This window comes from Bombina bombina, chromosome 6 (genome assembly GCF_027579735.1).
Source record: "Bombina bombina isolate aBomBom1 chromosome 6, aBomBom1.pri, whole genome shotgun sequence".
Lineage (NCBI taxonomy): Eukaryota > Metazoa > Chordata > Amphibia > Anura > Bombinatoridae > Bombina > Bombina bombina.
The window spans coordinates 981,921,474-981,993,562 of NC_069504.1; the positions used below are offsets into that span (position 1 = coordinate 981,921,474).

The 72,089-nt window shown below is 40.3% G+C and overlaps 1 protein-coding gene across 1 annotated transcript; it reads right to left on the minus strand.

Annotated features, from left to right (window-relative positions):
* Positions 1–6,548: 6,548 nt before the first annotated feature.
* LOC128664008 (zinc-binding protein A33) lies at positions 6,549–57,385 on the minus strand. The gene is made up of 7 exons (XM_053718649.1): positions 57,342–57,385; positions 48,780–49,057; positions 36,567–36,662; positions 10,802–11,035; positions 10,699–10,718; positions 7,737–7,852; positions 6,549–7,564 (listed from the first exon to the last, which is right to left on the minus strand). The coding sequence occupies exons 2-7, from the start codon at positions 49,053–49,055 to the stop codon at positions 7,014–7,016; spliced, it is 1,293 nt and encodes a 430-aa protein (XP_053574624.1). The 5' UTR covers positions 49,056–49,057; positions 57,342–57,385; the 3' UTR covers positions 6,549–7,013.
* Between the last annotated feature and the right edge of the window lie 14,704 nt (positions 57,386–72,089).

The window sequence follows — 72,089 nt, forward strand, 5'->3', positions numbered from 1 at the left end:
CTTGCCTTCTCCTTGACAAGACAAAGAACTACTGGGGGAGAGAGGGAAGTAGGAGGGATACGTAAACTCTGGTTTGGGGTGTCTTTGCACCCCCCCCTTTCACAACCAATAGAAAGGCAATTCCTTTATTACCCATTCCCCAGTTTTGCATAACAAAGTTAGAAGAATATACCTCTGATTACCTAGTATCTAAGCCTCTGCAAACTGCCCCTTATCTCAGTGCTATTTACAGACATCTTTATGACTTACATTAACTAGCACAGTCTTGCTGTGAAAAGCTAATAAAATCCACTTAAATGTATCTCCTGCAAGAAGAGCGGATTTAAATCTGCACAATGCATAGTTAATGCTGCATACAATTCCTCTGCAATTCTTTTATTTCAGGTGAATTGTACACAGCGTTAACTATGTAATGTGCAGGGCTCAGCTCCTCTTGCAGGAGCTGCTCACTGGCTTTGACCCTTCATAAAACAGAATTTATGCTTACCTGATAAATTACTTTCTCTTACAGGTGTATTCAGTCCACGGATTCATCCTTACTTGTGGGATATTCTCATTCCCTACAGGAAATGGCAAAGAGAGCACACAGCAAAGCTGTCCATATAGCTCCCCTCAGGCTCCGCCCCCCCCCCAGTCATTCGACCGACGGTTAGGAGAAAAAGGAGAACCATAGGGTGCAGTGGTGACTGTAGTTATTGTAAATTAAATTTGAACCTGACTTAAATATCAGGGCGGGCCGTGGACTGAATACACTTGTAAGAGAAAGTAATTTATCAGGTAAGCATAAATTCTGTTTTCTCTTACTTGGTGTATTCAGTCCACGGATTCATCCTTACTTGTGGGATACCAATACCAAAGCAATAGGACACGAATGAAGGAAGGGAACAAGTCAGGTAACCTAAACGGAAGGCACCACTGCTTGCAAAACCTTTCTCCCAAAAATAGCCTCCGAAGAAGCAAAAGTATCGAATTTGTAAAATTTGGCGAATGTATGCAGAGAAGACCAAGTCGCTGCCTTACAAATCTGTTCAACAGAAGCCTCATTCTTGAAAGCCCACGTGGAAGCCACAGCTCTGGTGGAATGAGATGTAATTCGTTCAGGAGGCTGCTTACCAGCAGTCTCATAAGCCAATCGGATGATGCTTTTCACAGCCAGAATGAAAGAGAGGTAGCAGTCGCTTTCTGACCTCTCCTCTTACCAGAATACACAACAAACAGGGATGATGTTTGTTTGAAATCTTTAGTTGCTTTTAAATAGAACTTTAAAGCACGAACCACATCAAGATTGTGCAACAGTCGTTCCGTCTTAGAAACTGGATTAGGACACAAAGAAGGAACAATGATTTCCTGGTTAATATTCTTATTAGAAACCACCTTTGGAAGGAAACCAGGTTTAGTACGCAAAACAACCTTATCTGCATGGAACACCAGATAGGGCGAATCGCACTGTAAAGCAGATAGTTCTGAAACTCTTCGAGCAGAAGAAATGGCTACTAAAAACAAAATGCAAAGGTTCAAACGGAACCCCTTGAAGAACTGAAAGAACTAAATTTAGACTCCATGGAGGAGACACAGGTCTATAGACAGGCTTGATTCTAACTAAGGCCTGAACGAGTGGTACAGCTGCTAGACGCTTGTGTAACAGAATAGACAAAGCAGATATCTGTCCCTTTAAGGAACTAGCTGACAAACCTTTCTCCAACCCTTCTTGGAGAAAAGACAATATCCTTGGAATCCTAACTTTACTCCACGAGTAACCCTTGGATTCACACTAACAAAGATATTTCCGCCATATCTTGTGGTAAATTTTCCTAGTGACAGGCTTTCTGGCCTGTATCAGAGTATCTATAACTGAATCAGAGAAACCCCGCTTAGCTAGGATTAAGCGTTCAATCTCCAAGCAGTCAGCTGCAGAGAAACTAGATTTGGATGCTTGAAAGGACCTTGGAGTAAAAGATCCTGCCTCGATGGCAGTTTCCATGGTGGGACCGATGACATGTCCACTAGGTCTGCATACCAAGTCCTGCGTGGCCACGCAGGCGCTATCAGAATTACTGAAGCCCTCTCCTGTTTGATTCTGGCTATCAGCTGAGGTAGAAGAGCAAACGGCGGAAAGACATAAGCTAGACTGAATGACCAAGGCGCTATCAATGCATCTATCAATGCCGCCTTGGGATCCCTGGATCTGGATCGGTAAAGGGGAAGTTTGGTGTTCTAACGGGAAGCCATCAGGTCCAACTCTGGAATGCCCCAAAGCCGAGTTAGTTGAGCAAAAACCTCCGGGTGGAGTTCCCACTCCCCCGGATGAAAAGTCTGACGACTTAGAAAATCCGCCTCCCAGTTGTCTACTCCTGGGATGTGAATTGCAGATAGATGGCAGGAGTGATCCTCCGCCCATTTGATAATCTTGGATACTTCCTTCATCGCCAGGGAACTCTTTGTTCTCCCCTGATGATTGATATACGCTACAGTCGTGATGTTGTCCGACTGAAATCTGATGAATTTGGCCTCTGCTAGTTGAAGCCACACCTGGAGCGTATTGAATATCGCTCTCAGCTCCAAAATGTTTATCGGGAGAAGAGATTCTTCCCGAGACCAAAGTCCCTGAGTCTTTAGGGAGTTCCAGACCGCCCCCCAGCCTATCAGACTGGCATCGGTCGTGACAATGATCCATTCCGGTCTGCGGAAACTCAGCCCCTGAGGCAGGTGATCCTGAGACAACCACCAGAGAAGAGAGTCTCTGGTCCTTTGGTTCATTTGAATCTGAGGAGATAAATCTGTGTAATCTCCATTCCACTGTTTGAGCATGCACAGTTGCAGTGGTCTGAGATGGATTTGGGCGAAAGGGACCACGTCCATCACCGCTACCATTAACCCAATTACTTCCATGCACTGAGCCATGGAAGGCCGAGGAATGGAATGAAGAACTCGGCAAGTATTCAACAGTTTTGACTTCCTGACCTCTCTCAGAAAGATTTTCATTTCTACCGAGTCTATTAATGTTCCCAGAAAGGGAACCCTTGTGGGCAGGGACAGAGAACTCTTTTCTACATTCACCTTCCACCTGTGAGACCTTAGAAAGGCCAGAACGATGTCCGTATGAGCCTTGGCTCTGTGAAAGGACGACGCCTGTATTAGGATGTCATCTAGATAAGGTGCTACTGCAATGCCCCGCGGTCTTAGTACCGCCAGAAGGGACCCTAGAACCTTTGTGAAAATTCTGGGAGCAGTGGCCACGAACTGGTAATGATTGTCCAGAAAGGCGAACCTTAGGAACTGATGGTGATCTTTGTGGATAGGAATATGTAGGTACGCGTCCTTTAGATCCACGGTAGTCCTATATTGACCTTCCTGGATCATTGGCAAGATTGTCCGAATGGTTTCCATCTTGAAAGAGGGAACTCTGAGGAATTTGTTTAGAATCTTTAGATCCATTATTGGCCTGAAAGTTCCTTCCTTTTTGGGAACTACGAATAGATTTGAGTAAAAGCCCAGTCCTTGCTCTGCAATTGGAACTGGGTGTATCACTCCCATTTTTAGAAGATCTTCTACACAGCGTAAGAACGCCTGTTTCTTTGTTTAGTCTGAAGACAAACGAGAAATGGGGAACCTTCCCCTTGGGGGAGAATCCTTGAATTCTAGAAGGTACCCCTGAGCAACTATTTCTAATGCCCAGGGGTCAGGAACATCTCTTGCCCAAGCCTGAGCGAAGAGAGAAAGTCTGCCCCCCACTAGATCCGATCCCGGATCGGGGGCTACCCCTTCATGCTGTCTTGGTAGCAGGAGCAGGCTTCTTGGCCTGTTTACCCTTATTCCAGCCCTGCAAGGGTTTCCAGGTTGCTTTGGGCTGGGAAGCGTTATCTTGCTTTGCGGCAGCAGAGGTTGTAGCAGGTCCGCTCCTGAAGTTGCGAAAGGAGCGAAAATTAGCCTTGTTTTTGGCCTTGAATGGCCTATCTTGTGGAAGGGCATGGCCCTTGCCTCCAGTGATATCTGAAATAATTTCTTTCAGCTCTTGGCCGAAAAGGGTTTTCCCCTTGAAGGTAATGTTTAACAGTTTTGTCTTGGACGACACATCCGCCGACCACGATTTGAGACAAAGTGCTCGTCGCGCCATGACGGCAAAACCAGAGGTTTTCGCCGCTAATTTAGCCGATTGGAGCGCGGCATCAGTGATAAAAGAATTAGCCAGTTTTAAAGCGTGAATTCTATCCATGACCTCATCGTATGAAGTCTCTCTCTGGAGCAACTCCTCCAGAGCCTCGAACCAAAAGGCCGCTGCAGTAGTTACAGGGATAATGCAGGCAATTGGTTGAAGCAGAAAACCTTGCTGAACAAAAATTTTCTTTAGCAAGCCCTCCAATTTTTTATCCATAGGATCTTTGAAAGCACAACTGTCCTCTATTGGTATAGTTGTACGCTTAGCCAATGTTGAAACAGCCCCCTCTACCTTAGGGACCGTCTGCCACGCGTCCCTCCTGGGGTCATTTATGGGGAACATTTTCTTAAAGATAGGTGGGGGAACAAAGGGTACACCTGGTCTCTCCCACTCCCTAGTCACAATATCCGCCACCCTTTTTGGAATCTGAAATGCCTCAGTGTATACAGGGACCTCTAAATATCTGTCCATTTTACACAATTTTTCAGGGACCACCATGGGGTCACAATCGTCCAGCGTAGCCAAAACCTCCTTAAGCAGTAAGCGGAGGTGTTCCAGCTTAAATTTAAACGCTAAGGAATCTGACTCTGCCTGCTGAGAAAACTTTCCCTGTGCCAGAAATTTCTCCCTCAGAAAGCCCTTCCCTCACTGCTACCTCTGAGTTTTGTGAGGGTGCTACAGATACATTATCCAAAGCTTCAGATTGCTCATCCTCTATGTTTAAAACTGAGCTATTGCGCTTTCTTGGAAAAACTGGCAGTTTGGATAAAAAAGCTGCAAGGGAATTATCCATTACTGCCGCTAATTGCTGTAAGGTAACAGGGTTCAATGTGCTAGAGGTATTAGGCATCGCTTGCGCGGGCGTAACTGGTGTAAACACTTGGGGGGAGGAAGGAGGACTATCCTCATTACCCTCCGTTAAAGAATCATCTTGGGCAGCATTTTGTATTGTCACTGGATGATCTTTAAAATGTTTAGATGTTTGTGCACACTTTAAACATAAGTGCAATGGGGGTATTGCCATGGCTTTTGAACATAAAGAACAAGGTCTATCTGGAGACTCAGACATGTTTGACAGACTCAGAAAACACTAAAATTTTGAAAAAACGTTACTGTCTCTTTAAATAATAAAAAGGCACACACTTTTGCACCACATGATCCTCATGCCTTGAAATGATTGCACAAAAGTTTTCAAATCGTTTAACCCCTTAATGCCCAAACCGGAGCAAAATGAGTAAAAAAACTGTTTAACCCACTACAGTACTCTGCCACAGTCTTTGCCATGGCTTTACCTTCCTTTAGGGTTGTTTGCAGTTGTAAATGAAGCCTCCCTGAAGTCCTCCTGTACTCTAAAGGCTCTGGACATGAAGCTGCGTGGAGCTGTGTTCCAAATTAACTGCGCAATTGAGGCGCGAAAATGAGGCCTCCTCCATCTCACTCTAGAGATATGGGGCCTTTCTGAGTCAAAATAGCTGTCTATTACAATGCCAGGCGTAAAAAATACCCCAAAAAGTGTTTGCAAACGCTTAAAAAAGTTTAATAACATCAGATTACCCTAATAAAGGAATCGATTAGCCCATCAAAGTGTCTGTCAGTAATAAGCCCTTAAGTGAAGCCCTCTTTCTGTACTGTGTCTTAGAAAATGGCTTACCTCCCTCATGGGATAACTGTCAGTTTTCTAGCACTACCAGGTCTTGTTAGAAAATATGACTGCAACATACCTCAAGCAGAATAAGCCTGCAACTGTTCCCCCCAACTGAAGTTCTCCTGTACTCAACAGTCCTGCGTGGGAACAGCAATGGATTTTAGTTACAACATGCTAAAATCTTTTTCCTCTCAGCAGAATCTTCATCACTTTCTGCTGCAGAGTAAATAGTACAAACCGGCACTATTTTAAAATAACAAACTCTTGATTGAAGAAGTAAAACTACAAATCTAACACCACATACTCTTTACCATCCCCGTGGAGATGCTACTAGTTAGAGCGGCAAAGAGAATGACTGGGGGGGCGGAGCCTGAGGGGAGCTATATGGACAGCTTTGCTGTGTGCTCTCTTTGCCATTTCCTGTAGGGAATGAGAATATCCCACAAGTAAGGATGAATCCGTGGACTGAATACACCAAGTAAGAGAAAGTATAGTTAATGGTGGGAATTGAAACGTTTCTCTTCACATGGCTTTCACCTCTTAATGAACAGACCACTATGGGCTTGATTTATCAAGCAAGGGCGGACAGGGGCGTACATATTCACCCCAGCTTTACTCTGGCGGGCAGCAAATACCCCAAATGTTTTCAAGTTTGTCAAAAACAAAATCTTAAAAATGTAAGGGTGGGTTGCATTGGAATCCATGTCACAGCTGCATCAACGCAAGTGAATGCAAAGAACAAGTAAGTGAAGCAAATATAAATTTTATTATGAATAAATAAATCATATCAGTATGAGAACACTAATAACTTAATTACATTTAAAAAGTACAATAAACATTTTTGCCCACAGAATAAGGAATAGCCAGAAACATGAACCATTTTTATTACACTACTTGTGATTGTGAAGATCCAAAGAACTTAGACACCCTATTCCCAGAACCCTTAAGCTTCTTAAACATGGAAATCTGAAAAAGAAATGTCAAAACAGAATTTGGGAGCAAAAATGTAAAATATCTGGATATGTCTAAATATAAATTGCTAATTAAAAAAAATAAAATCATTCCATGGAAGATTTCATTAAACTTATTTACATAAAGACGAGAGCAATTTGCGGTACCATTGAGAAATGTAATTACAGAGGAGACCAAGTTGATTTTGATATAAAATCGATCAGGGATTTTACCAGTCATCTGTTATAATATTAGCACTGATCATATATTTAGGAGATTTATCCTCATTGGTTCTGAGTTTTTTTGTCCATCTCTAAAACAAGTGCTGAAGAAAGGATAGAAACAGTCTGCATCAATACCCCTGTATGTGTACAAATGAGTCATGTTGTCAGCATTGAAAAATGAAACTTGCTCCTCACCACAATCCAAATAAACTCCAATCTTTTTTAAAGGCGTATCTACATGAAGAGGTGTCCAGGGACAAGATGCAGCCCAATATTGCTGATAACCCCGCAGACGAATGGCCCAGTAGCCATTCTCTGGGGACAACTTGACACGGATTTTACGATTCACAGTACTAGAAGCTAACCCCACATCCCATTTTGTCTTATTGCCCACCCAGATCTCCCAGTAGTGACGTCCACTGCTGAAGCTTTGCGATGCCAATACATTGATGCTCTGCAAGTAACGATGGGACATGTCGGCACTGGGAATAGAGGTAGGTCTCTCGCTCTCCATTACACTCCTAAAGTCATGAGAGAATATAAGGCTTGGGTGAGCGGAGGCAGGGTCAAAGGTCAGAGGTGCTGGGACTAAGGAAAAATATATATAAAATTATGCATTAGCAACTGATCCAGGATATGCTTTATTTTAGTGATCATGCTTACATAAAATCTACCAGTAGAAAACAGGTGAAAAACCAAAAAACAGTTAAAATTAGTACAGTTACACTGAGTTCTGCTACGAAAGAGTGTTACAACTCACCAGGGTGAATGGATTTAAGCATTCTGCGCCACACCATGTACTGAACTGGACCCTTGCATGCGCTGTCAAACATGTCAGGGTTTAACAGGACTGAAGAGTCTATACTCAAAGGCTTCCTAAAGTAAGAGATACAGAAGAGTTAGACTTTGGCCAACTAGTAGTGGCTGATAAAATGAGGGTGGGGCAAAACTGCCAGCAGAAAATATACGAGACATAAAGCTCCATTTATCAATATGTTGGCAGACATCAACTGCAAATTGTAATGTTCGTACAATGGTTTAAAAAAAAATACCATCCCACTTTCTAAACCATCAGATTTTTTTAAAATGCAATGCAGAGCATTTTGTAGGTTTTCTCCAAAACTGAACCTATTCCAATCCATTTGGTAACCATATTTATCACAATTATTTTACATCCGTTTGTGGCACAAAGCAGTAATTCCAATAAAGGAAACACCCCTTGTGCAGCTTTTTGCAGGATTATTGGACTTCTCAATTTCACACCTTGGGCCTGTTGAAAATATATTTTTGCCTATTTTACTGAACGGTTTGCCCAGCTTTATTCACTGTTTACAAGAACACTCAGCTCATACTAATAAACTGCTATGATACACTCAATTTAATAAGTTAAAATTATGAAAGGAACATAAAGTGCAAAAATAAAATGCTTTAATTTGTGCATTATATGCAAGCAACCGAGCAATAGTAAAATTCTCTGTGTGTTTAAACCCTGCAAATTGGTTAAACACATCATTCAAGTCGGCTCCAGAGCAGTAATGCACTGCTGGGATATCCATGCACACAGATGAGCAATGACAAGAGTACAACCACCAATCAGCAGCTAGATTCCAGTGGTGTATTGTTGCTCCTGAGCCTACCTAGGTATGCTTTTCAACAATGCATACCAAGAGAAAGTAAACAACATAACAGAAATAAACTGAAAAGTCTCTTAAAAATTGCATTCTCTATCTGAACCGTGAAAGCATTTTTATTTTTTATTTTTTACGCATAGTATAATCATTGGTGTGGCCATGTTGAAATCTTTCACTTCATTCCAGTGCTGAAGTGTTTGCACGTGTGCAGCAGTGTAACATTGGTTCCATAGTGTCCCTTTAAACATGTAACTTATGCAATTGCAGAAAACTTAAGAAAATTATTAATTGCCCGGCCATAACAGATTAGGAAAGTCATCATCAGTATTGAATTATTTAGCTGCCTAGTTTTATTTTGACAGCGTATGTATTGCTTTTGGGAAGGTCTGTGGAAAGCCTTGCAATAAAAAAAAAAAAAAAAAAAAAAAAAAAAACAAAAAAAAAAACAGATTTGAAAGGCCTCTGATATTAGTGTTTGCTACAGGGTTTACTCATTCAAATAACAGCTTTCTTAAAAGGGACACTGAACCCAATTTTTTTCTTTCGTGATTCAGATAGAGCATGCAATTTTAAGCATCTTTCTAATTTACTACGATTATCAACTTTTCTTTGTTCACTTGTTATCTTTATTTGAAAAAGAAGGCATCTAAGCTTCTTTTTTGGTTCATAACTATGGACATCACTTTTTTATTGGTAGATGAATGTATCCACCAATCAGCAAGAATAACCCAGGTTATTCACCAAAAATGGGCCGGCATCTAAACTTACATTGCAAATAAAGATACCAAGAGAATGAAGAAAATTTGATATGAGTAAATTAGAAAGTTGCTTAAAATTGCATGCTCTGTCTGAATCACAAAATAAAAAATTAGGGTTTAGTGTCCCTTTAAGGATTGGAATAACTGAAATGGACATGAAACCCTCTCTTTCATGATTCAGATAGAGCATACAATTTTAAACAACTGTCCAATTGACTTTTTGCTTTGTACTCTTGGTATCCTTGGTTGAAAAGCATATCTGGGTAGATAGGCAGATGTGATAGCCGAGCCATTTTCAACACTGTGGCAAGTTATTAAAGACACACTGGACCCAATTTTTTTCTTTCATGATTCAGATAGAGCATGCAATTTTAAGCAACTTTCTAATTTCCTCCTATTAATTTTTCTTCGTTCTCTTGCTATCTTTATTTAAAAAAAAAAAATAAGGCATCTAAGCTTTTTTTGGTTCAGGACTCTGGACAGCACTTTTATTGGTGGATGAATTTAGCCACCAATCAGCATGGACAACCCAGGTTGGGCCGGCATCTAAACTTACATTCTTGCATTTCAAATAAAGATAGCATGCTGTATCTGAATCACGAAAGAAAATAAATTGGGTTCAGTGTCCCTTTAAGAGATAAAAAAAAAAAAAAAAAAAATAGTTGAATAGAAGATAAATGACAGTGACATTCAGTGTAGCCTAGAGAGGAGACATTTCAGCATTGCCACAACAGACTCCGTCCCTTGGGTAATGCTGCATTACTTAATGCCCTGGGAAAAGCTAAGTGTTCAGCCTTTTTTTATATTTTTGCATTTTGTGAGTTTGCCTTTGTGATATGGGAGTTGCAAGTTCACAATCTCAGTCAGCTTTAATGAAACTGGCAGCTCAGGCAACTGGAACAATTAAACATTTAAGTGGCAAAGTATTCTCTGCAAAAATAATAAAAACAATATGGGAATAAGCTTTGTTGTAGAGAAAAGTACTCAAGCAAGCAGCAGTATTTAAAGAAGCTACAGTAACACCCTTTCAAATGGGCTGGGTTCTCTTTCCCACCCCCACTGTAAGGTTCATATCTACTACTGCCTTTTGCTTACATATTTATACAGCCAATACTGGAGTACTGACATCTTCAGTATAGGTGGTGGATTTAACAGGCAAATGCAGCTATTTCAAATGACAAATCAGTAAAGGAGTTTCTTGTAAACAATATAATACACTATAGCTGACAAAAAGATCACTGGAAACATTAAAAGAAGAAACAAATTTAGAGCACAATGTCTAAGACACATTAAATAATCACTCCTTTAAGAGCGCAAAAAAAAAACAACTTACCATTTCTTTACTGCTTCAGCCTGAAATTAAAAAGTAAAACAAAATAAATATGTTTTCTTTTTTATTTTATAACCTCTCATAAGTTGACTTTTCCTTTAAATACCTCCACAAAGAAGGAATCTCCAGTCTTTTTCTGTGTCCTATAGATTGAGACCATTTCCTCAGACAGATCGCTAATCTGCTTCTCCAGTTTCTGCACCACATCCTGCAGCAAGCTCACTGCATCTCTCTCTTCCTCCTGTACCACAGACAGCATTGCTTTCTCTTCCTTAGCTAAAATCTCACGTAGGTGCTTGAACTCGTCTGCAATGTGTTGGCAGATTTCCTTGCCAGTTTCCTGTAATTAAAAACAATCACTATCAGCAAAGATTAAAAAGGTGTCTAACAAAGTAAAGGGATGACATTAAAAACACAGTAAAATTACTATTTTTATCAAAATTTATTTTGTTCTCTTTGTAGCCTCTGTTGAAACAATGCTTCCTTCCATGAACACTGACATCAGTGCTTGCAACAATGTAGAAGTTAGTTACAAACATTGCTTCGTTAGACACTATCCATATTATTTTAGTTTTACATATTTAAATTTAACATTTTAGTACCTGTTTTTGCCACCACTACTGGGCTGCAGCCGATTCTTATTTACATAGCTTTTCTTAAAATATAAATACTTTTTATTCTCTTAAGTATAGGCAAAGGAGCTATTTGTACACACAATTAATACACACCAGCAGGTAAAATGGCAGATTGGTAACTTATTAAAAAGGGGAGAACATTTTGCAGTACAACGTTCCTTTAAAATTACAGGACTGTTGAAAACAACACTATATCTGTGGGCGGAGTGGGAGGCTGAGGAAACTGGCTATTTAGAATTTCTATTAGTATTTTATGCTGCTGCAAAATAGGTGCAGATTATTCACATGTGGTTATAAAGTCTGTTATTTTACAGACATACAAGTGCAAAAAATAAAATGTTCTAAAACGTTGGATATATGAAAGCAATAATGCAACATGCTCTGTGTTTACCCCCCTGCAAGAGGATTAAAGGGACAGTCTACACCAGAAGTTTTGTTTAAAAAGATAGATAATCCCTTTATTACCCATTTCCCAGTTTTGCATAAGTTATATTAATAAACTTTTTACCTCTGTGATTACCTTGTATCTAAGCCTCTGCAGACTGCCCCCTTATTTCAGCTCTTGACAAACTTGCATTTTAGCCAATCAGTGCTGACTCCTAAGTAACTCCAGTGTGCCTTATTGATAACATTCTGCTCACACATGTGAACTTATGCCTTCTAGTTGTGGAAAAAACACAATTTATGCTTACCTGATAAATTTATTTCTCTTGTGGTGTATCCAGTCCACGGATCATCCATTACTTGTGAGATATTCTCATTCCCAACAGGAAGTTGCAAGAGGACACCCACAGCAGAGCTGTTATATAGCTCCTCCCCTAACTGCCATATCCAGTCATTCGACCGAAAACACGCAGAGAAAGGAGAAACCATAGGGTGCAGTGGTAACTGTAGTTTAAATGAAAAAAATTACCTGCCTTAAAATGACAGGGCGGGCCGTGGACTGGATACACCACAAGAGAAATAAATTTATCAGGTAAGCATAAATTGTGTTTTCTCTTGTAAGGTGTATCCAGTCCACGGATTATCCATTACTTGTGGGATACCAATACCAAAGCTAAAGTACACGGATGAAGGGAGGGACAAGGCAGGTACTTAAATGGAAGGTACCACTGCCTGTAAAAACTTTCTCCCAAAAATAGCCTCCGAAGAAGCAAAAGTATCAAATTTGTAGAATTTTGAAAGAGTATGAAGCGAAGACCAAGTCGCCGCCTTGCAAATCTGTTCAACAGAAGCCTAATTTTTAAAGGCCCAAGTGGAAGCCACAGCTCTAGTAGAATGAGCTGTAATCCTTTCAGGAGGCTGCTGTCCAGCAGTCTCATAGGCTAAGCGGATTATACTTCTTAGCCAAAAAGAAAGAAGTTGCTGAAGCCTTTTGACCTCTCCTCTGTCCAGAGTAGACAACAAACAAAGCAGATGTTTGCCGAAAATCTTTAGTAGCTTGTAAGTAAAACTTCAAAGCACGAACCACGTCCAGATTGTGTAATAGACGTTCCTTCTTTGAAGAAGGATTAGGACACAAGGATGGAACAACAATCTCTTGATTGATATTCTTGTTAGATACCACCTTAGGTATAAACCCAGGTTTGGTACGCAGGACTACCTTATCCGAATGGAAAATCAGATAAGGAGAATCACATTGTAAGGCAGATAACTCGGAGACTCTACGAGCCGAGGAAATAGCTACCAAAAAAAGAACCTTCCAAGATAAAAGTTTGATATCTATGGAATGAAGAGGTTCAAAAAGAACTCCTTGAAGAACCTTAAGAACCAAGTTTAAGCTCCATGGAGGAGCAACCGGTTTAAACACAGGCTTGATTCTAACTAAAGCCTGAACGTCTGGAACATCTGCCAGATGCTTGTGCAAAAGAATAGGCAGGGCAGAAATCTGTCCCTTTAAGGAACTAGCTGACAATCCCTTTTTCCAAACCTTCTTGGAGATAATATCCTGGGAATCCTGACCTTACTCCATGAGTAACCCTTGGATTCACACCAATAAAGATATTTACGCCATATCTTATGATAATTTTTCCTGGTTACAGGCTTTCGTGCCTGTATTAAGGTATCAATGACTGACTCGGAGAAGCCACGCTTTGATAAAATCAAGCGTTCAATCTCCATGCAGTCAGTCTCAGAGAGATTAGATTTGGATGGTGGAAAGGACCCTGAAGAAGAAGGTCCTGTCTCAGAGGCAGAGTCCATGGTGGAAAGGATGACATGTCCACTAGATCTGCATACCAGGTCCTGCGTGGCCATGCAGGCGCTATTAAAATCACCGATGCTCTCTCCTGCTTGATCTTGGCAATCAGTCGAGGGAGGAGAGGAAACGGTGGAAACACATAAGCCAGGTTGAAGAACCAGGGCGTTGCTAGAGCATCTATCAGTGTCGCCTTGGGATCCCTGGACCTGGATCCGTAACAAGGAAGCTTGGCGTTCTGTCGAGACGCCATGAGATCCAGTTCTGGTTTGCCCCAACGATGAATCAATTGTGCGAACACCTCCGGATGGAGTTCCCCCTCCCCCGGATGAAAAGTCTGTTGACTTAGAAAATCCGCCTCCCAGTTCTCTACACCTGGGATATGGATAGCTGATAGGTGGCAAGAGTGAATTTCTGCCCAATGAATTATCCTCGAGACTTCTAACATCGCTAAGGAACTTCTTGTTCACCCTTGATGATTGATGTAAGCCACAGTCGTGATGTTGTCCGACTGAAATCTGATGTACCTCAGAGTTGCTAACTGAGGCCAAGCCTGAAGAGCATTGAATATCGCTCTCAGTTCCAGAATAGTTATTGGAAGAAGTGTCTCCTCCTGAGTCCACGATCCCTGAGCTTTCAGGGAGTTCCAGACTGCACCCCAACCTAGAAGGCTGGCATCTGTTGTTACAATTGTCCAATCTGGCCTGCGAAAGGTCATACCTTTGGACAGATGGACCCGAGATAGCCACCAGAGAAGAGAATCCCTGGTCTCTTGATCCAGATTTAGTTGAGGGGACAAATCTGTGTAATCCCCGTTCCACTGACTGAGCATGCATAGTTGCAGCGGTCTGAGATGTAAGCGTGCAAACGGCACTATGTCCATTGCCGCTACCATTAAGCCGATTACTTCCATGCACTGAGCCACCGAAAGGCGTGGAATGGAATGAAGAACACGGCAGGAATTTAGAAGGTTTGATAACCTGGACTCCGTCAGGTAAATTTTCATTTCTATAGAATCTATCAGTCCCTAGGAAGGAAACTCTCGTGAGTGGGGATAGAGAACTCTTTTCCTTGTTCACTTTCCACCCATGCGACCTCAGAAATGCCAGTACTATGTCCGTATGAGACTTGGCAATTTGGAAGATTGACGCCTGTATCAGGATGTCATCTAAATAAGGGGCCACTGATATATACCCCGCGGCCTTAGGACCGCCAGAAGCGACCCTAGAACCTTCGTGAAGATTCTTGGGGCTGTAGCTAATTCAAAAGGATGGTACGAATAGTTTCCATCTTGAATGATGGAACTCTGAGGAATTTGTTTAAGATCTTTAGATCCAAAATTGGTCTGAAGGTTCCCTCTTTATTGGGAACCACAAACAGATTTGAGTAAAAACCCTGTCCCTGTTCCTCCTTTGGAACTGGATGGATCACTCCCATAACTAGGAGGTCTTGTACACAGTGAAAGAATGCCTCTCTCTTTATCTGGTTTGCAGATAATTGTGAAAGGTGAAATCTCCCTTTTGGGGGGGAAGCTTTGAAGTCCAGAAGATATCCCTGGGATATAATTTCCAACGCCCAGGGATCCTGAACATCTCTTGCCCGCGCCTGAGCGAAGAGTGAGAGTCTGCCCCCTACTAGATCTGTTACCGGATAGGGGGCCGTTCCTTCATGCTGTCTTAGAGGCAGCAGCAGGCTTTTTGGCCTGCTTACCTTTGTTCCAGGTCTGGTTTGGCCTCCAGACCGTCTTGGACTGAGCAAAAGTTCCTTCTTGTTTTGCATTAGAGGAAGTTGATGCCTTATTTGCCTTGAAGTTTCGAAAGGTACGAAAATTTGGCCCTTGATTTTTACCTGTCCTGAGGAAGGGCATGACCTTTTCCTCCAGTGATATCAGCAATAATCTCCTTCAAACCAGGCCCAAATAGGGTCTGCCCCTTGAAGGGAATGTTAAGCAGCTTATATTCTGAAGTCACGTCAGCTGACCATGATTTAAGCCACAGCGCCCTACGCGCCTGTATAGCAAAACCAGAATTCTTAGCCGTTTGTTTAGTCAAATGAACAATGGCATCAGAAACAAAAGAATTGGCTAGCTTAAGTGCTCTAAGTTTGCCAAGTATGTCATCCAATGGAGTCGCTACCTGTAAAGCCTCTTCCAGAGACTCAAACCAGAACGCCGCAGCAGCAGTGACAGGAGCAATGCATGCAAGGGGCTGTAGGATAAAACCTTGTTGAATAAACATTTTCTTAAGGTAACCTAATTTTTTATCCATTGGATCTGAAAAAGCACAACTGTCCTCGACAGGGATAGTAGTACGCTTTGCAAGAGTAGAAACTGCTCCCTCCACCTTAGGGACTGTCTGCCATAAGTCCCGTGTGGTGGCGTCTATAGGAAACATTTTTCTAAAAATAGGAAGTGGAGAGAACGGCACACCTGGCCTATCCCATTCCTTAGTAATAATTTCTGTAAACCTTTTAGGTATTGGAAAAACATCAGTACACACCGGCACTGCAAAGTATTTATCCAGTCTACACAATTTCTCTGGCACTGCAATTGTGTCACAGTCATTCAGAGCAGCTAAAACCTCCCTTAGCAATACGCGGAGGTGTTCAAGTTTAAATTTAAATGTAGAAATATCAGAATCAGGTATCTTTCCTGAGTCAGAAATATCGCCCAGACTGAAGCTCTCCTTCCTCAGCTTCTGCATATTGTGAGGCAGTATCAGACATGGTTCTTAAAGCGTCAGTATGCTCTGTATTTCGTCTAACCCCAGAGCTATCTCGCTTACCTCTAAATTCAGGTAGTCTGGCTAATACCGCTGACAGTGTATTATCCATGACTGCCGCCATGTCTTGTAAAGTAATCGCTATGGGCGCCCTAGATGTACTTGGCGCCATTTGAGCGTGAGTCCCTTGAGCGGGAGTCAAAGGATCTAACACGTGGGGAGAGTTAGTCGGCATAACTTCCCCCTCATCAGAATCCTCTGGTGATACATTTTTTAAAGACAGAATATGATCTTTATTGCTTAAAGTGAAATCAGTACATTTGGTACACATTCTAAGAGGGGGTTCCACCATGGCTTTTAAACATAATGAACAAGGAGTTTCCTCTATTTCAGACATGTTTGTACAGACTAACAATGAGACTAGCAAGCTTGAAAAACACTTTAAATCAAGTTAACAAGCAAATATAAAAAACGGTACTGTGCCTTTAAGAGAAACAAATTGTCAGAATTTGAGAAAACAGTGAAAAAAGGCAGTTACACAAACAAAATTTTTACAGTGTGTATAATAAGCTAACAGAGCATTGCACCCACTTGCAAATGGATGATTAACCCCTTAGTTCAAAAAACAGAATTTATGTTTACCTGATAAATTACTTTCTCCAACGGTGTGTCCGGTCCACGGCGTCATCCTTACTTGTGGGATATTCTCTTCCCCAACAGGAAATGGCAAAGAGCCCAGCAAAGCTGGTCACATGATCCCTCCTAGGCTCCGCCTTCCCCAGTCATTCGACCGACGTAAAGGAGGAATATTTGCATAGGAGAAATCATATGATACCGTGGTGACTGTAGTTAAAGAAAATAAATCATCAGACCTGATTAAAAAAACCAGGGCGGGCCGTGGACCGGACACACCGTTGGAGAAAGTAATTTATCAGGTAAACATAAATTCTGTTTTCTCCAACATAGGTGTGTCCGGTCCACGGCGTCATCCTTACTTGTGGGAACCAATACCAAAGCTTTAGGACACGGATGATGGGAGGGAGCAAATCAGGTCACCTAGATGGAAGGCACCACGGCTTGCAAAACCTCTCTCCCAAAAATAGCCTCAGAAGAAGCAAAAGTATCAAATTTGTAAAATTTGGTAAAAGTGTGCAGTGAAGACCAAGTCGCTGCCTTACATATCTGATCAACAGAAGCCTCGTTCTTAAAGGCCCATGTGGAAGCCACGGCCCTAGTGGAATGAGCTGTGATTCTTTCAGGAGGCTGCCGTCCGGCAGTCTCATAAGCCAATCTGATGATGCTTTTAAGCCAAAAAGAGAGGTAGAAGTTGCTTTTTGACCTCTCCTTTTACCAGAATAAACAACAAACAAGGAAGATGTTTGTCTAAAATCCTTTGTAGCATCTAAATAGAATTTTAGAGCACGAACTACATCCAAATTGTGCAACAAACGTTCCTTCTTTGAAACTGGATTCGGACACAAAGAAGGCACGACTATCTCTTGGTTAATGTTTTTGTTAGAAACAACTTTCGGAAGAAAACCAGGTTTAGTACGCAAAACCACCTTATCTGCATGGAACACCAGATAAGGAGGAGAACACTGCAGAGCAGATAACTCTGAAACTCTTCTAGCAGAAGAAATTGCAACCAAAAACAAAACTTTCCAAGATAATAACTTGATATCAACGGAATGTAGGGGTTCAAACGGAACCCCCTGAAGAACTGAAAGAACTAAATTGAGACTCCAAGGAGGAGTCAAAGGTCTGTAAACAGGCTTGATTCTAACCAGAGCCTGAACAAAAGCTTGAACATCTGGCACAGCCGCCAGATTTTTGTGAAGTAAAACAGATAAAGCAGAAATCTGTCCCTTCAAAGAACTTGCAGATAATCCTTTCTCCAAACCTTCTTGAAGAAAGGATAGAATCTTAGGAATTTTTATCTTGTTCCATGGGAATCCTTTAGATTCACACCAACAGATATATTTTTTCCATATTTTATGTTAGATTTTTCTAGTTACAGGCTTTCTGGCCTGAACAAGAGTATCAATGACAGAATCTGAGAACCCTCGCTTTGATAAAATCAAGCGTTCAATCTCCAAGCAGTCAGTTGGAGTGAGGCCAGATTCGGATGTTCGAACGGACCTTGAACAAGAAGGTCCTGTCTCAAAGGTAGCTTCCATGGTGGAGCCGATGACATATTCACCAGGTCTGCATACCAAGTCCTGCGTGGCCACGCAGGAGCTATCAAGATCACCGATGCCCTCTCCTGATTGATCCTGGCTACCAGCCTGGGAATGAGAGGAAACGGTGGGAATACATAAGCTAGGTTGAAGGTCCAAGGTGCTACTAGTGCATCTACTAGAGTCGCCTTGGGATCCCTGGATCTGGACCCGTAGCAAGGAACCTTGAAGTTCTGACGAGAGGCCATCAGATCCATGTCTGGAATGCCCCACAATTGAGTTATTTGGGCAAAGATTTCCGGATGGAGTTCCCACTCCCCCGGATGAAATGTCTGACGACTCAGAAAATCCGCTTCCCAATTTTCCACTCCTGGGATGTGGATTGCAGACAAGTGGCAGGAGTGAGTCTCCGCCCATTGAATGATTTTGGTCACTTCTTCCATCGCCAGGGAACTCCTTGTTCCCCCCTGATGGTTGATATACGCAACAGTCGTCATGTTGTCTGATTGAAACCGTATGAATTTGGCCTTTGCTAGCTGAGGCCAAGCCTTGAGAGCATTGAATATCGCTCTCAGTTCCAGAATGTTTATCGGGAGAAGAGATTCTTCCCGAGACCAAAGACCCTGAGCTTTCAGGGGTTCCCAGACCGCGCCCCAGCCTACCAGACTGGCGTCGGTCGTGACAATGACCCACTCTGGTCTGCGGAAGCTCATCCCCTGTGACAGGTTGTCCAGGGACAGCCACCAACGGAGTGAATCTCTGGTCCTCTGATCTACTTGTATCGTCGGAGACAAATCTGAATAATCCCCATTCCACTGACTGAGCATGCACAGTTGTAATGGTCTCAGATGAATTCGCGCAAAAGGAACTATGTCCATTGCCGCGACCATCAAACCTATTACTTCCATGCACTGTGCTATGGAAGGAAGAAGAACAGAATGAAGTACTTGACAAGAGCTTAGAAGTTTTGATTTTCTGGCCTCTGTCAGAAAAATCCTCATTTCTAAGGAGTCTATTATTGTTCCCAAGAAGGGAACTCTTGTTGACGGAGATAGAGAACTTTTTTCTACGTTCACTTTCCACCCGTGAGATCTGAGAAAGGCCAGGACAATGTCCGTATGAGCCTTTGCTTGTGGTAGGGACGACGCTTGAATCAGTATGTCGTCCAAGTAAGGTACTACTGCAATGCCCCTTGGTCGTAGTACCGCTAGAAGGGACCCTAGTACCTTTGTGAAAATTCTTGGAGCAGTGGCTAATTCCGAATGGAAGTGCCACAAACTGGTAATGCTTGTCCAGAAAGGCGAACCTTAGGAACCGATGATGTTCCTTGTGGATAGGAATATGTAGATACGCATCCTTTAAATCCACCGTGGTCATGAATTGACCTTCCTGGATGGAAGGAAGAATTGTCCGAATGGTTTACATTTTGAACGATGGAACCTTGAGAAACTTGTTTAGGATCTTGAGATCTAAGATTGGTCTGAATGTTCCCTCTTTTTTGGGAACTATAAACAGATTGGAGTAGAATCCCATCCCTTGTTCTCCTAATGGAACAGGATGAATCACTCCCATTTTTAACAGGTCTTCTACACAATGTAAGAATGCCTGTCTTTTTATGTGGTCTGAAGACAATTGAGACCTGTGGAACCTCCCCCTTGAGGGAAGCTCCTTGAATTCCAGAAGATAACCTTGGGAGACTATTTCTAGCGCCCAAGGATCCAGAACATCTCTTGCCCAAGCCTGAGCGAAGAGAGAAAGTCTGCCCCCCACCAGATCCGGTCCCGGATCGGGGGCCAACATCTCATGCTGTCTTGGTAGCAGTGGCAGGTTTCTTGGCCTGCTTACCTTTGTTCCAGCCTTGCATTGGCCTCCAGGCTGGCTTGGTTTGAGAAGTATTACCCTCTTGCTTAGAGGATGTAGCACTTGGGGCTGGTCCGTTTCTGCGAAAGGGAGGAAAATTAGGTTTATTTTTAGCCTTGAAAGACCTATCCTGAGGAAGGGCGTAGCCCTTACCCCCAGTGATATCAGAAATAATCTCTTTCAAGTCAGGGCCAAACAGCGTTTTCCCCTTGAAAGGTATGTTAAGCAATTTGTTCTTGGAAGACGCATCCGCTGACCAAGATTTTAGCCAAAGCGCTCTACGCGCCACAATAGCAAACCCTGAATTTTTCGCCGCTAATCTAGCCAATTGCAAAGTGGCGTCTAAAGTAAAAGAGTTAGCCAATTTGAGAGCATGAATTCTGTCCATAATCTCCTCATAAGAAGAATCTTTATTGAGCGACTTTTCTAGTTCATCGAACCAGAAACAAGCTGCTGTAGTGACAGGAACAATGCATGAAATTGGTTGTAGAAGGTAACCTTGCTGAACAAACATCTTTTTAAGCAAACCCTCTAATTTTTTATCCATAGGATCTTTGAAAGCGCAACTATCTTCTATAGGGAGAGTAGTGCGTTTGTTTAGAGTAGAAACCGCCCCCTCGACCTTGGGGACTGTCTGCCATAAGTCCTTTCTGGGGTCGACCATAGGAAACAATTTCTTAAATATAGGGGGAGGGACAAAAGGTATGCCGGGCCTTTCCCATTCTTTGTTTACAATGTCCGCCACCCGCTTGGGTATAGGAAAAGCTTCGGGGGGGCCCCGGGACCTCTAGGAACTTGTCCATCTTACATAATTTCTCTGGAATGACCAAATTCTCACAATCATCCAGAGTAGATAACACCTCCTTAAGCAGAGCGCGGAGATGTTCCAATTTAAATTTGAATGTAATCACATCAGGTTCAGCTTGTTGAGAAATTTTCCCTGAATCTGAAATTTCTCCCTCAGACAAAACCTCCCTGGCCCCCTCAGACTGGTGTAGGGGCATTTCAGAACCATTATCATCAGCGTCCTCATGCTCTTCAGTATTTTCTAAAACAGAGCAGTCGCGCTTTCGCTGATAAGTGGGCATTTTGGCTAAAATGTTTTTGATAGAATTATCCATTACAGCCGTTAATTGTTGCATAGTAAGGAGTATTGGCGCACTAGATGTACTAGGGGCCTCCTGAGTGGGCAAGACTGGCGTAGACGAAGGAGGGGATGATGCAGTACCATGCTTACTCCCCTCACTTGAGGAATCATCTTGGGCATCATTTACTCTAAATTTTGTGTCACATACATCACATCTATTTAAATGAGAAGGAACCCTGGCTTCCTCACATACAGAACATAGTCTATCTGATAGTTCAGACATGTTAAACAGGCATAAACTTGATAACAAAGTACAAAAAACGTTTTAAAATAAAACCGTTACTGTCACTTTAAATTTTAAACTGAACACACTTTATTACTGAAAATGTGAAAAAGTATGAAGGAATTGTTCAAAATTCACCAAAATTTCACCACAGTGTCTTAAAGCCTTAAAAGTATTGCACACCAAATTTGAAAGCTTTAACTCTTAAAATAACGGAACCGGGGCCGTTTTTATATTTAACCCCTATACAGTCCCTGGTATCTGCTTTGCTGAGACCCAACCAAGCCCAAAGGGGAATACGATACCAAATGACGCCTTCAGTAAGCTTTTTCAATGTGTCTGAGCACCTCACACATGCATCTGCATGCCTTGCTTCCCAAAAACAACTGCGCAATAGAGGCACGAAAATGAGGCTCTGCCTATGATTAGAGAAGGCCCCCAGTGAAAAACATAATTTATGCTTACCTGATAAATTCCTTTCTTCTGTAGTGTAATCAGTCCACGGGTCATCATTACTTCTGGGATATTACTCCTCCCCAACAGGAAGTGCAAGAGGATTCACCCAGCAGAGCTGCATATAGCTCCTCCCCTCTACGTCACTCCCAGTCATTCGACCAAGGACCAACGAGAAAGGAAAAGCCAAGGGTGAAGTGGTGACTGGAGTATAAATTAAAAAATATTTACCTGCCTTAAAAACAGGGCGGGCCGTGGACTGATCACACTACAGAAGAAAGGAATTTATCAGGTAAGCATAAATTATGTTTTCTTCTGTTAAGTGTGATCAGTCCACGGGTCATCATTACTTCTGGGATACCAATACCAAAGCAAAAGTACACGGATGACGGGAGGGATAGGCAGGCTCTTTATACAGAAGGAACCACTGCCTGAAGAACCTGTCTCCCAAAAATAGCCTCCGATGAAGCAAAAGTGTCAAATTTGTAAAATTTGGAAAAAGTATGAAGCGAAGACCAAGTTGCAGCCTTGCAAATCTGTTCAACAGAGGCCTCATTCTTGAAGGCCCAAGTGGAAGCCACAGCTCTAGTAGAATGAGCTGTAATTCTTTCAGGAGGCTGCTGTCCAGCAGTCTCATAAGCTAAACGAATTATGCTACGAAGCCAAAAAGAAAGAGAGGTAGCGGAAGCTTTTTGACCTCTCATCTGCCCAGAGTAAATGACAAACAGAGAAGACGTTTGTCGAAATTCCTTAGTTGCCTGTAAGTAAAATTTTAGAGCACGGACTACATCCAGGTTGTGCAGTAGACGTTCCTTCTTTGAAGAAGGATTTGGGCATAAAGAAGGAACAACAATCTCTTGATTGATATTCCTGTTAGTAACTACCTTAGGTAAGAACCCAGGTTTAGTACGCAGGACTACCTTATCCGAATGAAAAATCAAATAAGGAGAATCACAATGTAAGGCTGATAATTCAGAGACTCTTCGAGCCGAGGAAATAGCCATTAAAAATAGAACTTTCCAAGATAACAACTTTATATCAATGGAATGAAGGGGTTCAAACGGAACGCCCTGAAAAACATTAAGAACAAGATTTAGGCTCCATGGTGGAGCAACAGTTTTAAACACAGGCTTAATCCTGGTCAAAGCCTGACAAAAAGCCTGGACGTCAGGAACTTCTGACAGACGTTTGTGTAACAGAATGGACAGAGCTGAGATCTGTCCCTTTAATGAACTAGCAGATAAACCCTTTTCTAAACCTTCTTGTAGAAAAGACAATATCCTAGGAATCCTAACCTTACTCCAAGAGTAACCTTTGGATTCACACCAATATAGGTATTTACGCCATATCTTATGGTAAATCTTTCTGGTAACAGGTTTCCTAGCCTGTATTAAGGTATCAATAACTGACTCAGAAAACCCACGTCTTGATAAAATCAAGCGTTCAATTTCCAAGCAGTCAGCTTCAGAGAAGTTAGATTTTGATGTTTGAAGGGACCCTGTATCAGAAGGTCCTGTTTCAGAGGTAGAGACCAAGGTGGACAGGATGACATGTCCACCAGGTCTGCATACCAAGTCCTGCGTGGCCACGCAGGTGCTATTAGAATCACTGATGCTCTCTCTTGTTTGATTCTGGCAATCAATCGCGGAAGCAACGGGAAGGGTGGAAACACGTAAGCCATCCTGAAGTCCCAAGGTGCTGTCAGAGCATCTATCAGGACTGCTCCTGGATCCCTGGATCTGGACCCGTAACGAGGAAGCTTGGCGTTCTGTCGAGACGCCATGAGATCTATCTCTGGTTTGCCCCAACGTCGAAGTATTTGGGCAAAGACCTCCGGATGAAGTTCCCACTCCCCCGGATGAAAAGTCTGACGACTTAAGAAATCCGCCTCCCAGTTCTCCACTCCCGGGATGTGGATTGCTGACAGGTGGCAAGAGTGAGACTCTGCCCAGAGAATTATCTTTGATACTTCCATCATAGCTAGGGAGCTTCTTGTCCCTCCCTGATGGTTGATGTAAGTTACAGTCGTGATGTTGTCCGACTGAAACCTGATGAACCCCCGAGTTGTCAACTGGGGCCAAGCCAGGAGGGCATTGAGAACTGCTCTCAATTCCAGAATGTTTATTGGCAGGAGACTCTCCTCCTGACTCCATTGTCCCTGAGCCTTCAGAGAATTCCAGACGGCACCCCAACCTAGAAGGCTGGCGTCTGTTGTTACAATTGTCCAGTCTGGTCTGCTGAATGGCATCCCCCTGGACAGATGTGGCCGAGAAAGCCACCATAGAAGAGAATTTCTGGTCTCTTGATCCAGATTCAGAGAAGGGGATAAGTCTGAGTAATCCCCATTCCACTGACTTAGCATGCACAGTTGCAGTGGTCTGAGGTGTAAGCGTGCAAAGGGTACTATGTCCATTGCCGCTACCATTAAGCAGATTACCTCCATGCATTGAGCCACTGACGGGTGTTGAATGGAATGAAGGGTGCGGCAAGCACTTTGAAGTCTTGTTAGCCTGTCCTCTGTCAGGTAAATCTTCATTTCTACAGAATCTATAAGAGTCCCCAGGAAGGGAACTCTTGTGAGTGGAACGAGTGAACTTTTCTTTTCGTTCACCTTCCATCCATGTGACCTTAGAAATGCCAGCACTAACTCTGTATGAGACTTGGCAGTTTGAAAGCTTGAAGCTTGTATCAGAATGTCGTCTAGGTATGGAGCTACCGAGATTCCCTGCGGTCTTAGTACCGCCAGAAGAGCACCCAGAACCTTTGTGAAGATTCTTGGAGCTGTAGCCAATCCGAATGGAAGAGCCACAAACTGGTAATGCCTGTCTAGGAAGGCAAACCTTAGGTACCGATAATGATCTTTGTGAATCGGTATGTGAAGGTAAGCATCTTTTAAATCTACAGTGGTCATGTACTGACCCTCTTGGATCATAGGTAAAATTGTCCGAATAGTCTCCATCTTGAACGATGGAACTCTTAGGAATTTGTTTAGGATCTTTAAGTCCAGGATTGGTCTGAAAGTTCCCTCTTTTTTGGGAACCACAAACAGATTTGAGTAAAACCCCTGTCCCTGTTCCGATCGTGGAACTGGATGGATTACTCCCATTAACAAGAGCTCTTGTACGCAGCGTAGAAACGCCTCTTTCTTTGTCTGGATTGTTGACAATCTTGACAGATGAAATCTCTCTCTTGGAGGAGAGTATTTGAAGTCCAGAAGGTATCCCTGAGATATTATCTCTAGCGCCCAGGGATCCTGAACATCTCTTGCCCAAGCCTGGGCGAAGAGAGAAAGTCTGCCCCCCACTAGATCCGATCCCGGATCGGGGGCCCTCAATTCATGCTGTCTTAGGGGCAGCAGCAGGTTTCCTAGTCTGCTTGCCCTTGTTCCAGGACTGGTTAGGTTTCCAGCCTTGTCTGTAGCGAGCAACAGCTCCTTCCTGTTTTGGTGCAGAGGAAGTTGATGCTGCTCCAGCTTTGAAATTACGAAAATTAGACTGTCTAGTCTTGGCTTTGGCTTTGTCCTGAGGCAGGGCATGGCCTTTACCTCCTGTAATGTCAGCGATAATCTCTTTCAACCCGGGCCCGAATAAGGTCTGCCCTTTGAAAGGTATATTAAGCAATTTAGACTTAGAAGTAACATCAGCTGACCAGGATTTTAGCCACAGCGCCCTGCGTGCCTGAATGGCGAAACCTGAATTCTTCGCCGTAAGTTTAGTAAGATGTACTACGGCCTCCGAAATGAATGAATTAGCTAGTTTAAGGACTCTAAGCCTGTCCGTAATGTCGTCCAGAGTAGCTGAACCAATGTTCTCTTCCAGAGACTCAATCCAGAATGCCGCTGCAGCCGTGATCGGCGCAATGCATGCAAGGGGTTGCAATATAAAACCTTGTTGAACAAACATTTTCTTAAGGTAACCCTCTAACTTTTTATCCATTGGATCTGAAAAAGCACAGCTATCCTCCACCGGGATAGTGGTACGCTTAGCTAAGGTAGAAACTGCTCCCTCCACCTTAGGGACCGTTTGCCATAAGTCCCTTGTGGTGGCGTCTATTGGAAACATTTTTCTAAATATCGGAGGGGGTGAGAACGGCACACCGGGTCTATCCCACTCCTTAGTAACAATTTCAGTAAGTCTCTTAGGTATAGGAAAAACCTCAGTACCGCAAAATATTTATCCAACCTACACATTTTCTCTGGTATTGCAACTGTGTTACAATCATTCAGAGCCGCTAACACCTCCCCTAGTAATACACAGAGGTTTTCCAGTTTAAATTTAAAATTTGAAATATCTGAATCCAGTCTGTTTGGATCAGAACCGTCACCCACAGAATGAAGTTCTCCGTCCTCATGTTCTGCCACCTGTGACGCAGTGTCTGACATGGCCCTAATATTATCAGCGCACTCTGTTCTCACCCCAGAGTGATCACGCTTACCTCTTAGTTCTGGTAATTTAGCCAAAACCTCAGTCATAACAGTAGCCATATCCTGTAATGTGATTTGTAATGGCCGCCCAGATGTACTCGGCGCTACAATATCACGCACCTCCCTCTGAGCGGGAGATGTAGGTACTGACACGTGAGGCGAGTTAGTCGGCATAACTCTCCCCTCGTTGTTTGGTGAAATTTGTTCAATTTGTACAGATTGACTTTTATTTAAAGTAGCATCAATACAGTTAGTACATAAATTTCTATTGGGCTCCACTTTGGCATTGCAACAAATGACACAGGTATCATCCTCTGAATCAGACATGTTTAACACACTAGCAAATAAACTTGCAACTTGGAAATACAATTCAATTAGAATAATATTAAAACGTACTGTGCCTTTAAGAAGCACAGAAGATCTATGACAGGTGAAAATTAATAAATTGAAACAGTTATAGCCTCAATCCTTGTAAACAACACAACTTTAGCAAAGGTTTAATCCCATTAGCAAAGATAACAAATTCTGAAAGCAGGAAACAAATTACAGAATAAACGTTTTTTATCTCAGTCAAACTATAATTCTCACAGCTCTGCTGAGAGAAATTACCTCCCTCAAAATAAGTTTTGAAGACCCCTGAGCTCTGTAGAGATGAACCGGATCATGCAGGGAATACAATGAGTTGCTGACTGAAATATTTGATGCAGTAAAAGCGCCAAAAAAACGGCCCCTCCCCCTCACACACAGCAGTGAGGGAGAACAGAAACTGTCAGAAAAACAGATTAAGCAACTGCCAAGTGGAAAAATAGTGCCCAAACATTTATTCACTCAGTACTCAGTAAATGAAAACGATTTTACATTCCAGCAAAAACGTTAAACATAATCTCTAGTTATTAAACAGCTTTATGTATTTCTTACAGTGTAATTCTAGTGAAGTACCATTCCCCAGAATACTGAAGTGTAAAGTATACATACATGACATTATATCGGTATGGCAGGATTTTCTCATCAATTCCATTGTCAGAAAATAAAAACTGCTACATACCTCTATGCAGATTCATCTGCCCGCTGTCCCCTGATCTGAAGTTTACCTCTCCTCAGATGGCCGAGAAACAGCAATATGATCTTAACTACTCCGGCTAAAATCATAACAAAAACTCTGGTAGATTCTTCTTCAAACTCTGCCAGAGAGATAATAACACACTCCGGTGCTATTTTAAAAATAACAAACTTTTGATTGAAGATATAAAACTAAGTATAATCACCATAGTCCTCTCACACATCCTATCTAGTCGTTGGGTGCAAGAGAATGACTGGAAGTGACGTAGAGGGGAGGAGCTATATGCAGCTCTGCTGGGTGAATCCTCTTGTACTTCCTGTTGGGGAGGAGTAATATCCCAGAAGTAATGATGACCCGTGGACTGATCACACTTAACAGAAGAAAAGGTGTCTAATACAGTGCCTGCCGGTTATTTTACATAATTCCCAAGAATAAAATAACTCCTCAAAGCTATGAACTATTAAAAATGCTTGTAAATCAATCGTTTTAGCCCAGAAAAATGTCTACCAGTCTTTAAAGCCCTTTTTCTTATTTAATAAAAATGGCTTACCGGATCCCATAGGGAAAATGACAGCTTCCAGCATTACCAAGTCTTGTTAGAAATGTGTCATACCTCAAGCAGCAAAAGTCTGCTCACTGTTTCCCCCAACTGAAGTTAATTCCTCTCAACAGTCCTGTGTGGAAACAGCCATCGATTTTAGTAACGGTTGCTAAAATCATTTTCCTCTTACAAACAGAAATCTTCATCTCTTTTCTGTTTCAGAGTAAATAGTACATACCAGCACTATTTTAAAATAACAAACTCTTGATTGAAGAATAAAAACTACATTAAAACACCAAAAAACTCTAGTGGAGATGTTGCCTGTACAACGGCAAAGAGAATGACTGGGGAAGGCGGAGCCTAGGAGGGATCATGTGACCAGCTTTGCTGGGCTCTTTGCCATTTCCTGTTGGGGAAGAGAATATCCCACAAGTAAGGATGACGCCGTGGACCGGACACACCTATGTTGGAGAAAACGGATCAAAAAAACGACAGACTTTTTTAAACAGTCACAATCAACTGCCACAGCTCTATTGTGGCTCCTACCTTCCCCAATAAATGACTTTAGGCCCTTTTGAGATGTCCTGCAGCATTCAGGGGACTTCTGAGGAAAACTGGATGTCTCAGTCTGTAATTTTAACTGCGCAAAAAAAGCTCTAAAATAGGCCCCTCCCACTCATATTACAACAGTGGAAAGCCTCAGGAAACTGTTACTAAGCAAAAATAAAGCCAGCCATGTGGAAAAAATTAGGCCCCAATAATTTTTATCACCAGACACATATAAAAACGATTAAACATGCCAGCAAACGTTTTATATTGTATTTATATAAGGGTAATACCCCTGAGAGTAAGCATGATACCAGTCCTTATTAAATCACTGTATTCAGGCTTAACTTACATTAATTCGGTATCAGCAGCATTTTCTAGAATTTCCAATCCTAGAAAAAAATTATAACTGCACATACCTCATTAGCAGAATAAACTGCACGCCATTCTCCCGCTGAAGTTACCTCACTCCTCAGACATATGTGAGAACAGCAATGGATCTTAGTTACAACCTGCTAAGATCATAGAAAACTCAGGCAGATTCTTCTTCTACTTCTGCCTGAGATAAAACAGTACAACTCCGGTACTATTTAAAATAGCAAACTTTTGATTGAAGAAAATAAACTATTTTTTACCACTCTCTCTTACTACCTCCATGCGTGTTGAGAGTTGCAAGAGAATGACTGGATATGGCAGTTAGGGGAGGAGCTATATAACAGCTCTGCTGTGGGTGTCCTCTTGCAACTTCCTGTTGGGAATGAGAATATCCCACAAGTAATGGATGATTCGTGGACTGGATACACCTTACAAGAGAAATGTCAAAATGCATTCAGATAAGAGGCTGCCTTCAGGGGCTAAGAAATTAGCATATGAGTCTACCTAGGTTTAGCTTTCAACTAAGAATACCAAGAGAACAAAAAATAAAATTTATGACAAAAGTTAAATTGGAAAGTTGTTTAAAATAACATGCCCTATCTGAATCATGAAAGTTTATTTTTGACTCGACTGTCCCTATCACAATCCAGAAAAACATAATTTATACCAACCTGATAAATTAATTTATTTATTTCTTTCTTGGTTGTGAGTGCACAAGTTCTTAAATATGGGATTCAACAAATGTCTACCAGGAAAAGGCCAAGATACCCAACACACAAAGTGCTATAATACCCTCCCACTTCCCTGTACCTCCCAGTCTAAATGTATAGCTGATCAGAGGAGAAGAACAGAAAAAGAGGCGCAAAGCAGGGTAAATGAGAGGCAAACTAGAACTGCCGCCAACCAGACATATTTTTATCAGGTAAGCATAAATTATGTTCTCTTTCTTAAGGTGGCGAGAGTCCACGATTCCTTACATGTGGGATTCAATACCAAAGCGGTGGAATAAAACAAGAAAAATACGGGTGGAAAAAAAATAAATATATAAAGGCAGTCACTGTGGCCTGTAAAACCTTCCGGTCTAAAACAAACTGATAAAATGTGTGCAAAGTGGGACCAAGTAGCTGCTTTGCATATCGGTTCTACTGACGCCTCATTTTTGAAAGCCCAGAAGGTTGAAACTGAACAAGTAGAATAGAGTTGTAATACATTGAGACCTAGCTGCCTACAAGCAAGCTGTATGAATCAAACTTTTTAACAAAGAAGCTAAAGAAACAGGTGATGCCTTTTGACCCTTACACTTTCCGGCAAAATGTACAAAATGGTTGTTTGATAAAACTGTGTAGTCGCTTGTAAATAATATTTTAAAGCTCTAACGACAATTCTTTGAATTTGGACATAAAGAATCAACTACTACTATTTCTTGATTAATGTTCTCTGAAAAGACTACATTAGGAAAAAAAAAAAAAAAAAAAGGTACAAAGTACTACCTTGTCTAGATGAAAAATTAAGATCACTTCAGCTAGAAAAGATTTTGGATTTTCTGCTCTATTGTGAAGAAATAGCTAAGAGAAATAACACTTTTCCAAGACAACAACTGAAAGTCTAATTTGTGCATGGGTTCAAAAGGAGTAGCTTGTAGAGCTCTCAAAACCAAATTTAAAGATTCCTCGGAGGGGAAATTGGTCTTTTTACAGGTCTAATTCTGACTAAAGCCTGAACAAATGCCTGTACATCAGGTAACTTAGCAATCTTCCTATAAACAGAACTGAAAAAGCCAAAGATTTGACCTTTTAAAGAACTTGCTGGCAATCATTTATCTAAAGCATCCTAGAGAAATTCTAAAGGAGGACCAACGTAAAGCTCATCACACCAAGAAAAATACCTTTTCCATATCAAATGATATAACAAAGTAATAGATTGACAAGTTAGCACTAGAGTATCAATTATCAAATCCGAAAAAAACTGAGAAATAATTAACCATTCAACCTCCAAGCCGTTAAGTTGAGAGACTGGTGATTGACTAAGCCGGAAAAACCCCCCAAAAAAACAAACAAAACATCCTTGAGGAAATAAGTCTTGACGAAGAGAAAGAAGTCATGGCGGAGCACTGGACATTTAAGTCAAATCCACATACCAGGTTCTGCATGGCCAAGCTGGAGTGATTAGAATTGCTGATGTGCATTCCTACTTGAGTCGGGTTATGACTCTTGAAAGGAGGACAAATGGAGGAAACAAGTACACTAGTTAAAAGGGCCATGGAGCAGCAAGCACATCTATGGTCTCTACCTGAGTATCCCTGAATTTTGTACCATATATGGGAAGTTTGGGGCTTCCAAACAGATTTGATGACTTCTCATCTGAATTACAATTCATCTACTAACTGGTTACATATTTCCTGACAAAGAGACCACTTTCCCAACTGACAACTTAAATAATCCGCCTCTCAATTGTGGACTCCTGGAATGTGAATTGCAAAGAGTGTGCATTGATTAATTTCTGCCCAGGAAAGAATCTGAGATACTTCCTTCATTGCCAGAGCTTTTGGAGTACTTTCTTGATGATATATGTAGCCTACTTCTGCGATATTGTCTGTTTGGTCATTTCTCAAAAGAGAATCTCACATCTGTTTTCAAACTGGAAGAGCTCCGAAGATCGCACAAAGCTCTAGTACACGGATTGACAAACATGCCTCCTAAGGTGACTAAACCCCCCCGTGACCTCTAAGATTCCGGATTACTCCCCAAAGAAAAAGACTTGCGTCTGTGGTAATTACTGTCCAAGATGGACTAAGAAACAGCATTCCCTGAGAAATATTCTAATCTGAAATCCATTATGATAGGGAGTGCCGGACTATCAGGGCCGTCTTTAACACAGGGCAAAAGGGGCAGCTGCCCAGGGCCCAAGAGTCCTAAAAAAAAAAAAAAAAAATTTTTGCCAGACTGCTGATGTCAGTCCTAACACACACAGTCAGTCCTAATACTGTCACAGTCTTGAGGTACACAGACTTTGTATTTTTAATATTGGATTATATAGAGTGTGTACATACATTTGTGTGTGCTCTGTAGTGTGTGTTTGTGTGCAAATGTTTATGCTCTGGAAAGTGTGTGTGCGTACATGTGTATGCTCTGGAGAGTGTGTGTATTCTCTGGAGAGTGTGTTTGTGTGCACATGTGTATGTGTATTCTCTGGAGAGGGTGTGTTTGTGTGTACATGTATATGCTCTGCAGAGTGTGTGTGTGTGTGTGTGTGTGTGTGTGTAGGTTAGGGGAGTTTGTTATCTTAGGCATTCCCTTGGTATTCATAAAAGTGGTAATTTTGCTGTACAGTGGCTGTCTAAACAATAAATATGTAGTGAATATCCCAAAACTGGTTAGATGCTTTTAGAGGGGCCCAAAATAAATTCTTGCACCGGGGCCCTTTAGACATTAGGCTCAACACAATATTTATGTACTTAAAAAAAAAAAAAAAAAAATTATATATAACACAATAGTAGAACACAATCAGTTGAAACCTTCCAAAAAGTTATAGAGGAGAAACTTAGGGAATTGGACCAGAAAGGCAGGAAACATAAAAATAATCTATCCCTTAAAGAAAAGGAAGCCTTAAGTAAAATATCAAAATAACTATGGAATCATAGTGAGAGCTTCGGATAAGGGGGGGGGAATGTAGTGGTCCTTAATAGGGAATCTTACACTACTGAAGCCCTAAGACAATTACGGGACAGGGAGGTATACATGAAGTAGAAGGAAAACCCAACCACTGATTATAAAATGATTCTAACAGATATTGTGGCATCTGCTAGATATAACAATGTGATCAATCAGTCAGTATCAGAAATGTTAGTCCCTGAACAACCTGTTACACCAGTGTTCCATTATCTCCCTAAGATTCATAAGGATATAAATAACCCCCCGGGATGCCCTATTATTGCAGGTATTAATTCCTTAAATGAACCACTCTCAGATTTGATTGACAGTTTTTTGCAACCTCTAGTTAAAGCACTCCCCAGTTTTATTCAAGATACCACATCACTATTACTGAAATTAAATCAAATTGAATGGAAATCTGCATATCGAATTTTAGTAGTTGATGTGGCATCCCTCTATACTTCTATCTCACATGTGAAAGGATTACAGGCTATTGAGTACTTTTTGGAAAATCACAGTAATTATGACAACTCAACTAAATATTTTTTACTCACATCCATTGAATACCTTCTGACACATAATTTCTTTATGTTCGAGGGGGGTTTCTATCTCCAGAGGCGTGGAACTGCTATGGGGGCAAAGTTTGCCCCCTGCTACGCCAATCTCTTCATGGGATGGTGGGAGCAGTTCCACGTCTTTGGAGATGGCAACCCCCTACGAAACAGTATCATCTTCTACGCTAGATTTATAGATGATCTTATTTTTATAATTGACAGTGAAGAATCTACAATAAACACATTTATTGATTATAACAACAACAACAACAACAGTGGGATAACATTGGTAGGAGAACAAAATAAGGATACCATTTGTTTTCTAGATATTAAGATTACTGGTAAGAGTAATGGAATTCTAGAGACCGATTTATACAGAAAACCGACCTCAGGTAATACAAATCTTGTCATCCTAGACATACCTTACAGGGCATACCCAAAGGCCAACTCATAAGAGCTAAACGCAATTGCACTATGGAAGAACACTATAAAGTACAGGCCGACAGTCTTACTACCAGGCTTAAGGAAAGGGGTTATGACCATAAGGTACTAGAGCGAGCGCGCAAAGAGGTAGATAGCATACCTAGGGAAGATTTATTGAAATACCGAGACAAACAGAAAAATATTAGAAAAAATACACAACAGAAACCTAAATTTATAACTACATATAGTTTAGAATTTGGGGAAATATGTCGTATCATAAAAGAATGTCTACCAATACTATACACAGATCCAGGTTTAAAACAGGTCATAAAAGATGGATGTGACTTTATTTCTAAGAAAGGGAAATCAATAGGTAATGTTGTGTCCCCCTCAGATTGTTCTATCAGACCTAATAGTTGTTGGCTTAAAAAGAGAAAAGGCTTTTTTAAATGTAGGAGAAATGTATGCAAAACCTGTAATTATGTCAGAGGGAGAAAACTGCATATCTACATATACACAAAAAACCTACAAAATAAATTTCTGTATGAATTGCAACACAACACATGTCATTTGTTGACCTGTAGGGGGTGCTATAAGCAATACGTTGGGAGAACTAAGAGACCCCTAAAATACAGGTTCCTGGCACATATTAGATCCATTGAGGATCCTGAATCTGACACCCCCATTGCTATACACTTCAGGGAATTCCATAATGCAGACTCTAATCTATTAAATGTACAGGCCATTGACCATGTGCCATTATGGAAAAGAGGAGGGGATAGAGAGGCAAAATTGAATACCAGAGAGATATATTGGATATTCACTCTCAATACAAGTATCTCTCATGGCCTTAATTTCAGAAGGGATATAGATCTGTGTGTTTAATGACCCTTTAACAACTACTTGTATATATATATATATATATATATATATATATATATATATATATATATATATATATATATATATATATATATATATATATATATATATATATACACACACACACACCTTTTTATTATTGCTATATACACTATTATGAAGTATGATAGGTATAACTAGGGATATTAGTAGTGTTAAATAAGATTGACAGTGAGCTAGACAACTTTGTATTGGCTTATATGGAGATTGTAATTATGAGTGTATACACCTTTAATTGAAATGCCTATTTAATGTGAGATGTCTGGGTCACCTGTGAGCAGTGAACAAGTGCCGGACGGCACGAAACATGTCTGCTGCAAGCTGACCCAGCTATCTCCATTGCCTGTCTGCTATAGATGTACTGATTAGTGCATACTTGTTTTTATTGTGGATTGCTTCAATAAAGTTATGTTTTATGGATACACTGGAGCCACGACATACATATATATATATATATATTAAAAAAACAACATGTAGTTAATACATTAGTAAATATTTTAAATTAATCCACAGTGGAGGAATTTATATATTTATTAGTACTGTTTAGGTCCAGTTTCACATATTGCAATTTATTTCATTTTTTTTTTTTTAAATGATTAGCCCAACAGTTGATGATCCACTGCTGGGCTAATCATTTAGAAAAAAAAAAATATAAAATAAATTGATTTAGTTGTTTTTTGGGATGTTGGGGTGGAGAGCGAAATTGCATGGGCGGGGGGCCCAAAAAAATGTTTGCCCAGGGTCTAGTCACTATTAAAGACGGCCCTGCGGACTATGACAGATTTATTTGAGATGATCTCGACAAGCTGCCTGCAATTTAATTTTGGGATGTTCTGTGAGATAGAGTCTCATGGTCACAGAAAACAAAAAAAAACAAACAAAAAAAAAAAAACACCAAACTTTTTTGGTACATTTATACATCAGCTAAGACTGCAGAGAAACAATACTGGTATGTTGGTGTGAAAGATTGCCATAGGTAAAGATGGCGCTTGGAACCAAATATATTGTCCAAATAAGGAGCAATTGCTATACCCGGAGACCTGACCGCTGATAACAATGCCCCCAGAACCTATCCAAAGACTACTGTCTCCATAAATAGCATGCACTCTCTGGCTTTATTGGCACACAAAAGATCAGTGACGTTTCGGGGATCTCACCACTTCATCAGACAGTCTGATGAAGGGGTGAGATCCCTGAAACGTCACTGATCTTTTTGTGTGCCAATAAAGCTCTTTTTTTTCACAAAGCTAGAGTGCATGCTATTTATGGACTTGTTGATATGCTTGCACCCTGGTAGCTGTTCTGGAGGTGAGAGTGTGCTCTGATAGACAGAAAAACAGACATAAAGACAGACACTCTGTGGTATCTTATGTGCCCCCCTATATATTGTTCCTAGAGTGCCCCCATTGAATGGTAGTGATATATTTATTTGGTAAGGGTATAGTTAAAGCCTGTAATATATAGAATATTATTTGCAAAAAAATTATTTTTACCACATTTATTCTCCCCAAGCAGGAAATATTTTTCTTCTTTTTGCTCTTAGATAAATCAGCTACAATATTTATTTGAATAGATTTAGAATTATATTGAACTATTTCTCTAATAGAATATGCAATTTTAACTTCTAAATAATTCAAGTATGGTTTCCAGCCAAATTGAGAGATAGATATACATCTCCTCAAATTGTTGTTTTTCAATTGTCCTGATTTTTTTTTTTTTTTTTAAATTTACTCTAAAATTAGATACCTCCCCATAACTCAAGTTCTCATAGCAGATTTTTTTCTAGATGTAAATAAGATGTCGTCCCCATATAAGCTGAATTTTGTAATCATTTTTATTAATTTCTATTTCCTTATTTTTTTTCATTGTTCCCTGTTCAAAATAGCCAGTCAGTAATTTGCCAATTTGTAATGAGTAATGCCATTTTATATTGTGAGTAGTAAGATCTGAAAACGTATCATTTTACCTCCACTTCACTTATCTTTTTCTCAGCTTCTCGCTTCATCTGCCCCAGCTTTAAAGACTGATTTTCTTTTTCATTCAGAAGATCATTGAGATATTTCTATATAAAAAAAAAAAAAAAAAAAATAGATTTTACAACACCCTAAATATCTCGGCAATCAAAACTTATTTTATTGTAAAAAAAGGTTTCCATCCACAAAGACTGAACCTCTTATCGTTCAAACATGAGACAATAGGAACAAAAAACTAAAAAGATATCTCATGATTCACATACAACTTTCCAATTAACTTCAATTATCTAAATAGCTTTGTTCTCTTGGTGTCCTTTGTTAAAGTATACCTGGGTAGGCTCAGGTGCAGCAATGCATTACTGCTAGCTGGTTGCACACATGTCTAGCCATTAATTCACCAGATGTGTTCATCTAACTCCCAGTAGTGCATAGCTGCTCCTTCTACAAAAGGATACCAAGAGAATGAAGCACATTTGATAACGGAAACAGAAGTAAATTGGAAAGTTGCTTAAAATCATATAAGAAAATAATTGTGGGATTCATGTCCTTTTAGACTAGAACAGATCAGTCTTATAAAGAATCTGTGCAGTCATAGCATACTAACATGCAGCGGTTGCTATAGTGTAGCTTAATGGGGACAGTCTACACCAACATTTTATTGTTTAAAAAAAATAATCCCTTTATTACCCATTCCCCAGTTTTGCATAACCAGCACTGTTACTTATTACCTTGTATCCAAGCCTCTGCAAACTGCCCCTTTATTTCAGTTCTTTTGATAGACTTGCAGTTTAGCCAATCAGTGCCTGCTCCCAGATAACTTCTCGTGCACGAGCACAGTGTTATCTATATGAAATACGTGAACTAACACCCTCTAGTGGTGAAAAACTGTTAAAAGGCATTCTGAAAAGGAGATGGCCTTCAAGGTCTAAGAAATTAGCATATGAACCCCCTAGGTTAAGCTTTCAACTAAGAATACAAAGAGAACAAAGCAAAATTGGTGATAAAAGTAAATTGGAAAATTGTTAAAAATTACATGCTCTATCTGAATCATGAAAATTTATTTTGGCCTAGACTGTCCCTTTAAGATTTTCAATGCAAGTTGTGTAGTACAGCAACCAACCGGAGAATAATGCTCGTGTAGACAGGGGTTCTGCCAGGGTCCCCCAACATCAATGATACAAACAGTCTTGTCCACAGCACTATTATATAAAATATTCTTTATTTTCTGTTTAAGTTACAGACATAAAATGCGACGTTTCGAGTGTTGCCACTCTTACTCATGCTAATACATTGTGTCATTTGAAACAAATTTAAAGTCCTCAGTTTCGCTCCAACCACTTTATTAAGTGGCTCTGCTGCCATCTACTGACCAACAAAATTATGACACCTTAAAAACATTACTTAGTTACATTAACTGTAACTAAGTATTAATTCTATCATTGTAAATATATGTATTGCTAATGTTCAAATCATGTAAATTTATTGTAAACAGGTCTGCATAAATTTAAAATGTATTAATTCTCAAGAAAGATATATAGGCAAACAGGTACTAATACTTACAGTTAATGTAAGTAATGTTTTTAAGATGTCATAATTTTGTTGGTCAGTAGATAGCAGCAGAGCCACTTAATGAAGTGGTTGGCACAAAACTGAGGACTTTAAATTTGTTTCAAATGACACAATGTATTAGCATGAGTAAGAGTGGCAACACTCGAAACGTCGCATTTTATGTCTGTAACTTAAACAGAAAATAAAGAATATTTAATATAATAGTGCTGTGGACAAGACTGTTTGTATCATTGATGTTGGGGGACCCTGGCAGAACCCCTGTCTACACAAGCATTATTCTCCGGTTGGTTGCTGTACTATACAACTTGCATTGAATTGGATAAACTCTGCCCAGTACGTGCAACAGGAGCCTATCTGAAAATGGAAAGTAAAGCTACAGATGGAACGAAAATGTTTGCCTACACAGAATTTGATGCGGCCAGAATTACGGCTTTATCTAAAGGACCGAGAGATTTTCTACATGCAGCACCTGCTGAAAATTTAAGTAAAACATTTGAACAGATGACATATAAAAATGCAAAATGGAGCCTGCACGTAAGCACCTTATCGGAATATTATAGAGTAAAAAGGATACCGAGAGGTCTTAGGATGAGCATCTGTCCCACTTTACTAAGGGATAAAAAAAAAAAAAAAAAAAGAGTATTGTGACAAATTTGAATCTATAATAAACAAATGCTCCTACGACCTAATGGTTTTGACAGTGGAGTCCCTAATTGAAGAAATAGCAATACAGGAGGGAAAGATTAAACAGAGCCGGGAGGAGTTGTCAAAAAGCTTAACATCGGAAGACTTTGAAACCTTAATTAAACAGACTTAGACTCAAGCAACGAAAGTCTCGGCATAGAGGTGGGAGGAAACACCGTAAGAAGCAGAGGCCGGGGCAGAGGTGGTCCGAGGAGATCGAGCAGGAGAGGGAGACAATTCCACCACTAGCTATGGAAACAGAAGGGAATAAAGACAGAGATGACACCTCAATTGAAAAACAGACTGAGCTGCATAGAGGGGTAAGATCCGAACTGTCCACTATATTGAATATATCTGGGAAAGAAATGACTAAAGAAGAGTTAAGCTTGTTAGAGAAAGGACTTTCTTTTTGCCCCTATGCAAATACTAATTTCTTTGAATTAAATAAAGATCTGCAGAGGTTTTTTAAGAACATCAAATTGAAAACATGGTTCCATGAGAAAAACATAATTTATGCTTACCTGATAAATTCCTTTCTTCTGTTGTGTGATCAGTCCACGGGTCATCATTACTTCTGGGATATAACTCCTCCCCAACAGGAAGTGCAAGAGGATTCACCCAGCAGAGCTGCATATAGCTCCTCCCCTCTACGTCACTCCCAGTCATTCGACCAAGAATCAACGAGAAAGGAGAAACCAAGGGTGAAGTGGTGACTGGAGTATAATTTAAAAAATATTTACCTGCCTTAAAAAACAGGGCGGGCCGTGGACTGATCACACAACAGAAGAAAGGAATTTATCAGGTAAGCATAAATTATGTTTTCTTCTGTTATGTGTGATCAGTCCACGGGTCATCATTACTTCTGGGATACCAATACCAAAGCAAAAGTACACGGATGACGGGAGGGATAGGCAGGCTCATTATACAGAAGGAACCACTGCCTGAAGAACCTTTCTCCCAAAAATAGCCTCCGAAGAAGCAAAAGTGTCAAATTTGTAAAATTTGGAAAAAGTATGAAGCGAAGACCAAGTTGCAGCCTTGCAAATCTGTTCAACAGAGGCCTCATTCTTAAAGGCCCAAGTGGAAGCCACAGCTCTAGTAGAATGAGCTGTAATTCTTTCAGGAGGCTGCTGTCCAGCAGTCTCATAGGCTAAACGAATTATGCTACGAAGCCAGAAGGAGAGAGAGGTAGCCGAAGCCTTATGACCTCTCCTCTGACCAGAGTACACGACAAACAGGGAAGACGTTTGTCGAAAATCCTTAGTTGCCTGCAAGTAGAACTTGAGGGCACGAACTACATCCAGATTGTGTAGAAGACGTTCCTTCTTTGAAGAAGGATTTGGACACAAGGATGGAACAACAATCTCTTGATTGATATTCCTGTTAGTGACTACCTTAGGTAAGAACCCAGGTTTAGTACGCAGAACTACCTTGTCTGAGTGAAAAATCAGATAAGGAGAATCACAATGTAAGGCTGATAACTCAGAGACTCTTCGAGCCGAGGAAATAGCCATTAAAAACAGAACTTTCCAAGATAACAATTTTATATCAATGGAATGAAGGGGTTCAAACGGAACACCCTGTAAAACGTTAAGAACCAAGTTTAAACTCCATGGCGGAGCAACAGTTTTAAACACAGGCTTGATCCTAGCTAAAGCCTGACAAAAGGCCTGGACGTCTGGATTTTCTGACAGACGCCTGTGTAACAAGATGGACAGAGCTGAGATCTGTCCCTTTAATGAGCTAGCCGATAAACCCTTTTCTAAACCTTCTTGTAGAAAGGACAATATCCTAGGAATCCTAACCTTACTCCAGGAGTAACCTTTGGATTCGCACCAGTATAGGTATTTACGCCATATCTTATGGTAAATCCTTCTGGTAACAGGCTTCCTAGCCTGTATCAGGGTATCAATAACCGACTCAGAAAAACCACGTTTTGATAAAATCAAGCGTTCAATTTCCAAGCAGTCAGCTTCAGAGAAGTTAGATTTTGATGTTTGAATGGACCCTGTATCAGAAGGTCCTGTCTTAGAGGTAGAGACCAAGGCGGACAGGATGACATGTCCACTAGATCTGCATACCAAGTCCTGCGTGGCCATGCAGGCGCTATTAGAATCACTGATGCTCTCTCCTGTTTGATTTTGGCAATCAATCGAGGAAGCAGCGGGAAGGGTGGAAACACATAAGCCATCCCGAAGTTCCAAGGTGCTGTCAAAGCATCTATCAGAACCGCTCCCGGATCCCTGGATCTGGACCCGTAGCGAGGAAGTTTGGCGTTCTGGCGAGACGCCATGAGATCTATCTCTGGTTTGCTCCAACGTCGAAGTATTTGGGCAAAGACCTCCGGATGAAGTTCCCACTCCCCCGGATGAAGAGTCTGGCGACTCAAGAAATCCGCCTCCCAGTTCTCCACTCCCGGGATGTGGATTGCTGACAGGTGGCAAGAGTGAGACTCTGCCCAGCGAATTATCTTTGATACTTCCATCATTGCTAGGGAGCTTCTTGTCCCTCCTTGATGGTTGATGTAAGCTACAGTCGTGATGTTGTCCGACTGAAACCTGATGAACCCCCGAGTTTTTAACTGGGGCCAAGCCAGAAGGGCATGGAGGACTGCTCTCAATTCCAGAATGTTTATTGGCAGGAGACTTTCCTCCTGATTCCATTGTCCCTGAGCCTTCAGAGAATTCCAGACAGCGCCCCAACCTAGTAGGCTGGCGTCTGTTGTTACAATTGTCCAGTCCGGCCTGCTGAATGGCATCCCCCTGGACAGATGTGGTTGAGAAAGCCACCATAGAAGAGAGTTTCTGGTCTCTTGATCCAGATTCAGAGTAGGGGACAAGTCTGAGTAATCCCCATTCCACTGACTCAGCATGCACAATTGCAGCGGTCTGAGATGTAGACGTGCAAAGGGTACTATGTCCATTGCTGCTACCATTAAGCCGATCACCTCCATGCATTGAGCTACTGACGGGAGTTGAATGGAATGAAGGACGCGGCATGCATTTAGAAGCTTTGTTAATCTGTCTTCTGTCAGATAAATCTTCATTTCTACAGAATCTATAAGAGTCCCCAAGAATGGAACTCTTGTGAGAGGAAAAAGAGAACTCTTCTTTTCGTTCACTTTCCATCCATGCGACCTTAGAAATGCCAGAACTAACTCTGTATGAGACTTGGCAGTTTGAAAGCTTGAAGCTTGTATCAGAATGTCGTCTAGGTACGGAGCTACCGAAATTCCTCGCGGTCTTAGTACCGCCAGAAGGGCACCCAGAACCTTTGTGAAGATTCTTGGAGCCGTAGCCAATCCGAATGGAAGAGCTACAAACTGGTAATGCCTGTCTAAGAAGGCAAACCTTAGATACCGGTAATGATCTTTGTGAATCGGTATGTGAAGGTAAGCATCCTTTAAATCCACTGTGGTCATGTACTGACCCTTTTGGATCATGGGTAAGATTGTCCGAATAGTTTCCATTTTGAACGATGGAACTCTTAGGAATTTGTTTAGGATCTTTAAATCCAAGATTGGCCTGAAAGTTCCCTCTTTTTTGGGAACCACAAACAGGTTTGAGTAAAACCCTTGTCCTTGTTCCGACCGCGGAACCGGATGGATCACTCCCATTAATAACAGATCTTGTACACAGCGTAGAAACGCTTCTTTCTTTATCTGGTTTGTTGACAACCTTGACAGATGAAATCTCCCTCTTGGGGGAGAGAATTTGAAATCTAGAAGGTATCCCTGAGATATGATCTCTAGCGCCCAGGGATCCTGAACATCTCTTGCCCAAGCCTGGGCGAAGAGAGAGAGTCTGCCCCCCACCAGATCCGGTCCCGGATCGGGGGCCCTCGGTTCATGCTGTCTTTGGGGCAGCAGCAGGTTTCCTGGCCTGCTTGCCCTTGTTCCAGGACTGGTTAGGTTTCCAGCCTTGTCTGTAACGAGCAACAGCTCCTTCCTGTTTCGGTGCAGTGGAAGTTGATGCTGCTCCTGCTTTGAAATTCCGAAAGGGACGAAAATTAGACTGTCTAGCCTTAGCTTTGGCTTTGTCTTGAGGCAGGGCGTGGCCCTTACCTCCTGTAATGTCAGCGATAATTTCTTTCAAACCGGGCCCAAATAAAGTTTGCCCCTTGAAAGGTATATTAAGTAATTTGGACTTAGAAGTTACATCAGCTGACCAGGATTTTAGCCACAGCGCCCTACGTGCCTGAATGGCGAATCCTGAGTTCTTAGCCGTAAGTTTGGTTAAATGTACTACGGCCTCCGAAATGAATGAATTAGCTAGTTTAAGGACTCTAAGCCTATCCGTAATGTCGTCCAGCGTAACTGAACTAAGGTTCTCTTCCAGAGACTCAATCCAAAATGCTGCCGCAGCCGTAATCGGCGCGATGCATGCAAGGGGTTGCAATATAAAACCTTGTTGAACAAACATTTTCTTAAGGTAACCCTCTAATTTTTTATCCATTGGATCTGAAAAAGCACAGCTATCCTCCACCGGGATAGTGGTACGCTTAGCTAAAGTGGAAACTGCTCCCTCCACCTTAGGGACCGTTTGCCATAAGTCCCGTGTGGTGGCGTCTATTGGAAACATCTTTCTAAATATTGGAGGGGGTGAGAACGGCACACCGGGTCTATCCCACTCCTTAGTAACAATTTCAGTTAGTCTCTTAGGTATAGGAAAAACGTCAGTACTCGCCGGTACCGCAAAGTATTTATCCAACCTACACAATTTCTCTGGTATTGCAACAGTGTTACAATCATTAAGAGCCGCTAAAACCTCCCCTAGTAATACACGGAGGTTCTCCAATTTAAATTTAAAATTTGAAATATCTGAATCCAATCTGTTTGGATCAGAACCATCACCCACAGAATGAAGCTCTCCGTCCTCATGCTCTGCAAGCTGTGACGCAGTATCAGACATGGCCCTAGTATTATCAGCGCACTCTGTTCTCACCCCAGAGTGATCACGCTTGCCTCTTAGTTCTGGTAATTTAGCCAAAACTTCAGTCATAACAGTAGCCATATCTTGTAATGTTATCTGTAATGGCCGCCCAGATGTACTAGGCGCCATAATATCACGCACCTCCCGGGCGGGAGATGCAGGTACTGACACGTGAGGCGAGTTAGTCGGCATAACTCTCCCCTCGCTGTTTGGTGAAATTTGTTCAATTTGTACAGATTGGCTTTTATTTAAAGTAGCATCAATACAGTTAGTACATAAATTTCTATTGGGCTCCACCTTGGCATTGGAACAAATGACACAGGTAACTTCCTCTGAATCAGACATGTTTAACACACTAGCAATAAACTTGCAACTTGGTTACAATCTTATTTAAGAAAAACGTACTGTGCCTCAAAGAAGCACTAAACGATTAAATGACAGTTGAAATAATGAACTGAAAAGACAGTTATAGCATCAATCCTTAAAAACAACACAACTTTCAGCAAAGGTTTGTTCCCATTAGTAAAGTAACAATAATTAAATTTGAAACATAAAAATTACAGAGCAACGTTTTTAATCACAGTCAAAATATAAATCTCACAGCTCTGCTGAGAGAATCTACCTCCCTCCAAAGAAGTTTGAAGACCCCTGAGTTCTGATAGAGATGAACCGGAACATGCAGGAAATACAAGAGTAACTGACTGGAAATTTTTGATGCGTAGCAAAGAGCGCCAAAAAACGGCCCCTCCCCCTCACACACAGCAGTGAGAGAGAAACGAAACTGTCACAATTAAAACAAGCAACTGCCAAGTGGAAAAATAATGCCCAAATATTTATTCACTCAGTACCTCAGAAAATGCAAACGATTCTACATTCCAGCAAAAACGTTTAACATAATAAATACCTATTAAAAGGTTTAATGTACTTTTAACAGAGTAATTCCGGTGAAATACCATCCCCAGAATACTGAAGTGTAGAGTATACATACATGTCATTATAACGGTATGGCAGGATTTTCTCATCAATTCCATTCAGAAAATAAAAACTGCTACATACCTCAATGCAGATTCATCTGCCCGCTGTCCCCTGATCTGAAGCTTTTACCTCCCTCAGATGGCCGAGAAACAGCAATATGATCTTAACTACTCCGGTTAAAATCATAGTAAAAACTCTGGTAGATTCTTCTTCAAACTCTGCCAGAGAGGCAATAACACGCTCCGGTGCTATTGTAAAATAACAAACTTTTGATTGAAGTTATAAAAACTAAGTATAATCACCATAGTCCTCTCACACATCCTATCTAGTCGTTGGGTGCAAGAGAATGACTGGGAGTGACGTAGAGGGGAGGAGCTATATGCAGCTCTGCTGGGTGAATCCTCTTGCACTTCCTGTTGGGGAGGAGTTATATCCCAGAAGTAATGATGACCCGTGGACTGATCACACATAACAGAAGAAAAATATTTAGAATTTGATAAGGGTGTCGAAATTGATTGGAAATTGAAAGATTTATCTTTCAAAAATAAAAGCATGTTTAATCCATCTTCTAACAATCACAGTGTTAATACATTTATCAAGCTGGTATGTAATTATATAGATAAATTGAAAGTTAAGGATGAAAGAAGAATTTTAAAAAAACAGTATAAGAACAAAGCTGGAGGGTTTAATCTAACTAAAGGTGAACATAAGGCCATAAAAGAGCTGAAAAGTAAATCTAGAGAGCTTACCATTAAAAAAAGCTGATAAGGGTGGAGCTACCATAGTGTTAGATAGAACATACTATATAAATGAAATAGAGAACCAACTTAGGGATGATGAAACATATCAGAAATTAAACTATAACCCTGTAAGTACAATTCAGAAAGAAATTGAATTAACATTAAATAAGGCTTTTGAGAACAAACTAATAGATAAGAATCTAAGGGAATATCTGTTTAACAAAGAACCTAAGAACCCGGTCTTCTATACTCTGCCTAAGGTACACAAGAATTTAGCTACACCACCAGGGAGGCCCATAGTCTCCAGTGTTAATTCTGCTTTAACAAATATCTCAACATTTCTGGATAAAATATTACAGTCAGAGGTTAAGCAGATATCATCATATCTTAAGGATACAGGAGACTTCATGAACAAAGCCAAAGAGTTATGCTTAGAAATAGATACATTTTTGCTCTATACCATGGATGTAAAAAGCCTCTACACGGCTATTAAGCACGAAACAGGAATTGGTATAATTAAAAATGTAAAGTAAATAAGAAATGCTCAGATCTACAAGTAGAATTTATTGAAAATGTATTAAGACTTATCCTTTATTGGAATCATTTTTTATTCCAAGATGATTGGTATATCCAAGTGAAAGGGACAGCCATGGGGACCAACGTTGCCCCATCATATGCCAACCTATTCATGAGTGAAATAGAAGAAAGAATAGTGTATGAAAATGAGAAATTCCGTCTGTACGGCGCCACCTGGTGGAGATTTATAGACTATGTATTTGGCATATGGTGGGGCAGCGTTGAGTCCCTTATGGAGTTTGTTAATGAAATCAATGGAGCAGTCAAAGGATTAGAATTCTCTATAGAGTGGAGTGAGGAATCAGTAACATTCCTGGATACTAGAGTAATTAAAGAGGGAAATAAGCTAGTATTTGATCTGTATAAAAAAAAAAAAGATACAGATAGAAATACATTACTAAGCTATGATAGTTTCCATCCAAGAGGGTTAATAAATTCATTACCCAAGAGTCAGCTGCTCAGGGTGGACAGGATTGTCACCAACCCAGAAACTAAACAAACAAGAATGAAGGAAATGCAGAAAAAAAAAAATCCTAGATAGAGGGTACCCAAGTACATTAATTGAAAAGCATACTAACAATATGAGGAATAGAGAACAAAGTTCAAGAGAAAGGGCTAAAGAGGATAAGTTGATACTAGTCACACAATTTAACCCTAACAGTGAAGAAATTAAACGTATTGTGACAAAGCACTGGCACATATTAAGAGAGTGTAACAAGGAAATAGAGTTTTTTAAAAACCCTCCGTTAATGGCTTACAAGATAGTAAAAAACTTAAGAGACCAACTCAGTAATACAGATGTAGGGCCTAAGAAACAGGCGAGACAAACACTCATAGGCAATAAAAACAAAGGTTCATTCCCATGTCTAGGATGTATGAGTTGTCACTCTAATTAAAAAGGTAAATATTTTTTCCATCCAAGAACAGGGAAGAAATATGAGATAAGAGAACATTACACATGTGAGTCAAAGTACGTTATCTACCTCATAAAATGTGCCTGTTCTCTAATCTACATAGGGGAAACCACACATATGGTTAGGGACAGGATATGCCAGCACCGTTCAAATATACGGTGCAAAAATCTTGAAGCCCCAGTGTCCTATCATTTTTTAAAATGTGGACACCAGATAAGCCAATTACGATGGCAAGTCATAGACAGTGTGGGTCCCCAGAGAAATGGTAGTAATCGAGAAAAAGTATTGAAAGAAAAAGAAATGTACTGGATATTTGAACTAGGATGTATGGAACCAAATGGCCTCAATAGAGACTATGATTGGTCAATTTTTCTGTAATGAAATGTCAATCTTCCAGTAATGAAATATATTGTAAAATTAATTCTATCATTGTAAATATATGTATTGCTAATGTTCAAATCATGTAAATTTATTGTAAACAGGTCTGCATAAATTTAAAAAGTATTAATTCTCAAGAAAGATATATAGGCAAACAGGTACTAATACTTAGTTACAGTTAATGTAACCAAGTAATGTTTTTAAGGTGTCATAATTTTGTTGGTCAGTAGATGGCAGCAGAGCCACTTAATGAAGTGGCTGGCGCGAAACTGAGGACTTTAAATTTGTTTCAAATGACACAATCTATTAGCATGAGTAAGAGTGGCAACACTCGAAACGTCACATTTTATGTCTGTAACTTAAACAGAAAATAAAGAATATTTGATATAGTGCTGTGGACAAGACTGTTTGTACCTTTAAGATTTTCAGTTATATTGTAAATACCTTTATCTGCATATAATATGTTTATCTATAAGTTAATTCACCATGCCCAAGAATGGCTCTATATCATACTAGTTTACCTCCAGTGACCCAAACCATTACGTATAGATCCAAAAGTGGCCTTTAGACAATTTGGGATAGATATATACATACATATATACACACACACACACACACACGCACGAGAACATATATCTTATTATAACGTAATGTACAAAATCCTCAAAAATCTTTGTTAAAAACAAAAACACACAACTTTAGCATTTTGTTTCTTTTTAATGACAAAATTGGCAAAAATGTGCCATGTCCAACGCTTACTACAGGGACCAAAAAGCAAAATCTCTAACCTAAGTTTTTAAAATGCTGCAAAATTGCCAACACCAGCTATTTGCTTTGCAGGTTACAGAATTTGCTTTTTTGACCTCTAGGGAGCATGGGACAAGCACCGTTTTAAACAAAAGCAAGAGGTGTTTATAATCCATAGAAGTAAATCTAACAGGAAGCGCATGATTGTGCACAACAGAGTCCTAAAATTGTACTGTAACTCTTACAGAAAAAGGTTGTTTTATGCATTACAGTAATATCTATTTAAATTTTTTTTAATACTTTCTTTTAGATGGAACATGAAATATTTATGAAAATTATGACCCATTAAATGTTTTTTTTTAGCAACATCTATTGTGCAATACTGGCCATATTCACATATGAGTTTATAAACCAAACAAACACTTGTATGGTGATAATAACCGTCAAGATAGACCAACATAAAGTGAAAAGTGGTCATTTGAATTAAAAGGCTGGGACTTATCTCGAGACAAGCACATTAACACATTTTCCCATGGGAAACATAGAAGGAATATACAGACATATTATATTACAATGGAGACAAAATACTGAGATATTGTAAAAATAAAAGGCTACAGTTATGATTATCTAGCCAAGCTACTGCACAGCATCACTTCCAGCAGGAGTAGGAAGGGTTATTTTATGAGGCTAACCTGGGTTTTTCGGTAGTAGTCTGATGTGCTGCACTTTTTCACTTGTTCAACCACCTTTTGAAGAAGGTGATTGGTCCGAAAGAACCTGTTGGGAATGACTCTGCGACAGTGCGGACATGAGGGGTCCTGCTGTGAGGAGCTCCAGAAGCGTAGGATGCAGGCCTTGCAGAAGTGGTGCATGCAGTCTAACATGACTGGCTCATTCAGCAGATCGCAGCACACAGAACAGGTAAGCTCTTCAGTAAGGCCGAACTCAGAGGGCGTCACACGTGCCATGGCTGCTTGAAAAGAAAGAGATTGTAAAAACGCACTATAAATGCAGTAGATAACTGGGAGCAAGAATCGCAGATGCAGATTCTGGAATCAGGAAGTTCTGTTTCATTTATTAGTATAGGATGTATTCATGGGTGTGGAAGAGAAGGGTACAAAACTCATGTGCTTATAAAGTGTCTAAGTGAGCAGTCATTAACGACCATAAACAACTTAATAGTAAATAAAATGTTTAGTTATGCTAATGGAACAACTTTATAATATTCTTTCATGATTTATTTCCACCTCCTCCTTTTCATGTAATTTAGCTCTGAAAATTATGTACTTTCTAATTCTCAGAAATTAAAAAGCACCCTGCTGACTTAAAGGCTAACTCTGCTACATACCCGTCCCAAATTGGCTTTAAAAGGGGTGTGAAAACCCCAAAAATTTATTGTGATTCAGAGCATACAATTTTTTACTTCTATTATCAAAATGTGCTTTGTTTCCATGATATTCTGTGTTGAAGAGATACCTAGGTAGACATCTGGAGCACTAAAGGGCAGGAAATAGTGCTGCCATATAGTGCTCTTGTAAATATAAGATTCTTGTAATACTGCTGACATATAGTGCTCCAGAAATTGGCTGGCTCCTAAACTTACATCTCTGCTTTTTAACAAGAGATACCAAAAGAACGAAGCAAAATTCGAAAGTTGTTTAAATCGCATGCGCTATCTAAATCATGAAAGAAAAATGTAGGGGTTTCAGGTCCCTTTAACTACTGGAAAACAATTGACTTTATTTTAACTATGTGTCCGTGGCTAGCCATGTAAGCTGGAGACTCAAGCCCATATTGGCACCGCTTTAAGCAAGTGGTAGGTAGGGTTTTGCTAAAAACAATTGCAGCAAATAAGAGGTTTAAATTTGGCTGATATGCGATCATACACCAAGGCAACAGAAATGTCTCATAATTATAAAGTTATGAAAACTATTGGCATTAGCATCATTTGCCTTTGAATTTCCATTTATTTTTTTTACATTTCTAAATATATATGGAGGCAAATATGTATCCAACACTAGCTGTAAGACTCTGCTCATTTATGTATGAGATCTAATACATTACTATTAAAAAAAGGTACATTAGAGGAACATAAATGTAGAGCATTTAAAGGGACAGTCTACACATATGTAAACATTAAGCCATATTTTAGATCTATTACTTAAAGGGACAGTCTACACCAGAATTTTTATTGTTTAAAAAAGATAGACAAACCCTTTATTACCCATCCCCCAGTTTTGCATAACCAACACGTTTATATTAATATACTTTTTACCTCTGTGATTACCTTGTACCTAAGCCTCTGCAGACTGCTCCTTATCTCAATGCTTTTCACAGACATACAGTTTAGCCAACCAGTGCAGACTCCTAAATAACTCCACAGGAGTGATCACAATGTTGTCTATGATACACATGAACTAGTACTGTCTAACTGTGAAAAACTTTCAAAATGCTCTGAGCTAGGAGGCGGTTTTTAACGGTTTAGAAATCAGTTTGAGCCTACCTAGGTTTAGCTTTTCAAAAGTACCACCAAGGGAACAAAGCAAATTTGATAATAAAAGTAAATTGGAAAGTGGTTTACAATTGCATGCCCTATCTGAATCATGAAAGTTTAATTGTGACTAGACTGTACCTTTAATTACCTTCTGCACCCCTGCAACCGTTAAGTGGCATCAACGAGGGGGGGGGATATTTTAAATAGAATCTTTGTTTCTGTCAGTTAGAAATGGATGCTCAGCTCCGCCTAATGACATAATCGTCACAGTGCTTATTAATAGTCCAATGAGAAGAGGATCACTAGTTAACTTCTGGTTGCGAGCGTTGGTCTTTTCACGCATGCGCTAGGGGGAACCAAACAGCCAGAACTTAGATACTTTTTTTCCCTACTAAGCGCAGACTTCCACTTTGCAGAAGATGCGCATGTGTATTTGTTAATTCGATACGTCACTTTGTGCACGAGTGCCAAATCGAAAGAGAAAGGCACAGTAAGGGAGTAGGAAGGAGGATTGGGACGAGTTTGGCGGCCATTTCTAATTGGCTGCATATAAACTTTTTACAATATCTTTTTTACTGTTCATGACAACAGCTGCAGGGGTATTCAGTAATAGATCTAAGGTATAGCTTAATATTTACATAGGTGTAGACTGTCCCTTTAATTATTGCACTGTTGGTGGCATATATCCCCTACAAAGGGTACCAAGATAAAGAAATACATTTGACAACAGATTCTCTCATGTTTATTTAAATTGCTCTCTTTAATACACATTTTTACCATGCTAAAAATATTTTTGCTGCATGCAAAAGGTTATGTTCATGTTAAATCTTATTGTATTACTAATAGGAAGTAGGCAAGTACAAAAATGTGCTATTCAGCATTTGTTACACTAATAAAAAGCAAACTATCTTTGCACAGGATCTTCACTCACTGCACATTCATGTTCATTAAACAACGCAGAAAATGCTGCAAGGCTCTACATGTTTATTGGCGCTCAGACTGAAACGTCAGTACTAATAAACTAATACTAATAAAAGAAAATGTTGCCAGCCGGGTGGCATTATGTAGTAGCTGGGCGAAGGAAGTGTAATATTTTCTAATATTATATAATTTTCTGCTATAAAAAGCACAAATTGTATAATTTTATAAAATGTATTTAAAGGGACAGTCTACACCAGAATTGTTATGGTTTAAAAAGATAGACAATTCCTTTATTACCCATTCCCTAGTTTTGCACAACCAACACAGTTATATAAATACAATTTTTACCTCTTACCTCTGTGATTACCTTGTATCTAAGCCTCTGAAGAGTGCCCCTTATTTAAGTTCTTTTGACAAACATCCATATTAGCCAATCAGAGCTGGCTCACCTGGAGTCCACGTGCGTGAGCAGTGTTATCTATGTGACACACATGAACTAACACCCTTTAGTGGTGAAAAACTGTCAAAATGCCCTGAGAAGAGGCAGCCTTCAAGGGCTTAGAAATTAGCATATGAACCTCCTAGGTTTAGCTTTCAACTAAGAATACCAAGAGAACAAAGCAAAATTGGTGATAAAAATTGTTTAAAATTACATGCTCTATCTGAATCAATCAAGTTTATTTTGGCCTAGACAGTCCCTTTAACTTAGATATATATATATATATATATATATATATATATATATATATATATATATATATACACACACACATATACATACATACATATATACACATACACACATATACATATATATATATATATATATATATATATATATATATATATATATATATATATATATATACACACATATACATACATACATATATATATATATATATATATATATATATATATATACACATATACATATATATACATACACACATATACATATATATATATACACACATATATACACATACATACACACACACACACACACATATATATACACATTTATATTTTTTCAATGTATTTAATTATTATTTGAAAGTAGGTATTTTGAAATTTAGCACACAGAGTTGTCTGCCTATAATAATCTGCAGCAGTTTCTTTCCATCCGTATGTGCCTCTACAACGTGTAACCAGTCGGTTACTTTATTTACAGTGTTTTCCCAATGATCCATTTCATCAGCTGTAGGGTATTAAATGGTTTTCTCAAAGTATTGGGCTTTGTGTATACAGTGAGATAATTTAGCGTTAAAGGGACAGTCAACACTGGAGATAACAGAATCTGATATTAAAAAAAATAAAATAAAAAAATCTGCCTGCACCGTACCCCTTTTGTCTTACCTACTTCCTTCTCTTAGTAATCGTCGTCGATAACTTCTATAATATGATGTAAATATGGCAGCCTAACTCCCCCCCACCGTTATGTAGCTACCTTCTTCAAATGATCAGCCAATCAGAATCCAATCCTCGGTCAGAAATTGCAAGCGCGTGAAATTTCTGACAGAGGATTGGATTCTGATTGGCTGCAACTAGAGTCTTATAGTCTAGAAATAAACTAGACAAATAACTAACTACCCTGTGTTCTTGCAACAAGTTATAATACTTGCCCTTTAGTTTCAGTTTATCTTGCATAACAATCACATGCTCATAAAATTCTAATATTACTCAATCGTTAATCTAAAAGTGCTATCTGCTCTGAAAAACATCATATGATAATGTCTTGTGGTGGTGCTTTTTATGCTGTATTTTACAAAGCTTACTGAACCAGAGGTTGTTGCTGAATGTAGGGTTAAAGGGTCATGAAACCAAAATGTAACTTTCATAATTAAAGGGACACTGTACCCAATTTTTTTCTTTTGTGATTCAGATACAGCATGCAATTTTAAGCAACTTTCTAATTTACTCCTATTATCAATTTCTCTTCGTTCTCTTGCTATCTTTATATGAAAAAGAAGGCATGTAAGCTTTTTTCTAGGTTCAGAACTCTGGACAGCAGTTTGATTGGTGGATGCATTTATCCACCAATCAGCAAGGACAACCTAGGTTGTTCACCAAAAATGGGCCGCCATCTAAACTTACATTTCAAATAAAGATACCAAGAGAATAAAGAACATTTGAAAATAGGAGTAAATTAGAAAGTTGCTTAAAATTGCATGCTCTATCTGAAGCACAAAAGAAAATATGTGGGTACAGTGTCCCTTTAAGACAGAGCCTGTAATTAGAGAAAGCTTTCCAATGTGCTTCTATTTTTAGATCTGCTTCAATGTTCGTAACAATGTTTTACACTTGAGCACTAGATGGTTGCAGAGTTTGCAACAATGTATAACCTACATATATTGCTGAAACGCTGCTGCCATAGAATTATCTAGAAATATGCACTCTTGAGTCTACCTAGGTGGGCTCCTTAAAGTGAAAGTAAATCCTAGCGTTTTACAAATTGAAACAAATAAAGGGGACTTTCATTGATGAAATATAAGATACTTCATGTAGAAAGCTCCTTTATTTGTTTCAATCGATCGCCATTCTTAGCTGCTACAGCAGCCCACGGCTAAAAAATTTTTTGCTAAGAGGGGACGTTTTCACTTCTTAGCCAATAGCCGTGCGGTAAATTTTTAGCAGTGTGCTGCTGTAGCAGCTAGGAACGGCAATCGGTTGAAACAAATAAAGGAGCTTTCTACATGAAGTATTTTATATTTCATCAATGAAAGTCCCCTTTGTTTCAATAGTCAATCCTAACGTTTGTACAACGCTAGGATTTACTTTCACTTTAACCCTTGCCTAAAGAATTTTTAGCATTTTTGCTATCTCTTAGTTTAAACAGCCTTTGTTTTTTTGATTTACCTATGAAAACTATAACCATTTAAAAGTAGACAGCTGATTAGTAAACATGGCTATTTTACCTGCTCTACTCCAGAAAACCTGACCTGTTGGGGAGGCCTGAAGACAGGTTTGAAAACCAGTGATCTAGACCATTGTTTCTCAACCATGGTCCTCAAGTACCCCAAACAGGCCAGGTTTTCATTATAGCTGAACCAGTGCACAGGTGAAATAATCAGCAAATGGGTGAGCGCAGGTTAGTAACCATGGTGTTACTGATCAGCCGATTACTTCACCTGTGCTATAATGAAAAACTAGTCCGTTGTCGGTATTTGAGGGCTGCGGTTGAGAAACACTGATCTAGACCCATTTTGTTATGTTTCATACCAAACTCCTCACTCCTCCTCACTGTCCACCACTATGTTTGTTACTGGCAGCCAGTCCACCAGTAGAAAAATTAGGATTTTTTTGTTTTATATTATTCAGTATATTTTTCTGTTGTGTAGCCGTCCCCCTCACCCTCCCTCCTCCAAGCGATTACATTGTTTCTGTAGTACAGGGTCTCCCTCCAGCCAGCCCATATCTTTCTGCAGCACAGGGCCCCATTCCCTCCCTTTCCCTTCATAAAATGTTTTCTGTAGTGTAGGGAACCCTGCTCCTCACAGTGTCTCTCTCTTATAATCGCCGGCCTTATTCGGTAAGAGGGCACGATAAATACTCCCTTACCATATGAAAGCAGATGCCTTCTGTCATCCTGGTTGCAGCTCCCACTATTTAAGCTGACAGCGGGAACCGCAACAGGTGCCTCTGTGTTGGACGCAAGTACTACATCAACACAGTAAGCTGGGCTAAGTACTGTATGACGTAGTAGCTACTTCCAAATGGTGCAAGGGGTTAAAAAGGATAGGAAAGCTAAAATTAAACTTGCATGCTTCAGACTTTTAAATTAACTAATATTTTATAACTTACTTTGTTTTCTTGGTATGATTTGTTGAAAAATGAATATGTATATACCCTACACTACTGGAAGCTAGCTGGCGATTAGAGCTAAATACATTTGTTTCTTCATTGGCTTACACTATGTGTTCCGCTAGCTCCCAGTAGTGCATTGCTGCTCTTAATTTGACTTTTTAATTACTTTGCAGGGGGTTTAATTTAAACTTATATACAAGCAACAACAAAATCATAAAATGCTCTAACCTTTTATAGCATTTTTTTCTTTTTTACACTATATCCCTTTAACAAATGATGCAATGAAAACGGAGCAAATTTTATAAAGGAAGCTAATTGCTTCAAATTATTTGCTCTATCCGAACCATGAAAAGTTTTATTTTATTTTGAGTTGCATGTACCTTTAACATGCCACTAAATTAAGGCAATAATACTTCAAGGGCCTTTATAGTGATACAATTAAAATATCTAATTCTTTAGAGCAGTTTTGATTCAACTCCAGTCCACAGGTACCCCTAACAGGCCAGATAGTCATGATATCTTAACTAGAGTACAGGTGGAATAATTAGCTGGAGGTTGAGTGTAACCATGGTTACTGATCAGCTGATTGTTTCATCTGTGTTGTAGGTCAGCTATCATTAAAATCTGGCCTGTTAGGGGCATTTGAGGACTGAAGTTGAGCATGATATTTATCATTAGAGACGTGGCACTGCTATGTGTTTAAGCCCCACTAAGGGGTTAAACATATAGTGAAGTTGGATACTTTACCCAGACCGTTGAATAACACAATCACTGCATGCCCATGACACGTTTTTATTTTGTGAAAACACAGCACCGATGGGGAGGGCACTTTTGGGTCCATAAATCTTTAAATTTCCCATCTTTTTCCACAGGTACGTGTATCGTTGTTACATAATTCTGCACTACATTTATTGCAATATATACGGTCTGTCCTATTAAAACTGGAAAAAAAATCCATCCTATATGACCTATAACTTTAACCTTACCAGACTTTTAACTAGTTCATAATTTCATTCTAAGAGTATTAAGGCAGATTAAACAATTTACTAATATACTGTAATTAAATCCCTGATTTATGTATTACATATGAATGATAGGCTGTTTTTGCTACCACAAAGTTACACTGATTAAAGGGACAGTAAAGTCAAAACTAAACTTGCATGATTCAGATAGGGCATGCAATTTTAAACAACTTTCCAATTTACTTTTATCATCAAATTTGCTTTGTTCCCTTGGTGGTATTTTTGAAAAGCTAAACCTAGCTAGGCTCAAACTGATTTCTAAACCATTGAAAACCGCCTCTTAGCTCAGAGCATTTTGAAAGTTGTTCACAGTTAGACAGTTTAAGTTCATGTGTATCATTAGATAACATTGTGCTTACTCCCGTGAAGTTATTTAGGAGTCTTCACTGATTGACTACACTGCATGTCTGTCAAAAGCACTTAGATAAGGAGGCTGTCTGCAGAGGCTTAGATACAAGGTAATCACAGAGGTAAAAAGTATATTAATATAACTGTTCAAAAATGGGGAATGGTTAATAAAGGGATTATCTATCTTTTTAAATAAGAAAATGTTTGGTGTTTACTGTCCCTTTAAATCCCATTTATAATGCAAGGAACTGCACATCTATTTTACCTGCATGCAGATTGCACAGAAAGCAAAATAATAATAAAAAAAATAAAAACCATAGGCGTCTCTATGTATGATAGCAATTCAAGTAATGACTCAAATCAGACAGCAGTTTGAGGTTTACCCTTTGTGCGACGAGCACAGAGAAACTGCTTGGCCTGTAACTAATCATCGCTTCAATTTCCAGGAGATAATACTAATTAGTGAGCACACACAGTAGCCATATTTCAAAGTTTATAATTACACAGGAACTTCAGGAACTCAAATGAACTTTAACAGAGGTACAGGAAGTAAAAGCAATACCACCTGACTAATTTATCCGAGCTCCTGGTTTGCATCACGCCTATAACAAGCAAAGTAAATACCTAAACAAACAAACAACCCGATTAGATAAGAAACCAACCTGTGTGCAACTTCAAGACGCTTCCCCAAGAAAGGTAACACAAGTTTTAGAGACAATTGAGTGACAAGAGCAGAAACCAATCACAGCCTCACCATGAAAGTTATATCTATATCCTATTGGCCAAAATGATCTCACATCTTTCCTCCCCCTTATACACCCAGTAGTCACATGGGCTGCTGTTTATTAAAAAGTAACGTTCATTTTATTTAACCTCTTGAGAGAAATCTGACAGTATAAGCATTAGGAGAAATAATCAGTATATTAGGTGTTTATAAGGGTTAATTAAAAATCACTGTTCTCTATGAGAGAGACATTTTTTTTTTACACTTTGGCAGTTGGAACCTAGGATATAAAATTAGATATTTTGCTGTCAAGTTATACTGCGAGGCAGTGTGACACACCATTTGAGTTCTCTTCTCCACCCTATTAGGAAGAACTGAAAAATCAAAGTGTGCAAAATGTTCTCTGTGTTCCAAGTTCAAAATCTTCACCAGCTTTAAATTATTATATGTAATCAAAGTGTGCACAACTTTCTGTGTTCCAGACTCAGAAGTCTTTAACAGCTTTAAATATATTATTTTGAACAAGTGTGTCTAAAAGCAATACATTGACTGACATAATAGAGGCTTAATACGAGTACAACATTTTAGAGCCTATTCATTATTATTTGCATATAACTGTTTAACCCCGTGCAAAGTCAGCTTCAGAGAAGCAATGTATTGCTGGGATCTAGCTCAACACATCTAGTGAGCCTATGACAAGAGGCATAAGTTTGTATCCACCAATCACCAGCTAGCTCCCAGTAGTGCATTGGTGAAGTAAATTTCAGAAAATAATCTCAAACGTCTCTTAAAGGGACAGTAACGTCCTATTCCATTTTGACTTATGCCCCTTTTTAAAAGGACATAAAACCCTTTTTTTTTCTTTCATAATTTACATAGAACATAAAAAAAAATTATTTATCCATTTTATTGATTTTATAAAATATAACAGAGAACTTTCCATCTATGAAGACATAAATATGTTAGTCTTCGCAAAAAAAAGAAAAAACCCCCAGAAAACTACTAGTCCATCTTCATAATATCAATAAAGGAGACATCAGTTACATACATTCTAACTTTGCTGATCCACATCTAGATCCAACCAAAAAACATTTTGCATAGGTAACTGTGATGAGAGCAGGATGTGATGTCACTAGTTGGGGGCGGGGCTTAGGTCCGGTAGTCTGTGTCGCGGTTAGTGAAATCAACCTGACTAGATGTATGTTCCTGTGCTCTGTAATAAAATAGAGTTCTCTTTTATACTCTATGGGGAAGGATGTGGAGCCAGTGTTCAATGCTTTTATTTTCCAAGAAGGGGAAGAATTTTACTTTGATATAGTTATGGATAAACTCAGTGCCCACTTTGTGCCCAAAAGAAATGTGATTCATGAGAGAGCTTGTTTTCAAAAACGTAATCAGCGTGTGGGAGAATCTGTGGAGTCATTTGTGCGCAGCCTGTATGAACTAGCTGAATTCTGTGAGTTTGGTGTTGCTAAAGAAGAGCAAATCAGAGACAGAATAGTTATTGGAATTGCAGATGCTGAAGTCTCACTGAAGCTGCAGTTAGAGCCTGATTTAACATTAGATGGGGCTATTAGGATGGCCCGCCAGAGTGAACTGGTGAAAAAGCAGAGTGCTGATCTGAGGTCTGAGAGTATTGTGGATGAAGTGCAACAGTCTAGGAAAACTGCTAGTGAAAGGCACAGTGTGAGCGGTAGATCTAAAATAATGGAAAGGCCTAGAAGTGGATGGGCGCAACATGCCCGATGCACACGGTGCTACCGTGCCCATGATCAGAGTGTTATATGCCCGGCCAGAGATAAAAGATGCAGAAAATGTAACAGAATGGGCCATTTTGAAGTGGTGTGTAAAACTGAATACATTAAGGAGATGCAGGTGGACTGTGACCAGGAGGGTCAGGAAGTGTCTTTTGTGGGGTCCGTTGTGGAAGGGCCAAGCTCAGAGGAAGATTGGAAAGTTACTTTTACTGTAATGGGAGCCAAAGTTGATTTTAAGATTGACACAGGAGCAGATATCACTGTAATGTCTTTTGCTGAATTTATGAAACTGCCTCGACAGCCCCAGCTGGCGAAGGTTACTACAAATGTCCATAGTCCTGGTAGCCGCATTGATTGTATGGGGAAATTTCTTGCCAGCTGTGAGTACAAGCAAAGAAAGTTCACCATGTGGGTGCATGTGATTTGAGGTCAGTGTGCTAACAATTTATTGAGCAGAAAAGCAGCCTGTGACTTGGGCCTCGTGGCCAGAGTGAATGAGATTTCCGAAGATATGTTTGGCGAGTTGGGCCTACTGAATTGCAAACCAGTCCGTATAGCACTTAAAAGTGACGCAGTCCCATACAGTATTTCTACTCCCCGTAGAATTCAGTTCCCGCTCATGCCCCAAGTGGAGAAAGAACTTATACGCATGAAGTCTATGGGGGTTATTGAAGAGGTTGTTGAAGCGACTGATTGGTATGCCCCCATTGTTCCAGTTGCAAAGAAAAACGGAAAGGTGCGCTTCTGTGTGGACCTGAAAAGGTTGAATGAGGTAGTGAAGAGAGAGAGATTTGTGCTGCCGACATTAGAAGATATAGCTCCAAAGTTGGCTGGGGCGAAGTTCTTTTCCACATTAGACGCTTCTAGCGGCTTTTGGCAGATCCCCCTGGATCCAAAGTGCCGCAAATTAACTACCTTTATCACACCGGTAGGTCGGTTCTGCTTCTGCAGACTCCCCTTTGGGATATCCTCCGCTCCTGAAATCTTTCAAAGGGAAATTAGTTCTCTCCTGAGTGACCACGTGGGCACAGCGGTCGTCATGGACGACATTCTAGTGTATGGGTCTACAGTGGAGGAGCATGATCAACGTTTAAGTTGTGTGTTACAGGCTATCAAAGAGTCTGGGCTGAAGCAGAATAAAGAAAAATGTCATTTTAGGAAAACTGAATTATGTTACTTTGGGCATATCATCAACGGGGATGGCATCAAGCCAGACCCCGAGAAAATTTGTGCTATTGAACAGATGAAAAGTCCTTCTGATGTACATGAGCTGAGACAGATATTGGGCCTTGTAAATTACGTGGGCAAGTTTCTTCCAGATTTATCAACAGTTTTACACCCTATCACAGAGTTGCTTAAGAAAGACGTTGCCTGGGTTTGGGGACCTTTACAAGAAAAAGCTTTTCTGCAGGCTAAGTCCCTGCTGGGGTCTGCCCCAGTGCTTGGGTTCTGCGACCCTTCAAAAAAGACTGTGGTTAGTGCCGATGCAAGCAGTTATGGGTTGGGGGCTGCACTCCTGCAGTTAAATGAAAACAAACTACAGCCCATCGCCTACTGTTCCCGCACACTGACGGCTGTGGAGTCAAAATACGCTCAAATTGAGAAAGAGTGCCTGGCTGCAGTTTGGGCCTGTGAGCGCTTTCAGCGTTATCTAGTGGGTTTGGAGAAATTTAGTCTGGAAACTGACCACAAACCGCTAGTCCCTCTAATCAACTCTTATGACATTGACAAAACACCCTTGAGATGCCGAGACTTTTAATGAGACTGCTCAGGTTCAATGTTCAGGCAGTGCATGTGCCGGGGAAACAACTGGTTGTGGCGGATACACTATCCAGGCTCCCGCTGGCTGCTGCTGAAGAATCCTCCACGGAATCTGATGTGAAAGTGTATGTTGATTCAGTTCTGGCCTCTAAGTCCATTTCTTCAAGGAAACTGGAGGAAATAAAGAGAGAGACATATTTGGACACAGTTCTGCAAGAGGTTATAAAGTACATAAAAGAAGGCTGGCCCGAGAGCCGGGCAGCCTGGATGTCTTTAAGTGCTTACCAGCAAGAGAGGTCGCAGCTCACGGAGCTGGAGGGGTTGGTGCTGTTCCAAGACCGTATTGTAATTCCTGTCAGCATGAGGAAGGAGATGCTAAACAGGATTCACGATGGCCACTTAGGCATTACAAAGTGCAGAGAGAGGGCAGCTACAGCTGTGTGGTGGCCTGGGATCAGCTCCGACATTGCAAATCTAAATGTCTAAATGTGCCTTTTGCCGGGAACGCCGGCCTACTCAGAGAAGGGAGCCCTTGATTTCTACTCCGCTGCCTGCGGGGCCGTGGCAGAAAATAGCTGCTGATTTGTGTGAACTGCATGGGAAAAAGTTCCTTGTTGTGATCGACTAATATTCCAGGTATTTGGAAATTGCACCCCTGAATGATATTACAAGTCAGGCCGTTATCATTCGCCTGAAGAGCTTGTTCGCCCGGTGGGACATTCCAATGGAGCTGGTGAGTGATAATGGTATGCAGTTCGCTTCTACAGAGTTCAGTGCTTTCAGCAGGGAATATGACTTTGTACATTCCACGTCAAGTCCACATTATCCGCAGGCCAACGGAATGGCTGAAAGGGCAGTTCAAACAACAAAATTCATTCTAAAGCAATTTGAGCCGTACCTAGCCCTTTTGTCATACAGGGCGACGCCCATTCAAGCTACCGGTTTTAGCCCGGCACAGCTGATGCTAGGATGCCAGATTCGCACCACTTTACCCTCAGTGGGTGTTTTCAAGCCGCCTGGCCCTGTTCCTCGGGACGAAGTCCTTAGGAGGGATGAAGAGGCCAAAAAGGGTTATCGTTTCTTCTACGACAGGAGACATTCTGTCAGGCCCTTACAGGAACTGAAAGCGGGCCAAAGTGTCAGAATTAAACTGGATGATGAGAAGAAATGGAAGATGCCTGCTACGGTAGTTGGTCGCTCTCCAGAACCAAGGTCTTATACAGTCCTTACTGAGGGAGGGGCGGTTACACGCCGTAACCGAAGACATCTTCAGCCTGTACCTGAGAGTCTGAAACTGGATGCCTCAGTACCACCGCCGGTGGGATCCCCTGTTCTAAGAGAGGTGCCTTCCCCTCAGCAAGACCACAACGGGGATATATCTTTGCCTCCAGCGGACTCTTGTTCACCATCTTCTGTATCAGAGGACAGTTCATGCAAAGTTACATCAAGCGGAAGAGTGGTGAGACTTCCGGCCCGATATAGGGACTGACTTTAGCTAGAACAGTGACTGGAAGTATGGGCAGAATAATCCCATGGTCACTGTGGACTAGGGTAGTCTACCCCGATGTCCAAGTCAGGATGTAATTTATGTGTTTATATTTCCTGAACCTATTTGTTTATATATTGTTCAAAAAAATCGTTGTTGTATACTATGTTCGTATACCTTGTTATTTGTTATATTCAAATGTATGCTTCACATTTGAAAAAGGGGAAGATGTGATGAGAGCAGGATATGATGTCACTAGTTGGGGGAGGGGCTTAGGTCCGGTAGTCTTTGTCGCGTTTAGTTAGTGAAATCAACCTGACCAGATGTATGTTCCTGTGCTCTGTAATAAAATAGAGTTGTACCATCATTGCTGTGTCCTGCATATGTCCTGCATCTCATGACAGTAACAAAAAAAAATTCTCGTCCTCTTTTATGCGTTCAGTAACCAGTAATATAACAGTTTTACCGAAAATTCCTTGTTACACTGCTATATTTTGCTATTTATTTTATTTAGGCGGGTGGAGTGATCGGGGGTAGAGAGAGAGAAGGGGGAAGGAAGAAGAAGAAAAAAAAAAAAGGGAGGAAGACCCTTATCATAGGCCTAGTAGAACCTGGTTAGAATGCCTAAATGGGTATATTAAATGATCAATCTCATTATTTTACAAAGATTTTATGAATAGTGACCATTTTGCAAAAAAGTTACTTACATCTCTATCATCATGTATATGTGCGTCATGTTGTTCCAATATACATTGTTTTTTAATACAATTTATGATCTCTGTTATGCTGGGAACTTCAGCTTCTTTCCATTTTTTGAAGATTATTATATAGTAGCTACGATAGCCAAAATAATATTTTTTTTTTCCTTAGTAGGTCATTCTTCTCTTCCAACCTCAAAGAATACTATCTTCTTCGCACACAAGAGCACCCAAGACTTTATCTTCAACTTTTTATTCAGCCAATATTGTAATTTATACCAAAGATGTCTAATCTTTGGACAATCCCATAGCATATGTTTAAAATTGGCAGATGTAAGTGAATAATTTGGACATTGGTAGAAATCATAGTTTCCACATTTAAACCCCTTTTCCGGCGTGAAGTATGTCATGTGTAATAATTTAGTGTGAGCTTCCCTCCATGTGGAAGACAGAGTAGCTTGCATGACTTCCATAATAGATTTGTGTATATTAAGAGTTTCTAATGGTTCCGGTGTTAGTATTGCTGCCCATTTTGAAAATATTTTTGTTAAATTGCTAGGGCCTTTTTGAAAAAAAAGACTTTGATAACATGTGGATATGGACATATGTCCATTTTTAACTAATACCAACCAGTTTTACAATGCCCCCAGGACCAATTCCACCCAGATTAATTTATCAGCTGTCCGACATAGTGCCTGACTTGCAAGTAGGCGAAAAAGTATTTCTGTGGAAGTTCATATTCCCTTCTAAGGGAATCAAAGGTTTTAAAACATCTCGTCTCTACGTCTAGTAATTGAGCTATCCTATTCAGGCCTGCGCTATGCCATCTTTGAAATAGAGCTGATTGCACGCCTGCGGGAAACTGAGGGTTCCCCTTCAGCGGTAAATATCTAGAGATCTTCGCATCTAGTTTTAAGAGATTGCAGATTTTAGACCAGGCTTTGATAGGATTAATTAAGGACCTACATTTTTTTACTTCAGGTGGGATTCTCGCGATTTTGATATGAATTAGTGCTGTGAGCGAGAATGGAAAGGTTATATTAGCTTCTAGCTTATTATCTGTTACATAGCCCTTGGAAAAAATCCAATCAGTTACTATCCGTGCCAGAAAGGCATAGTTATATAATTAGAGATCCGGCAAAGCGAATCCCCAAAATTTTTTAGGTAGTGATAATTTTTTCAATGAAATTCTAGTTTTTTTACCTTGCCATATAAATTTCCTTAAGGCCGTATTAAATACCCTAATATCTTTCCCTTTCAACATAACTGGAATATTTTGGCATCTGTATAATATTTTAGGGAGCAAGATCATTTTATATAACGCTATGCGACCTGATATTGACAAAGGAAGATTTTGCCAGTTTTTCATTATTTCGATTACATTGTTAAGTACTGGAATTATATTAAGATCATACCAGTCATCTGGATTGGGGGAGATTACCATGCCCAGATATTTGAATGAGCCAGTTACGGTAGTAAAAGGTATATTTTGTAATGAACGTTTAGTCTGTTTTATCCATAATAATTCGGATTTGGTAGTATTTATCTTATATCCTGAAAACGAGGCAAATTGCCTAATAATAGAAAGGAGCCTTGGGAGATTAAGTCGAGTGTCCTGCATATATATAAGTATATCATCAGCATATAAGTTCTTTCTTACCTATTCTAATACCGTCAAGTTGTTGCCGAATCAAAGTTGCCAATGGTTCGAGAACATAACATTTCTCTTGTTAAGTGTATCCAGTCCACGGATCATCCATTACTTATGGGATATTAACTCCTCCCCAACAGGAAGTGCAAGAGGATTCACCCAGCAGAGCTGCTATATAGCTCCTCCCCTAACTGCCATTACCAGTCATTCTCTTGCACCCAACAAATAGATAGGATGTGTGAGAGGACTGTGGTGATTATACTTAGTTTCATACCTTCAATCAAAAGTTTGTTATTTTATAATAGCACCGGAGTGTGTTATTCCTTCTCTGGTAGAATTTGAAGAAGAATCTACCTGAGTTTTTCTATGATTTTAGCCGGAGTAGTTAAGATCATATTGCTGTTTCTCGGCCATCTGAGGAGAGGTAAACTTCAGATCAGGGGACAGCGGGCAGATTAATCTGCAAAGAGGTATGTAGCAGCTTATTATTTTCTGACAATGGAATTGATGAGAAAATTCTGCCATACCGATATAATGTAAACTCAGCCTTAAATGCAGTAGCAGCAACTGGTATCAGGCTGTCATGTATGTATATTTTACACTTCAGTATTCTGGGGAATGGCACTTCACTGGAATTATACTGTATGCATAAAACTTTAGCCTAATTTGCAGGGACTAGCAACAGGCTTTTTAATAACACTCAATTTATTAATGTTAAACGTTTTTTGCTGGCATGTAAAATCGTTTAATTTTCTGAGGTACTGGGTGAAAAAATGTTTTGGGCACTATTTTTTTCCACTTGGCAGTCGTTTTATTTAATTTATGACAGTTTACTGATCTCTCTCACTGTTATGTGTGAGGGGGAGGGGCCTTTTTTGGTGCTTTTGCTACGCATCAAAAAATTCAGTCAGAAGTTTATTGTCTTCCCTGCATGATCCGGTTCATCTCTACAGAACTCAGGGGTCTTCAAAACTTGTTTTGAGGGAGGTAATCACTCACAGCAGAGCTGTGAGATTGTAGTTGACTGTGATAAAAAAACGTTTATTTCTGTATTTTTTTTCTGCTATCAGGGTTAGTTATCCTTTGCTAATGGGAGCAATCCTTTGCTAAAATTGTGTTTTTTTACAAAGATTTGATGCTATAACTTTTCAGTTTATTAATTTTCAACTGTCATAACTTTTTCTGTGCTTCTTATAGGCACAGTACGTTTTCATATTATAGTAAATTACTTGAAAAGTATTTCCAAGTTGCTAGTTTATTTGCTAGTGTGTTAAACATGTCTGATTCAGAGGAAGATATCTGTGCTATATGTGCTAAAGCCAAAGTGGAGCCCAATAGAAATTTATGTACTAACTGTATTGATGCTACTTTAAATAAAAGTCAATCTGTACAAATTGAACATATTTCACCAAACAACGAGGGGAGAGTTATGCCGACTAACTCGCCTCACGTGTCAGTACCTGCATCTCCCGCTCGGGAGGTGCGTGATATTGTAGCGCCGAGTACATCTGGGCGGCCATTACAAATCACATTACAGGATATGGCTACTGTTATGACTGAAGTTTTGGCTAAATTACCAGAACTAAGAGGTAAGCGTGATCACTCTGGGGTGAGAACAGAGTGCGCTGATAATATTAGGGCCATGTCAGACACTGCGTCACAATTTGCAGAACATGAGGACGGAGAGCTTCATTCTGCGGGTGACGGTTCTGATCCAAACAAACTGGATTCAGATATTTCAAATTTTAAATTTAAGCTGGAAAACCTCCGTGTATTACTAGGGGAGGTGTTAGCGGCTCTGAATGATTGTAACACAGTTGCAATACCAGAGAAAATGTGTAGGTTGGATAAATATTTTGCGGTACCGGCGAGTACTGACGTTTTTCCTATACCTAAGAGACTTACTGAAATTGTTACTAAGGAGTGGGATAGACCCGGTGTGCCGTTCTCACCCCCTCCGATATTTAGAAAGATGTTTCCAATAGACGCCACCACACGGGACTTATGGCAAACGGTCCCTAAGGTGGAGGGAGCAGTTTCTACTTTAGCTAAGCGTACCACTATCCCGGTGGAGGATAGCTGTGCCTTTTCAGATCCAATGGATAAAAAGTTAGAGGGTTACCTTAAGAAAATGTTTGTTCAACAAGGTTTTATATTGCAACCTCTTGCATGCATTGCGCCTGTCACGGCTGCAGCAGCATTTTGGTTTGAGTCTCTGGAAGAGACACTTGAATCAGCTCCATTAGATGAGATTACACACAAGCTTAAAGCCCTTAAGTTAGCTAACTCATTTATTTCAGATGCCGTAGTACATTTAACTAAACTTACGGCTAAGAATTCCGGATTCGCCATTCAGGCACGCAGAGCACTGTGGCTAAAATCCTGGTCAGCTGACGTTACTTCTAAATCTAAATTGCTTAATATACCTTTCAAAGGGCAGACCTTATTCGGGCCCGGGTTGAAAGAAATTATCGCTGACATTACAGGAGGTAAAGGCCATGCCCTGCCTCAAGACAGAGCCAAACCTAAGGCTAGACAGTCTAATTTTCGTTCCTTTCGTAATTTCAAAGCAGGAGCAGCATCAACTTCCTCTGCACCAAAACAGGAAGGAGCTGTTGCCCGCTACAGACAAGGCTGGAGACCTAACCAGTCCTGGAACAAGGGCAAGCAGTCCAGGAAACCTGCTGCTGCCCCTAAGACAGCATGAATCGAGGGCCCCCGATCCGGGAACGGATCTAGTGGGGGGCAGACTTTCTCTCTTCGCCCAGGCTTGGGCAAGAGATGTCCAGGATCCCTGGGCGTTAGAGATCATATCTCAGGGATACCTTCTAGACTTCAAATTCTCTCCCCCAAGAGGGAGATTTCATCTGTCAAGGTTGTCAACAAACCAAATAAAGAAAGAGGCGTTTCTACGCTGCGTACAAGATCTTTTATTAATGGGAGTGATCCATCCGGTTCCGCGGTCGGAACAAGGACAAGGGTTTTACTCAAATCTGTTTGTGGTTCCCAAAAAAGAGGGAACTTTCAGGCCAATCTTGGATTTAAAGATCCTAAACAAATTCCTAAGAGTTCCATCGTTCAAAATGGAAACTATTCGGACAATTTTACCCATGATCCAAAAGGGTCAGTACATGACCACAGTGGATTTAAAGGATGCTTACCTTCACATACCGATTCACGAAGATCATTACCGGTATCTAAGGTTTGCCTTTCTAGACAGGCATTACCAGTTTGTAGCTCTTCCATTCGGATTGGCTACGGCTCCGAGAATCTTCACAAAGGTTCTGTGTGCTCTTCTGGCGGTACTAAGACCGCGAGGAATTGCGGTAGCTCCGTACCTAGACGACATTCTGATACAAGCTTCAAGCTTTCAAACTGCCAAGTCTCATACAGAGTTAGTACTGGCATTTCTAAGGTCGCATGGATGGAAGGTGAACGAAAAGAAGAGTTCTCTCTTTCCACTCACAAGAGTTCCCTTCTTGGGGACTCTTATAGATTCTGTAGAAATGAAGATTTACCTGACAGAAGACAGGTTAACAAAGCTTCAAAATGCATGCTGTGTCCTTCATTCCATTCAACACCCGTCAGTAGCTCAATGCATGGAGGTGATCGGCTTAATGGTAGCAGCAATGGACATAGTACCCTTTGCACGTCTACATCTCAGACCGCTGCAATTGTGCATGCTAAGTCAGTGGAATGGGGATTACTCAGACTTGTCCCCTACTCTGAATCTGGATCAAGAGACCAGAAATTCTCTTCTATGGTGGCTTTCTCGGCCACATCTGTCCAGGGGGATGCCATTCAGCAGGCCGGACTGGACAATTGTAACAACAGACGCCAGCCTACTAGGTTGGGGCGCTGTCTGGAATTCTCTGAAGGCTCAGGGACAATGGAATCAGGAGGAGAGTCTCCTACCAATAAACATTCTGGAATTGAGAGCAGTTCTCAATGCCCTTCTGGCTTGGCCCCAGTTAACAACTCGGGGGTTCATCAGGTTTCAGTCGGACAACATCACGACTGTAGCTTACATCAACCATCAGGGAGGGACAAGAAGCTCCCTAGCAATGATGGAAGTATCAAAGATAATTCGCTGGGCAGAGTCTCACTCTTGCCACCTGTCAGCAATCCACATCCCGGGAGTGGAGAACTGGGAGGCGGATTTCTTAAGTCGTCAGACTTTTCATCCCGGGGGAGTGGGAACTTCATCCGGAGGTCTTTGCCCAAATACTTCGACGTTGGGGCAAACCAGAGATAGATCTCATGGCGTCTCGACAGAACGCCAAGCTTCCTCGTTACGGGTCCAGATCCAGGGATCCGGGAGCGGTTCTGATAGATGCTTTGACAGCACCTTGGACCTTCGGGATGGCTTATGTGTTTCCACCCTTCCCGATGCTTCCTCGATTGATTGCCAGAATCAAACAGGAGAGAGCATCAGTGATTCTAATAGCGCCTGCATGGCCACGCACGACTTGGTATGCAGATCTAGTGGACATGTCATCCTGTCCACCTTGGTCGCTACCTCTGAAACAGGACCTTCTGATCCAGGGTCCCTTCAAACATCAAAATCTAATTTCTCTGAAGCTGACTGCTTGGAAATTGAACGCTTGATTTTATCAAAACGTGGTTTTTCTGAGTCAGTTATTGATACCTTAATACAGGCTAGGAAGCCTGTTACCAGAAAGATTTACCATAAGATATGGCGCAAATACTTATATTGGTGTGAATCCAAGAGTTACTCATGGAGTAAGGTTAGGATTCCGAGGATATTGTCTTTTCTACAAGAAGATTTAGAAAAGGGTTTATCCGCTAGTTCCTTAAAGGGACAGATTTCAGCTCTGTCCATTCTTTTACACAAACGTCTGTCAGAAGTTCCGGACGTTCAAGCTTTTTGTCAGGCTTTAGCTAGGATCAAGCCTGTGTTTAAAACTGTTGCTCCACCATGGAGTTTGAACTTAGTTCTTAATGTTTTACAGGGGGTTCCGTTTGAACCCCTTCATTCCATTGATATCAAGTTGTTATCTTGGAAAGTTCTGTTTTTAATGGCGATTTCCTCGGCTCGAAGAGTCTCTGAGTTATCTGCCTTACATTGTGATTCTCCTTATCTGATTTTTCATTCAGACAAGGTAGTTCTGCGTACTAAACCTGGGTTCCTACCTAAGGTGGTCACTAACAGGAATATCAATCAAGAGATTGTGGTTCCATCTTTGTGTCCTAATCCTTCTTCAAAAAAGGAACGTCTGCTACACAATCTAGATGTAGTCCGTGCCCTGAAATTTTATCTACAGGCAACTAAGGATTTTCGACAAACGTCTTCCCTGTTTGTCGTTTATTCTGGTCAGAGGAGAGGTCAAAAAGCTTCGGCTACCTCTCTCTCCTTTTGGCTTCGTAGCATAATACGGTTAGCCTATGAGACTGCTGGACAGCAGCCTCCTGAAAGAATTACAGCACATTCTACTGTGGCTTCCACTTGGGCCTTTAAGAATGAGGCTTCTGTTGAACAGATTTGCAAGGCTGCAACTTGGTCTTCTCTTCATACTTTTTCCAAATTTTCCAAATTTGACACTTTTGCTTCTTCGGAGGCTGTTTTTGGGAGAAAGGTTCTTCAGGCAGTGGTTCCTTCCGTATAAAGAGCCTGCCTGTCCCTCCCGTCATCCGTGTACTTTAGCTTTGGTATTGGTATCCCATAAGTAATGGATGATCCGTGGACTGGATACACTTAACAAGAGAAAACATAATTTATGCTTACCTGATAAATTTATTTCTCTTGTAGTGTATCCAGTCCACGGCCCGCCCTGTCACTTTAAGGCAGGTAATTTTTCCATTAAACTACAGTCACCACTGCACCCTATGGTTTTCCTTTCTCTGCATGTTTTCGGTCGAATGACTGGTAATGGCAGTTAGGGGAGGAGCTATATAGCAGCTCTGCTGGGTGAATCCTCTTGCACTTCCTGTTGGGGAGGAGTTAATATCCCATAAGTAATGGATGATCCGTGGACTGGATACACTACAAGAGAAATAAATTTATCAGGTAAGCATAAATTATGTTTTTTTTTGTTTGTTTTTTTTCAGTTTTTTTTTTTATTGTTCAACATAATAACTTCCAACATTTTGTTTACGCCATGCAAGACGCGATTTAAACATTTAACAAAAAATAATCTACAATCAATCTTGACTGTCTTAATGATATAAATTAGATTCAATGTCTTAAAAAAAAAAAAGAAATAATATTAGCTTAGATTAAGCCCTAGTTCTTCTAGTTAATTTCTTTCAGTTCTTTAGTTGATTTTTAATTCTAACTATAAACCCCACCCAACCCCCACAAAACAACCCTAGAAGGAAAAAAAAGAGAAGAGGAAGAGAAAAAAAAAAAAAAAACCCACAAGAGAAAGAAATTCCCCTTCTCACCCAATTCACTCCCCTCGTCCACCCAGTGAGAACATAACATTTTAATGGTATAACCTATTATTCCACACTTGTGTATCCTTATTATCAGGAATTTTATTAATCCTCTATATTATATAGTAATGTGTATAGGAGAGACTCACCAAATGTTGTAGTTGTTAGGTAGAGATTCGGATTATATACCTTGTGAGCTGGTCTAATGTTAGAGTCAGTGTGGTATTCCTGTTGCTTAGAGATATATTAACTCAAAAGTTGCAGTTTGTATCTGTTCTAAGTGTTAAGTTGGTGTTCATTTCGTAACAGTATACCAGCTCTAATAAATTGTTTTCTAAAGATATCCCGAAGATATTGTCACCTTACACTTAGGTGAACCCCCTAGGGTATCCGTATCATAATATAGCTACAAATGTTTACGAATCAGGTGTTGCAAAAAAAGTTTAGGGTTAAGTATCTTGTGGGCTAGTATCGCTTATTGGAGTCAATATGGTATTCCTATTACACAGTAAGTGAGTATTAACACAGACGCATAATTTGACGCTTGTTATAAATATTGAGTCAATACACTCTGTAATAGTATGTAAACTCCACTAAGCTGTTAAGATAAAGTTATCCTCTAAATGCAACTACGTTACATTTAAGTAATCCCCATAGCATATCAGGTCAGTCACGCCCATATTTTGAGCATCATCGGTGGACATCCAATCCGATCAGTATCTCAGCCATCCTGGTTGTTTTCAGTGATTGGCTGAGCTTAGTCCGTGAGTTTTACTTTTGAGAAGCAGCTAATTGCTTAATTGTATGCAAAATTTATGAAGTTTTGTTGCAAAACACTATATTAATGATCTACGTATTAGGACATTGTTATCACCAAATTTACGATATATTGTGGATTATGGGCCTTTTATTTTCTTAGAGGATCTGGAAGTGACCA

Excerpts from the sequence above, each read along its gene's own strand:
- LOC128664008 (XM_053718649.1), bottom strand. The coding sequence starts at position 49,055 with ATGGCACGTGTGACGCCCTCTGAGTTCGGCCTTACTGAAGAGCTTACC. Across the intron at positions 36,663-48,779 it reads ACTACTACCGAAAAACCCAG|AAATATCTCAATGATCTTCT; the intron begins GTTAGCCTCATA and ends TTTTTTATATAG. Across the intron at positions 11,036-36,566 it reads AAAAGATAAGTGAAGTGGAG|GAAACTGGCAAGGAAATCTG; the intron begins GTAAAATGATAC and ends TTTTAATTACAG.